The sequence below is a fragment of the Aegilops tauschii genome, chromosome 1 (assembly GCF_002575655.3).
Source record: "Aegilops tauschii subsp. strangulata cultivar AL8/78 chromosome 1, Aet v6.0, whole genome shotgun sequence".
In the NCBI taxonomy this organism is placed as follows: Eukaryota; Viridiplantae; Streptophyta; class Magnoliopsida; order Poales; family Poaceae; genus Aegilops; species Aegilops tauschii.
In genome coordinates, this window is record NC_053035.3 from 354330660 (window position 1) to 354400049 (window position 69390).

A 69390-nucleotide genomic window follows, 5' to 3' on the forward strand; every position below is an offset into this window, starting at 1 on the left:
ATACTAGAAGCTGGCATGTACAACGAGGATGGTTACGTGCCTCTTTAAGTCATCCAGTGTTACATTAATTCTTTTCTTGGCACTAATTTGTTAAAAAATGTAGAATTCCCTCTTTAAAAAATGATGTTAGTGAACATCCCAATTTAAAAAAAATTACATTCCAAAATAGTCAAGTTTTTTACGTGACATTTCACATAATTATTGAATGCCTTCCATGGGATGACAGGAATCTTGCTCATCTAGCAAAATAAAAGATAATGAAGAAATTTGGAAGGTGGGAAAACTTGGGATTTCTCGGAGGTATTGTCATGGCGGTGCCCACGTAGTTTGGGAAATTTTGCTTTCAGCTTGGATGAAGCTTTGTCATAAAGGATGGCACATACATTTCCTTCCCATTTAATAAATGCATCGCACAATATAAATGGTCAAATGTTAACTTCTGAGATAGGGCAAAGTCAATAACAGTGGAACATAGTATGTTAAATGTTGGTTGCTCTGGCTTATATGATGACAGATTGCTTCTTGAAAGCTCTTTTTATACAGAGTAATGCTTATATTGGATATTTTAGGGGAGGTTTAATTCAATAGATATTGTTACAGATTGTTTTCTTCTGATTTTTCGAGTCTACCTAATTTGTGAGTTTAGCACTGTTACGTTCTCTAAGACTATTTCATAGGTGAGCCTGGGTCCATGACTAAGATTTTGCCCCGCTAGCGCAGCCTGCGCCCACTAAACATTACTTTTGTTGTACTAAGAAAATATTTAGCCTGGGAGAAAATAAGTAAAGAATAATATTTTCCAGGCTATGAGCTTATCGTTTCTGAAGCTTGGCCAGCTTCGATTATCATGAACATCTATGACAATAATAAATTGAATATTTCTCCTTTTCGGCTATATTTGTAGTGGACTTATCGTTCGTATGGGTAAATGTAGTTTACTAATTCTGTGAGAAGTACCAAGAGGACACATTGTTACAATTGGAACTATTTGTAGCTCCTGACTTTCCTGGTTAAGTTGTTATCCCATGGAATAACTCTCTTTGTTCTACCTGTTTAGGATAGACTCTGACTTAACCAACTTCGGCATTCTGGAGTTCTGCTATAGTGCTCTCCTCTAGCTGCTGAGCTCCCTCATTTTGTGGGATTTTGTTAATCTATATGTGTCCCTCTTATTCCACAAAGTAGAAAGTTGGCAAACTATTTGACCATGTGTAGGATTAGAGGCAATTATGAGTACAACACTTGTTTATTTCGTTACAGCCCAAGCTAAGATATCTTAATTTTATAAATGATCAAAGATACATAATCAGTAAATCTACATGCTTTCTCATATCATATTGCTACATGTTAATGATTTGTGCTATACTAATGTAGGATGTGGTGGTATTTGATCGGATTTTTTGTCGAAAAGGACCCTCTGGCCAACACAATTGACAAACAGGACTACATACAGATCAAATTGACAAAAAAGACCCCCTCAGTGGTGGCGGCAGGCGCGGCGGCCGACACGTGGCTCCTGCCGCCACGCTAGGAGGCGGCGGGCCCTGCCGCCATGCGCTGAGGCGGCCGGCCTGCTATTACATAATTTCCAACGCGCCGAGAGCCGGGACAGAACGGGACCGGGCATGTGGGACCTGCCGCCACTCAACACTACTAGGAAAAAGCTTATAGGCAGACGCTTACTAGTACCGTGGGTTTATACCCCTCGCTACTGGTACTTACTAGTAGCGCGGGTTTTTTCCCCTCGTTACTACTAAGTTGATAGTAGTAGCGCGGGTTTTTACCCCTCGCTACTACTAAGCGGTCTCTACCGTGCCCCCCGGGACATGCCATAGTAGTAGCGAGGGGTATAAACCCGCGCTACTGCTAAGTTGATAATAGTAGCGAGGGCTATAAACCCACGCTGCTACTAACTACATGGTTTTTGAAGATCCCTGAAATCCCCATCTCCTCCCCCAAATCCTTCCTCTCCCCCTCTCTCTCCATAGGCTCTCACTTGGACCTCCTACGCATGCGCGCCTCCCCCATGGCGCCAAAAGAGGCAGGCCGCCTCGCGCCGCCGGCGTCCCGGAGCTCGCCGGTCTTCCCCGCATCTCCATGCCACCACGTCGGAGCACCTCACCACCGGCGACCAACCCCGCTGCTACCTCCATCTCCTTCCTCTCTTCCTCATTTTTCTTTTTCTCTCTCTCCCTCTGGTTTGACTCACCCTTCCATGTCCTTACCCGTGCAGGTCATCGCCATGGACAACCAGGAGCTCGCTGCCTTGGCTGCGAAGAGGAGCCCCATGCCGCTGCCTTGCTCGGCCATGGATCCGGGCCCTCTATAGCAGTCGGCGCTGGATCTGGTCTTCCGCTGCCCTTCCGCAGCTCTGGCGACCCCTGCCATCGCTGGATCGAACCATTGCTGCCATTGATAACACGCACGGGATCGAGAATTTTTTTTGTTTTTGAAATTGATAGTAGTAGCGCGGGTGGCACCCACGCTACTACTAACAGACGTAGTAGTAGCGCGGGTGGCACCCACGCTACTACTAACAGACGTAGTAGTAGCGTGGGCGCACCCGCGCTACTACTATAAGTTAGTTGTAGCACCGTAGGAGTAGCGCGGGCGCCCGCGCTACTACTAGCTATTTAACCCGCGCTACTACTAGGCTTTTCCCTAGTAGTGTGACGAGGCGGCCGGCACTGCTGCTGCCGCGCGCAGGCCGTCAGGACCTGCTGCACGCGCGGCGAGGAGGTGGGCCACGCTGCCACTCCCTAAGGCGGCCGCGCTGTTGCTGCTGCTCGCGGCGCGACAACTTCGCTATGGCAGGCGGCGATGATTCCCACGCGCGGACGACACTGATTTTCATGGGCGGGAACCCGATGCTGTGCGGTAGGTGAATTTTTGACGTCTTGTGCCGACACTCTGCGGTGCTCCTCTGCACTCTCTTTGCTTCCCTGCGTACACTCTCCACTCCACTCTGTCTTGTTCGCATGCCGTTCGACGGGAATCGTTTCTGGCAGTGATTCCGCTGCGGTGTTGCCCACTGTTTGATAATAGCCACTGCTGTCTATGCAGGCGGCCCTGATCAAAAGCAGTGCGTGATTCCCGCCTAAAGTTCTGCTCATCGGTTGCTATGGCCGATGCGACAGCACCGAGGCATGCTATGCCGACACTGGTTGCACTGTTTTGAATCACGCGTATTTCCCACCTAAAATTCCGTCTGTTCGCGCCTATTTTCTCGTCATCATTTCATGAGGCCAAGGCAGCAAAAGAAGCTGGCAAGGGAAAAGGAAAATATCCACGCTGGACTCAGTAGATATCTGTGGTAGTATTTTAAATTTCGCAACCATTTGTATCTTAATTTCAGCAGTTTAATGTAGCTTTATTTCAGTAGTTAAATGTAGCTTTATTCAATAGTACAATATATCTTATTTTCAGTTGTACCGTGTCCAATGTCGTATTTACCTTATTTCCTTCTTTCTTTCTCTCCACACCCGAAAACACTTTAATAATACAAACTAATTATCGAACGTCGTGCAACAACTACAACATCAAATTAAGATAGAACATAATGCCAGTACAATAAGACAGTACAAACTAATAATGCAAGTACATGTGAATTAAACGGTAGAACTGAACTTAAAAACTAAAAATACAGCTTAAAAACTACATGAAGGCATCATCGTCATCCTCCGTCGGTGCAGAACTCTTGCCCTTCGACGATGCAGAACTCTTGGCCTTGGTACTTGGCGTGAAGATATCATCTTCATCCTCGCTGTCTGCAGTCCATAAAAAGTATTTTCTGCTGCAAACTTTAGGTATGATTCACCCTTACTCTGTTGCTTCATCTATCTTCCATGCAACCTGAGAAGTTCTTTCCGTATCCCAAAGGTCCTGGAAGGCCACCGGCACCTACTTAATGCGTGAGCCAGCTCATTCAGTAGGGTGTCAGTATTGATGAGTTTGTCCCACGAAACTAATATGTTGTCTACCCTGAAATCGGCGGCTAAATCCAGAAGACATTGGGACATACGAGAGTGAAAACTACGATCAAAAGGATATCCGGACATCTTGGCAAGACTGCGAGACTACACTAGAATGCTTACCCAAGTTAGTGCCGAGGGTGTTTTATAGGTTGAGAACACAAACAGAGGCGGGAACTCGGAAGCGGGAAAATATGGTAGGAACTAGATAGCGGGAAAATATGGCGAGAACTAAGAAAGCGGGAAAATATGGCGGGAGATATAGGCGGGAAACTATGGCGGGAAATATAGGTGGGAAATGGCCGCGCGAGATAAATGCGGGAACTCAGAAGCGAGAAATTATGGTGGGAGATATACGCGGGAAACATTGTTGTCGCGTGGTTCAGTAGCGGCAAGTCATCATACATAGATGTTTCTTACATACATCGGAAAGTATGGAACTGACATAGGTAGATACAAATAGGTCGCACACGTAGATAAATGAATCACCCTAGTCGATGACGGCCACCTGGCCTTTCCCAAGGACCGGAAAGCGTCAAGCGGTTAGGTGGTCGAGTTACACGAAGACCGCGGCCGTACTCCCCTTTGGCTTCCTGTGTCTGCGACTCCTGCGTAGGTGGAGTCTGGAATCCTTGTTGCGATCCTGATGCATAATTGTAGGCGTATGGTTGTGACTCCTCAGGGATAAAAGATGGGCCAATAACGTCCCCTCCGAATAAGTCTGTAACTAATGCTACAACTGTGTCACCATGATCATGTGATGCTCCCCGGATGCGTGTGGTGAGGCCACGTTGGGTGTCCTCATCGTCCCATGTACGATCAGGTATGTCGTGCACAGAGAAACATTGTAAATAAACCATTAAGGATAATATGTGATATCATTGTAAATGCATTAAAAATGTAAACATGACTACCTGATCAGATCCCTCGCCCGTAGTGTGTGGCCATTGTTCGTCGTAGTGGTTTATCTCTGGAAGACGAGTCTCCTCGGGAATGGAGATTCCCTCGCGTGGAGAGATACGGCTGAGATCCCTCGCCTTGAGTGTATGCGCCATATCCTGTGTACGCATATGGGTTCGAGGAAAGAGTTTGCTCGGGCATCAAATCCAAGCCCGTGCCATGGTCCTGAGATGTCTGCCCATGACGAAGCTGCACCGAAGAAGAGCGATGCAGTGGCAGAGATGAGTCATGTCGTGGCAATGTCGTTGTAGTACTTGGACCCTCCCCCATCGCCCATGGCTCGTATGCGCCTTGCTCGGTCTGGACGACGGCGCCGCACTCGTTCTAGCTGACCTTGCTATCGGCATGTTGTACGCTCCAGTGACAACGTCGTCGCCTCTACCACATCTCAATTTTGTGGCCACATAGTCCTGGATACGTCTGACTGTTGACAGCGGAGGTCTGTTTATAGTTGTTGCACCCGCGCTACTACTACGTCTGTTTGTAGTTGTTGCACGACGTTCGATAATTAGTTTGTATTATTAAAGTGTTTTCGGGTGTGGAGAGAAAGAAAGAAGGAAAGAAGGTAAATACGACATTGGACACGGTACAACTGAAAATAAGATATATTGTACTATTGAATAAAGCTACATTTAACTACTGAAATAAAGCTACATTAAAATGCTGAAATTAAGATACAAATGGTTGCGAAATTTAAAATACTACCACAGATATCTACTGAGTCCAGCGTGAATATTTTCCTTTTCCCTTGCCAGCTTCTTTTGCTGCCTTGGCCTCATGAAATGATGACGAGAAAATAGGCGCAAACAGACGGAATTTTAGGTGGGAAATACGCGTGATTCAAAACAGTGCAACCAGTGTCGGCATAGCATGCCTCGGTGCTGTCACATCGGCCATAGCAACCGATGAGCAGAACTTTAGGCGGGAATCACGCACTGCTTTTGATCAGGGCCGCCTGCATAGACAGCAGTGGCTATTATCAAACAGTGGGCAACACCGCAGCGGAATCACTGCCAGAAACGATTCCCGTCGAACGGCATGCGAACCAGACAGAGTGGAGTGGAGAGTGTACGCAGGGAAGCAAAGAGAGTGCAGAGGAGCACCGCAGAGTGTCGGCACAAGACGTCAAAAATTCACCTACCGCACAGCATCGGATTCCCGCCCATGAAAATCAGTGTCGTCCGCGCGTGGGAATCATCGCCGTCTGCCATAGCGAAGTTGTCGCGCCGCGAGCAGCAGCAACAGCGCGGCCGCCTCGGGGAGTGGCAGCATGGCCCACCTCCTCGTCGCGCGTGCAGCAGGTGTTGTCGGCCTGCGCGTGGCAGCAGCAGTGTCGGCCGCCTCGTCGAGTGGCGGTAGGGCCCACATGTCCGGCCCCGTTTCGTCCCGGCTCCCGGCGCGCTGGAAATTACATAATAGCCGGCCGGCCGCCTCAGCGCGTGGCGGCAGGGCCCGCTGCCACCTAGCGTGGCAGCAGGAGCCACATGTCGGCCGCCGCGCGTGCCACCACCGCTGAGGGGGTCTTTTTTGTCAATTTGATCTGTAGGTAGTCATTTTTGTCAATTGTGTTGGCCAGAGGGTCCTTTTCGACAAAAAAATCCCGAAGTAACAGCGGATGTTGTCGGCTGGTAAGCATCACAAACAGTGCGGCTGCCTCACGGAGTGGCGGCATGGCCCACCGCCTCCTCGCGCATGCAAATGCCCTCTCGGCAACCGAGCGGCAGCAGCAGTACAAGCCGCCTCGTACCATGGCGGCAGGGCCCACCTGCCCGACCCCGTTCCGTCCCGGCACAGAAACACGTTATACAATGCTGGCCGCCTCAGTGCGTGACGGCAGGGCCCGCCGCCTCCAGGCGTGTCGCCTGCCGCGCCTGCCGCCACGGACGGGGGGTCTCTTTTGTCAATTTCATCTGCAGGTAGTCCTTTTTGACAATTGCGTTGGGCACCTGGTCCTTTTCGACAAAAAATCATTTGATCGAAAGATCCAGGTTGGGAAAGGCACATTTCTTTGACAAGCACAAGTAATGAAAGGACCAAAAGATCCAGATTAGGAGGACACCGTTCCAAGGTGCAAGCACATATCATGGAATATTGCTACCAGTGGTTGTAAAGTCCACATATCAGTATGTGATGTCGATGAATTATGTTATATCTTCTTGCTTTGTACGTCTAATTTTATGATGGTGAATTGATGGATGTTGACTATTGGACAAGTGATGCCATTTATTTTAGCTTGTTAATTCCTAATGAGTAATGCAAAATTTTGTCTCGGATAAAAATGACTTTACCTTCCAATTTGGCGATCAAGGACTCCTTATATACTTATGGAACTTATTATCACTATATTGTCAAAATAGATGGGTGCAGCAATGCCGCCATCATTGATCTATATTTACATTTCAAATAATTAGTAACCGGATATTTTATTATTAGCCAATTAAAACTTTAACTATAATAATAAGGGGAAAATATTTTTATATCCATATTTACGTTTGAAATAATCAGTGCTTTTGTAATATCATTCGGTTCGACTCTAAACATAATAATACGATCATAACACTTTAATGATATGATTAAAACTTTTAGTACTCCTTCCGTTCACTTTTGTAAGACCGTTTAGATATTTAAGACAACACACAAAGCAGTTCAATTTTAGTTGTCTAAAACGTCTTATAAAAGTGAACAGAGGGAGTATATTTTGATTTTAATAACACTAGCGCATATGCCCGTGCGTTGCAACGGGAGAGATTTTTTTGTGAGAAGCATCAGGAGAGATAATTGATGTGTCCATCAAAACGGTCTCCACAATAGTGGTGCGATAGACCGGAGCGTTGTGGAGTTGGTCGGAGTGGCGGCCACTACCCAACTCGTGCCTTTTTTTCCTTTAGGTCCGCCTCCTTGTCGAGGTTGTGGTGACCTCTTGATTTTTTTTAAAACATGCGAGATTTTTTTTTTGAAAAAATCGTTAATTCCTGGAAAAGGCAAACATAACATGAAATATGAAGATTTTTTTAAATTCACAAACATTTTTTAAAGCAGGACCATTTTTAAGGCGGAGAAACGAACATTTTTCGACTTTGTGAACAATTTTTAAAAATGGTAACTTGTTTTGATAATTCAAACCCATTTTCAAAAATGTCTTTTTAATCACGAACATTATTTTGAATTTGTGAACATTTCAATAAAAAGAATATTTTTCGAATTTCTATTATTTCTAAAATGAATTTTATTTTATAAATCCCAATCAATTTTGGACTTTTTTTAAAAAAAATGCGAACATTTTTCAATTGTGAACAAATTTGAAAGTAAAAATTAGTACAAATTGAAAGTTCCAAATATTTTCCAAATTGGAACAAATTTTGAAATTCTAAGATTCAATAAAAATTAGTAAAAAATTCGAAATTTTAGAAAATTAAAAAATATATTATTAAGAAAAGGAAAAAATAACTTGAAAGGGAAAAATGAAAAATAGAAAAAGAACACAGAAAAAATGAAAATGGGCTGGCCCAACAATGGGCGACCGATGGGCAGCTCCAACTATATGCCGCTCTGTGCGACAAATAAGGTTTCCCAGCTGAGTGCGCAGGACTTAAATGGGTGGCTTTTCTGGGCCTTACCGTGTGCGGCCCACGTACGAAATTCTGGACAAGACTCTTTTTTTCTTTTCTAGCAGATGGACCACTAATTAGTACCACCTCGAATATAAAAATATATTTTCGGTGATGAACGGATGAAAAAATTGGAGAAACGCACCTTGCTTTATTAGTAGGTATAGATATAGATATAGATATAGATTGATTTTCATGTCATCCAATAAAAATAGTTTATTTACAAATAATAAAATGAGAATACATTTTAATAACCGTATTTTCATTAGAAAATAATCTACCTTTTTAGTATCATTCGGTTGGACCTTAAATATAATAGTATGATGATAACATTTAAATATCATATGACTAAACAAATACCATATTTCTGCTAGAAATATTTGCAGCATCAGTAACATCATTCACAACAGTACATCAATATAAAAAATATTTACAAAATTACACAGCGTCATTTATACCTCAACTTCAATATGAATGTTGTTCCGAATAAAATTAAGCGCCATAATAGTTCAAAAAAATCCGTCAGCATGAACATATCACCAGTAATATATCAATGGAGTCAACCTATTATCACATGAACATAAATATTAGACACGGATTTTTTTTCTGCTATCAAAAGCATCAAAATGGCACTTTGCATGTATGTGGTCATCACCTCAAAAGGGACATCGAAGATCGAAACACAGTTTCTTCAATCACGTCATCTCCTCATTGTTTGCCACTCAGATGATATTTTTTCACCTAATTACATAAATCATTAAGGATATTAGCATCTAATCTTAATATACAAAACTTAGATTATTGCGACATAAAAAAGTAGACCTACGGTTTCCTAACTATAAAAATTATTAATAACATGATCTACAATACCGTCAAATATTTGTTGTCCAAATTTTGGCTCTAACCCAACCTAAACGTTCAACAGAAGTACTAATTACGACTTAATGACAAAAATAACAACATCTTGCTTGTCAAAAAAATTACTAGTAATGGACATAGCTAACATTGATCTACAACATCTTCAACTTACTCGTGTGCAGAAGTTACTATAAATGCAACATATGTCATCTGAAAACTTTTCTAACTTCTAAGCAGTAAACATCGCATAGATAATGACGAGCTAAAAAACTAACTAATTTGCACCGTGCATGCACAAGAAAATCCATGTATTGCAAAGCTCATACCTTCAACTTCGTAGTTCACTTTGCACGGCAAATCTTACTCTAGAAACTCCAAATGACTTCACAAAGTGATGAAATTATGACTAAAGCAACAGAGAATACATAGTTAGAAACTAATAAAACAAAACAAAAACATCATGCGTGCGAACGAAACCAACAAAGATGGATAGATCTTACCTTGATCTATCTTTTCTTCAACTAAAACTTCTTCTGAATCGGCTTTCAAATCGCTCAAAATCGTGATCAAAGTAGCTATTTGAGCTGTTTTTCTCAATGTGCTAGGGTACTTAGAGCAGAGAGAGCAGAGAGGAGAGAGGAGAGGAGTGAGCGGGCTGCTGCGCAAAATGAGGCACTTCCTGCCTCATATAAAGAAACAAACGCGTGTATTCAGAGAGGTGTCGACAGAACGGGACAAAAACCATCAACCGACAGACCGCGGCGCCGTCACGTCGCGCGCAACAGAAACAGTGCTGCCGCCTCGTTGTGTGGCGGCGGAGCACACAGGCAGAGCACCGTTCCGTCGTGGCTCGACAGCTGCCGCGACGAAATCTGTTACACGACGCCCTGCCGCTTGGCCGTGTGGCGGCAGGGGTTAAATATGTTGGGAAACCGGGTCAACCCGGAGGGGCGGCGGCCGCGTGCAAAACGCACGGGCCGGCCCCTCCCGTTTCCCCTCTTTTGTTAAGTGGGTACTTATCCACTTAACCATCTACCCCCTATATAAAGCAACGAGGAGCCATCATTGTAACACCTGATCATTGATTAATAAAGCTGGTCTCCTCTATCTTCCTGTGTCACTTTTACTTTCGCATATTTCGACTACTTCGTCTACGACGCTCGCTCTCGCTCCGCAACCTCGGACCGGACTCGCCGGCGGAGTTGCGGAACACGTTATCAGCACGCTTCGCTCCATCAACTCTCCGTCAAGCCTGCATCACGCAGGCTTTCGTCGATCCCGCGGAGGTATAAGATCCGATCCCCACTTTTTGCAAAAATGGATTCCTCTCGTTACTACGATTCCGTTTTTGCGATTAGATTATTATTCGGATTTGATCTACCTATGGTGTGGATTTTCCTCCCAAGAACCGAGCGGACGAAAACGTCGCCGACCAATGTCGATGTTCTTGGACTACGAGGGACTTGTTGACTGCACTATAGGGAGTCGGTACAGATCGCGACCCCGATGATCGCGGTACCGCCGCAAATGCACCAGATGTGCCATGCGCCGTCGGAGTTCCAGACGAACACGACGAAGATCCGCATCCCGAGGCCGGCGTCCAGATGACGCCGTACCAAGCACGCTGCACCGCGTCCTGCTGACGCCGCCGCCGCCGTCTCGATGGCCGGCTCGACGCCGCGTCGTGTGGCGTGGCCGCCGCCGTCGCGCCGGTCGTCGCCCCGGCCGAGCCCGTGCACGGCCGGCTGCCGTCGCCGGGGCTCGAGCTGGCCGCCGCGTGCCCAGTTGGCCGCGGCTCCGCGAGTCGCCGCCCGGCTGGCGGTCGCCGCCGCGCTGCCGCGTGTCCAGTTGGCCGCGGCTCCGCGAGTCGCCGCCCGGCTGGCGGTCGCCGCCGCGTGCGCGCCGTCCCGTGGCCGTGCCGCGCGCCCTGGCCGCGCCGCGCCAGTGGCCGTCGCCTCACCCGGCCCTGCTGGCTGCCGGTCATCGCTCCCGCGAGCGCGCGCGACACGCCAGTGGCCGTCGCCTCGCCCGGCCCTGCCCGCTGCAGGTAACCGCTCCCGCGAGTGTGCGCGCCTGGCCAGTGGCCGTCGCCTCGCCTGGCCGCGCCCGCGTGCGAGCCGCCGCCGCCGCTCGGCTGCCAGGGGAAACCCTAGCGCCGTTTGCGTGCAGGAGGCAGCGCCGCGCATGGGCCGGCCCGCTCGCTCCTGGGCCGGATGGGCCCCGGTTGAGGGGATGCCTCCTCTAAAAAAAAGCGAAGGCGCTGGCTGCTGGGCCTAGATGGGCCGCGCGCCATGGGGCTCTAAAAAAATGAAGAGGGGCGCCGGCTGTCGCGTAAAAATTGCGGTTTAGCCCCTGTATTTTTCAGTTTTCGCGCGATTTTTTTTATTCATGCAGCAATTTTTCGCGTAGACCCCCTGGGAATGTCTGTTTTCGCTGAAAATGCGTATTTAGGCTTAAAAATACTTCGGGAATTCAATTTTTGGGCTATTTTTCACATACTAGATGCGCTTAACATGTTATTTTTTGTAACATGATATTATTGTATGATTTTACTGCTGTAGATTAATTGTTTAGCACTCTTAATCATTTAGTAAGTCATATAATAGCATGTTTTAAATATTGGAACGTCATTTTATTGAATAAGTTTATCAACATCGCTTTGTGCAAAAGATTACCTGCTGTAATCTCATGATTTTTGCATAAATCGCAGATGGCCGGAATTGTCCACAAGGAGTTTCCTGAGTTGGCCCAGACAGGGCTGAACTACCTGTCATGGTCCTCGGACTGCGAGATCTTTCTCCAGGGCAAAACCCTCCTGAGGGCGATCGGTAAGGGGGCCCAGCTGGCCGTCACTGATCCCAAGTTCGAGACTGAGAATGCGCAAGCTCTGCACTTTCTCCGTCATCACCTGTCACCTACTCTGAAAGATGAGTATATGGCTGAGCGCAGTGCTTCTGGCCTTTGGACCGCTCTTAAGCAGCGGTTTGAGCGGCTGAAGTACACTGTGAAGCCACGTGCGGAGGCAGAGTGGATCCGTATGAGGTTTGCGGACTTCAAGACGGTTGGGGAGTACAATTCGGCTCTGCACCGGATTTGTACGACTCTTCGGTTGTGTGGTACTGAGATTACCGACTCCCAGAAGATTGAGAAAACCCTATCCACTTTCCACCCCGACGCGGTCCAGTCCTCACGGAACTACCGCCAGGGGAACTACACGAGGTATTCAGAGTTGATTGACGTCCTCTAGGTGGCGGAGGCGCAAGACGAGGTTCTCAAAAAGAACTTTGTCGCGCAACCACTTGGGGGAGTTCTCGCCAGGAGGTGAACGCTCTCAAAGTCCGCAAGCCTCAACAGAAGAAGAGGGGCCGGAAGGGCAAGAAGAAGGGCCCTCACCCCCCCCGCCCCGGCTAAGCAGAACAAGCCGGGCAAGGGAGGGCAAAGGCCTCAGGACTGCTTCCGTTGTGGCTCGGTGGAGCATTTCTCCCGCCAGTGCCGCGCACCACAGGAGGTCGTTGCTGCATATAAGGCTCGGAAGGCGCGTGAGACGCACCTCGCCTTGGTTCAGGAGGGAGCTCCACCGGCGCCCATGGCGGCACCCGTGATGATTGCTACTCCCCCTGCTGCGCCTATAGAGGCGACCCCCGTGGTGCCCATCGCGGCAGCTTTGGCGGTCTCTACCGAGGCCCACGTCGCCATGGAGGTTGACCACATGGCCGCCTCGGCGGCGCCGCCACTAGACATTGATGCTGCCTCCAAGATAATTTCTGAGGAGGATCAGCTCACTAGTATGGAGATTGCGGCGGAAGTGAATGGCTTCTTCACCGAGTCCACTTAGCATACCTCTTTGGTTATCACGATTCCGTGCTTTGATACAATAAAATTGAATAAATTCGATTTGGTTGTAAGCTCTATGAGAGCATAAACTTATTCTTTACTTTGGCGATTGGATGACATTTATTCATTTATTCCATTATTTATACATGATAGCATGTTATGTTCTGAGATGTGTGCATTTATTTTTAATGTATTTTCTTCCTCATTACATTAATTAGATGTCATATTTTAGAACGCGTGTGGCGCCCGAATGGAGGAAACGTGCCTTGCCGATAGCGCCACCACTCATACCATTTTACGAGAAACTAAGTACTTTGAGTCCATTAAAAAATCTCCGGGAAGTATTATGACAATCGCCGGCTGCGGTTCTCACATAGTTGGCTCCGGACGAGCCACTATTATACTCCCCATGGGAACAACTTTGCTCATTAATGATGCGTTGTTGTACCCGGAGTCGACTCGTACTCTATTGAGCTTTAGAGACATCCGCGCTAATGGTTTCCATGTTGAGACCGATGATGAAAACGGCAAGGAATGCCTACTCATCACAAAGCGGGATGAAGGTGGTAAACATGTTATCAAAAGGCTTCCTTCGTTTGACACAGGGCTATACTACACTAAGATAGTAGCACCGCCCGTGTACACTACCCTCAAGACCGTCTTTAGACGCTCTGAACTCTTCTGCCTCTGGCACGATAGGTTAGGCCACCCCGGACTTAGGATGATGAGAAATATAATTAACAACTCGCATGGCCATAATGTTAACGTAAAGAACTTCCCGAATCCTGATGATTTCGTGTGCTCCGCATGCGCTAAGGGGAAGTTAGTCATTAGGCCATCACCCCTCAAGGTGAGGGATGAAATCCCCGCGTTCTTGGAACGTATCCAAGGGGACATATGCGGTCCAATTCAGCCCCTCACGGGGCCGTTTCGGTACTTCATGGTGCTCATTGATGCTTCCTCTAAATGGTCCAATGTTTGCCTGCTGTCAACAAGGAACCATGCCTTTGCAAAATTGATCTCACAGATCATCCAAATGTGGAATAATTTCCCGGATTATCGTATAAAGTCTATTCGAATGGACAACGCCGGAGAATTTACTTCAAAGGCGTTTGATGATTATTGCATGGCAATGGGAATCAAAGTTGAGCACTCGGTACCACATGTTCATACACAAAATGGACTTGCCGAGGCATTGATTAAAAGAATTAAATTCATTGCCCGACCGCTCCTTCAGGGTTGTAATTTACCAACTACATGTTGGGCCCACGCGGTGTTACACGCGGCTAATCTCATCAACTTTCGACCGTCGGCCTACAACATCCACTCTCCTGTTCAACTTGCGCAAGGGTCGGCACCGAAAATTTCCCACCTTCGTAGGTTCGGTTGCCAGGTATATGTACCAATACCACCCCCTCAGCGATCGGCGATGGGCCCGCTCCATAAGTCGGGGATATACGTTGGTTATGAGACTGTGTCCATAATCAGGTATCTGGACCCCATGACAGGAGACTGTCACACGGCTCGTTTTGCTGATTGCATTTTTGACGAGGATCTTTTCCCGACTTTAGGGGGAGAGAATCAACCCCTTGATGCTAAAAGTCGAGAAATCACGTGGCAGGCCACGGGGATCCACGCTCATGACCCGCGCACTGCTGAGACTGAGAGAGAAGTCCAAAGATAATAGATTTGCAGTCTTTAGCAAATCAACTGCCCAACCACTTTAGTGACTTAAAGACTGTGACAAAATCGCATGTGCACGCGCGCAATGCACCGGAAAGGGTTGAAATACCGAAGAAAAATGATGGTATGCCCGCTCCCGTCCAAAGGCCTAAAAGGACGAGAAATCCGGCTTCTCAAATCCCAAGTACTCGGGGACGCCCGACGAAAAAGGATAAGAGAGATTTATCACAGCCTGTCACCAAAGTACCCCAAATTGAAACGGGGAGCCAGTCGAGACCTGGCACAAGTATGGAAAATTCAGTGCACGAAATTCCGGACTTAAACTTTCCCATAGGGGAAACACCCAGCGGAGATGTGAGCGCACACATCGGCGCGGGAAATCTAAAGGACCTTGCTCCCATAATGGGAAATTTGGTAGAGCAAGTGTTTGCGCCTGATGCGCTCCATGACGAAATGGCCATAAATTATATTTATACGGGGGAGTCCCTGAACCGAGCAACGGTGATTGTCGACATCAACTTTGCTACGAAAATTGCCTCAATCATAGATCTTGACCCTGAGCCTAACACGCTCGCTGATTGCAAGAAAAGGTCGGATTGGAAAGATTGGCAGCAGGCAATTACCGCCGAATTATTATCTCTCAACAAAAGGAAGGTGTTCGGACCAGTTTGTCGAACTCCTCCCCACATTCGCCCTGTTGGCCATAGGTGGGTTTTTGTTCGAAAGAGAGATGAAAATAATAAGGTAGTACGGTACAAAGCAAGGCTCGTTGCTCAAGGGTTCACCCAACGACCAGGTGTCGATTTTGAGGAGACTTATTCCCCAGTCATGGATGGAGTTACCTTTAGATACTTGATCTCGATGGCAGTAAATATGGGCTTGAAAATGAAACTAATGGATGTTGTCACTGCTTACCTATATGGTAACTTGGATTCGAACATATACATGAAGGTTCCAGAAGGTATCCCTGTTCCGAACCATGATAGAGCAAATAGGGGTCTATACAGTGTTCAACTTCAAAAGGCACTGTACGGACTCAGACAGCCCGGTAGAATGTGGTACAATCGCTTAAGTGATTTCCTTCATGAGAAGGGCTACACGAGCAATAAAGATTGCCCATGTGTTTTTATACGGCGATCCCAAGATGGATTCTGTATAATCTCGGTGTACGTGGACGATTTAAACATAATCGGTACACCTGAGGATATTGAGGAAGCTAGTTCCTACCTGATGTCGGAATTCGAGATGAAGGATTTGGGTAAAACCAAGTTCTGTCTGGGTCTGCAACTTGAACATTCCCCTGATGGGATTCTAGTGCACCAGTCGGCCTACACCCAGAAGGTGTTGGAAAGATTTGGATTTGATAAGGCATATCCTTCTAAGACCCCGATGGTCGGAAGATCTTTACAGCCAGACAAGGACCCGTTCAGGCCAAAGGAAGAGGGGGAGGAAACTCTAGGACCAGAGGTTCCTTACCTGAGTGCAGTTGGAGCACTCATGTACCTCGCAAATTGTACACGGCCAGACATTGCGTTCGCCGTCAGTTTGCTTGCTCGGTACAGTTCTGAACCTACCAAAAGACATTGGAAAGGTGTCAAGGACGTCTTCCGTTACCTGCAAGGGACCAAAGATCTTGGTCTATTTTATAAGAGGAATCAAGACCTATCTATTATAGGCTATGCCGATGCTGGGTACCTGTCGGACCCGCATGATTGCAAATCGCAGACTGGATATGTTTTCCTTTGTGGTGGAACTGCGTTTTCCTGGAAATCGTCCAAGCAAACACTTGTGTCGACTTCCACGAACCACTCGGAAATCATGGCATTATTCGAAGCGTCAAAAGAGTGTGTATCGCTTCGGCGGATGATCGGCCACATTCAGCAGACATGTGGGCTGAACACCGTACAAACCCCTACCATTATCTATGAAGATAATGCTGCTTGTGTTGCACAAGTCCAGATGGGTTATGTGAAGAGTAACCTCACAAAGCATATTAGTCCCAAGTTCTTCTATGCACATGAGCTGCAACAGTTGAACGAGGTGAGAGTTTTGCATACTAAGTCCTGTGACAATCTTGCTGATATGTTCACTAAATCATTACCGGCATCAACCTTAGAGAGGTGTGTGCGTGGGATCGGTATGATGAGACTTAGAGAGATGCAAGGTTCAGGGGGAGAAACTTCACAAACTCGTCGCTAAAATCTCAATCCTGATGATCGAGTACTCAACTTGATGGTTGAGTGGATTGTACTCTTTTTCCCTTGAGTGAGTTTTCCTGATGTTTCTCACACGAGGTTTTTGACGAGGCAATTCGTGCAATACAACAACGTATACTGTGTGCTCTTTCTCCACATTTTTTCCCATTGGGTTTTTCGGAGTTTTGAGGCATGGATATACGGATAATTACCCAAGGGGGAGTGTTGGGAAACCGGGTCAACCCGGAGGGGTGGCGGCGGCCGCGTGCAAAACGCACGGGCCGGCCCCTCCCGTTTCCCCTCTTTTGTTAAGTGGGTACTTATCCACTTAACCACCTACCCCCTATATAAAGCAACGAGGAGCCATCATTGTAACACCTGATTATTGATTAATAAAGCTGGTCTCCTCTATCTCCCTGTGTCACTTTTACTTTCGCATATTTCGACTACTTCAACTACTTCGTCTACGACGCTCGCTCTCGCTCCGCAACCTCGGACCGGACGCGCCGGCGGAGTTGCGGAACAAAATAAAAAGATAAAGCAGAATAGAGAGAGCAAGGAGAACGAGATCACGGGCAGTGTCGGCAGAAACGGCCAAACTTCACCAACCGACAACCAGAGCGAGCGGTCGCGTTGCGCGTAGCAGCAACAGTGGCTGCCGCCTCAAGGAGTGGCGGCCGGGCCCACATAGCCCTGCTCCGTTCCGTTGCCAACCGCGCGCGGACGAAAAATCTGTTATACACGGCCTGCCGCCTGGCCCTGTGGCGGCAGGTGGCATCGCGGCGATGACGTGGCGCCGGTGGATCTCTTGTGCCGGGAAGCGGAGGAGGGAGCCGCGGTGCGAGGCGCCGCCGCCGTGACAGCTTCCCCACCTCCTCGCACCGCCACCTCGCCCCGTAGTTCCCTGCCGCGTGGCGCCCGGTTCTTCGCCGCCGCGTACCGTAGTGCGCCGTCACCGGGATCCTTCTCCCCTTCAACGCCGCCGCCGGGGTCTTAGCTCCTCTTCCCGGCCGCCGGCTCCCCGCCATAGCACGATTAGACCTGGTAACTCACCACCTCGACCCTCTCTTTCATGATTTTGTTTTGTCCTTGTTGATTGTGATTATCAGCTTCAGCAATTAGTAATGCAGCAGGCTAATGTGTGTGATGAATACATTTTGTGGGGTAGCTGTCCACTTTGTGTGATATTTTTGGTGCAATGTATGCTGAAATCTGTGTGTGCAATATACAAGTTGTGTGCAACTATATGTGCAAATTCAGAGGAGATTACTACCGTATCTAGCTCTGGATTACAGGAGATTAGCAACACTTATATATTCAATGTAAATACTCCGAATTTGAGTTGATTATGGTCACTTTTTTTGTAAGCATCCTTATAGATTTGTAGTATGTCCAAGAAGTTTTCATGTTAAAATCAATGGGGGATGCTTACTTTTCTATTCGGAAGATTTCTCAACCCTCAGTTTTCTTTGTGACAGGTGGGATGTATAACATATTAACATCAGAGTAGGATATGAAAAGAATATGCAGTCTTGCCCGAATAAACTTCTTCGGCTGTGGGATGCTACCATAGGTATGAGGTATCTATGTAATGGGATGCCCGTGCGTTGCATAGAACAATAGACTTAGATATATAGACATTGATCAAATGTTTTTGCTATATATTCTTTAATGGTGTATAAGATATGAGTTGGCCTATTTTTTCATTGAGTTCATGAGTTGGGTATGACCATGAGACTTTAAAGACATGGTACATGGTCTTCCGCAGTTTATATTTTGCCTCATGTCGTATGTCCATTGAAAAGTTGTATTAGTTAGTATATTAATAACATAAATCTTTGTGTGATTAAAATCGCAGCTTATTCCTTTGAAAGATGTGAGAAATATATTTGGATTGGGGAAGCGCGAAGCAGAAGCAATTATTTAGTCATATAGAAAGGGGCTTGCAAAATCCTTTAATATTGATTTCGCTGCAGCTCCTAGGAAAGCACTGTTCCTCCAAAATCTCTGCGAAGAGTTACAGTTTGATCCTGAACTTACTAGCAAGATTCATGAAGGTGCCACCCTGACATTTTTTTATTGCATAATTAGTTTACAACATTGCTCTATATTAGCTACAAATTTGATCCTCCTGCTAGCAAGATGCGTACCATATAAACTACAATTTGAAGGTTACAATCCTTTTTCTAGATTGAAGGTTATATAATCCTGCAGTATGATGTCCAAGTCTCTTCTGTGCATATGTTCTACTATGTCTTTCAGATCCTAAAACTGTGAAATTAGTTATTGCTATAACATATCGAATGGCATTACTGCGTCCGATGCTCCTATGTACTCTTTTCCATTTACTGTTTGCAAACTTTATTTGTGTTCTAACTATATGTGTTTGGCTATCAAAACACTTTACCATTATCTGCTTTTGTTCCCGCAAAAGTTGTTTCGGTTGCATATAGTTGTGTCGTTTTCATGTTAATTGGAAATTTATAATAAAATGTGTTATTTGCTTGGAGAAAATTTGTGGTTTAATTCTCAAAAGGCGTCAAGTTTCCATCCATGTTGGTACTGATCAATCCGTCCCTCTAAAAACAGGGTAACCTCTTTTGTGTACTTTATATAAGCTATTTACATGGCATCTTGCCAAGCACTGTTAAGATGTTTTATTCAATGGGTGTGCAAAACATTGACGTTCGTTGTGCCTTGAATGAATGAGTATTTCTACTCGTGGTTTTCTATTCCCGTGGCAAAGCACGGGCATTTAGCTAGTAGATGTGAATAGTCACAAGGTGGTGTACGTGGTAAGTAACCCAAAAGGAAATAAATAGTTAACGAAAATGGCTTTCGCCCCGCTTTATATATAAAGGCATAAAGCAACGATCAACAGCACCTCGTACAAACGCACCCCCCCCCCCACAACACACATACACACACGCCCAAGGCAGGACATATAGGCGCTGAGCGCAGCAAAACCATCCCTAGCACTACAAGAGCAGCCGGGGGCTACAGCCGTGAATACGCCACCGCGAAGAAGTGAAGCCGCATATGACGAATCGTGGGCTCCAAGGCGGCGCCTTCAGGAAGGGGACCACACCGGAGCGTCGCCACTGCCCGATCCGAGGATCAAAGTTTCCCCTGGAGCAACACGACGGGAGAGCCGCGACGACGCCTTCAAGAAGGGAACGAACTTCGCCGCCGCCGGTCCGTCCGAAAATAGAGCAGGTTTTCACCCCGGCCACCACTCACTGCCACCGAACGCCACACCCCGGCTACCACGCCGCCCACACGGCCATGGCAACCGGGCAGCAACAAGCCACGGGCGCTGCCCATGAGCACCGCGGAACCACCACCAGGGCCGCCGCCCCGGCATCCAAGACCTTGACACCACCTCACCCGAGACCCGCCGCTATCCCAACCAAAGATACGGGCGGAAAGGACCCGCCTTCCGCACCCCTGGGCGGCCCCCAGTGCCGAGACCCAATAGGCCGGCCAAAACTAGCCTTCATCGACCCGTCCCGCGGTACCGGGCGCGAGACGAGCTCGGTCCTGCCGCCGGACGCGAGACGAGCATGGTCTTGCTGCCGGGTGCGAGACGAGCTCGGTCCTGTTGTCGGGCGTGAGACAAGGTCAGTCCTGCTACCGGGCACGAGACAAGTGATGGACTGCAGCTGGGGGAGGGCCAACCCTTCGACAAAGATAGCGGCCGGACGCCGAGGTGATGGATCGAAGGTCAAACCGGGCCGCCTAAAAACGAGCCGACGTCGGAAATCCAGCCGCTGCCGCAGCCGACCCGCTGAGCTGCCGTGATGCCGGTGCGGCGAATGGAAGCCGCCACTCCCAGAGGGCCGAGCCGCCTCGCCGCCGCCGCCCACAGCTGGAGCAGCAGCCACGCCGAGCCGGTGCCCCAACCCGCGCCGCCCGCCAGAAAACGCCAAATCCGGCCAGCACACACTGCCACCACCGCCACCAACCCGCGCCACCCAAGGTCGCCGGCCTACCTCCACCAGCCACCACTGCCACCGGACCTACAGCGGCAGCCGGCCCGCGCCACTACCTTGAGCCAGGAGCCAGATCCGAGGCTCCAGCACCGCGCCATGGCTCCAGGAGGCGCGCCTCTCCAGCAAGCAGCCCGCCACGCCGCAGCGTCGCACCCTACCCTAGCGCGGTGTCCCGGCCCACCGAGCTTGGCCCGCGCCAAGCCCCCTGCGCGGGGAGATGAGGAGGCCCGCCGGCGGCCGGGCTTTGCCCGGCACGCCATGGAGAGGGGGAGGCGGGGGGCGCGACCAGCGGCTAGGGTTCCCCCGTCTCCCGCGGGAGCGAGGGAGGGAGGAGTCTTTTTTTTTGGGGGGGGGGGGGCGAAATTCAATCATGTGCCAATCCAATGAGGATTGAGTTAAAAAAATGATACATGTAAATGAGATGGCAGCGGCATATAGCCATCGATTGGCTATGCTATTAAGACTCTCATAAAACTGTTTGACAAATAAAATATGTATTTGAAAATAAATTGAACCTATGCATGGAGATAAACTTGTTTGTCACTCATCATTGAGGTGATCGTACTAGAAAAGCAGCGTTTTGGGCGTGCTCAATTTTCTTAGATAATTTATAAATTCAGTCTTCGGTTGTGTCATATGAAGCGCTCATACTATACGAGTGTTTGTGCGGTTGGTGTTTCACACAATTTAGGAGGCATGCGTTTGTCTCTCTCACACACAGATAGCGCGGTAGGTGATTTCCCCTGAAATTGCGTCATAGTACCACCCGTCCATATGGTCTCTCTTTCTCTACACACTGGCAGTCCCAGTTACACACATAGCCATTTCCGTTTGGCTGCTTCCAAGCTGTCATATCTGCTGCTCCACTGACACTTCCCTTCCTCCGCGCTTTCTTTTCTCTCTGGTCTAGTAGTTCCAAGCAAACAAACTCGGCAACGCTCCCTCACACTCTTTCTCTCCCTCCGGATTCCAAGCCACCTTCTCCTCCAATTTTGAGAGCAGAACCGACAGACAAGATTATATCTTCCGCGAGCCGCACTGGAAGCAGAGTCATCGGTCATCAGGTAAAACAAGTGAAGTCGTACTTCGTTGATGAGGTTCTCGCCTGTCTCGCGGTTGATCGAGCATTCTGTCCAATTCTTGGCACAAGAATTCAGCAGTTACTGCCGTGTGTTGCGCCTAGCCATTTGCTGCTGCTGTTGTTGTTGTTGCTGCTGCTGCTGCTGCTGTTGCTGCTCTTTTTGTTCTCCTGCTGAGCAGCTTGTACTTGTAAATGAAAATGACGCTCCTGCTTAGGTTGTTGCTTGTGCAATCAAGCCTGCACTGATTATTCTTCAACAATATAGGCAAATCCTTCACAATCAATCAATGGTACAGCTTCACCCGCGATTTTCTTAGTGTACTTTGCTCTTTTTGTCCTGATTCCTCAAAAAAAAAAACTCTTTCCGGTTGTTGTAAGCAGAAAGTGTTCGAGAAAAAAAGCGTTGTCAGCAGAAACATGTTTTCTAATGCCGTAACAATTAGGGGCCATAAAAAATCCATTGCACTAGTAGTCCCTTTCATTTGCTAGAAATAAACATTTGAAACCGCAATATCTGTATATCTGGCTGAAGACCTAACTTACTAATCCTGTGAATGACCTGCAGTGCAGTGGCGTCAGCCGTGTTCTCAATGAGGACGAAGACTTCATGGCGCAAATGTGGAAACCAATTAACATCCAGTTGATGCAGCATAAATTCTATGGTGTTGCAAGCAAAAATGGTAACATAATGGGAATATATTTCATTTCTTTGTTCCACCTGTTCAATTTTTGCATCATGTGATCACTGAATTTCGTACGTATGTATTTTCAGATCGTGTACTCATCTAAAAGCTCAAAGGGAACGCTGTTTCCTGTACGATCAATGCTTGTCTTCTTCATTGCACTATTTGGTTTCTATGTCTGCTACTTCTCCTTCACTCAAATAACCTTAGAAAATGAAGAAGAAGAAATGAACGGAGCAGAAGAACGAACAAACGTTCTATGCAAAAGACCTTCAGAAATTCCATATGAGCAGATGCAGTATGTGCACTTTCCAAGACCTATGAGTTACGACAGGTAACTTTTGTCGTAAAACCTCCTCTGTACACAGACAGATCGCCTCTCTTCTGTACTTGACCCTGTTTTTTGTAGAGCAATGCAGTGCATATTTACATGTTCTGTTCTCTGTTTTTGACTCTTTCTGATCCATTCATGTTGTTAAAATCGTAGGGGAGAATGTGAATGTACCCCGGTCCGTTTCTTTGTCATTGTATCAATGCAAAGATCAGGCAGTGGGTGGTTTGAGACTCTGCTCAACAGCCACCCCAATGTCAGCTCAAATGGTGAAATCTTCTCGGTGAGGGAGCGCAGAGAGGATATCGCGTCGATCTTGTGGACTCTTGACAAGCTGTATGATTTGGATTGGCACACCAGCGCAGCAAAAAATGAATGCACGGCTGCATTTGGATTGAAGTGGATGCTAAATCAGGTACACCATCATTCAGTTATTTAACAGCTATCTATACTGCTGTTGCTATTAAACCGACAGAGTTGAGGTGCAAATATATACATATAGATTGCCGAACAGAAGTATTTTTAGGTAGAATGATAGTAATAGAGTATAAAAATGTGGAGTTTATGACTTGGTGCGTGCATGTGTTTGCAGGGCCTTATGGATTATCCAGATGAGATTGTGGATTATTTGATAAAAAAGGGTGTGATGGTGATATTTCTCTTCAGGAGGAATACATTAAGGAGGCTCGTCTCTGTGTTGGCCAATGACCATGACAAAAAAACGAAGCAGTTGAATGGCACCCACAAAGCGCATGTTCACTCACAAGAGGAGGTAACTCTTGCATGCAATCTTCTCAGGTCCATCCATCTTGTTGCCTAGAGTGAAAAGAGAGAGTAAAGCTCTCGTCGATTATGTGGTGTGCAGGCTGAGATCCTAGCGAGGTTCAAACCGGAGGTGGACGTGTCATCTCTGATCCCAAGCATGAGAAGCGCGGAGCAGTCCATGGACGCCTGCCTGCGCCGCTTCCGCGCCACGCGCCACATGATCCTCTACTACGAGGACGTAATCCGCGACGACAATGTAAGCTCCTCGGCCATATCATATCGTATCAGATCATATCATCCATCGGGGTAAGTGGGTGATGAAGCATTGTTGCTGGAATGGTTTGGTTTGCAGGCGCTGTCTCGGGTGCAGGAGTTCCTGGGACTCCCGGTGAGGAGGCTGTCCAGCCGGCACGTCAAGATCCACACCAGCCCACTCCCGGACCTGGTGGACAACTGGGAGGACGTGAGACGCACGCTCAAGCCCACGGAGTTTGCTCGTTTACTTGACGGCTGAAGACTAGACATCTGTTTTTGTTCCGGCAGGGCCTTCCGTTTTCATTTCTTTCTTGGGACTGCACAATGGGATTGGAAGTTGTTCAGCTGTTTTCTTCCTCGAAGGTAGGTGTAGCATTCTTCTGCAGGGCAGGAAGCAAATATCATGAGATTGAATAAGTTTGCTTTTCGGATAACGGAGTAGTGCCCAGATAATAAAGTATTCAAAAGTCTTTTTTTTTTGCGGGGTAAAGTATTCAAAAGTCAAAACTATTGATTGTTTCAGGAATGAATGATACTAGCAAAAAACGACTTGTACAGATTCTCGTCTACAGGTAAATATTATCTCCATCCCCTTTTATTAAAATTTGTCTAGATACGGATGTAATTCGGGTGGAGGGAGTAGGTAATAGTTGTCTTAGATTTACGAAAACACTAACGCCCACACGTGTGGGCGTTTGCATCTCGCTCACACGCGTGGGTCCGCGTCCGTTTGTGAGCGCACGAATCTTGGCATGTTTCTAATGCTACGTAGGACTGGGCTGGTGTGTGGGCATTCACCCGGTCGCCCACACGGTCGTTTCACCACACGGGAGGGGCTGGTGTTTGGGCGTTCAGCAGTTTGCACACACACCACTTTCCACTCACGTACAAGGGCTGGTGTGTGGGCATTTGCCATCTCGCCCACACGCCCGTCTCCTCCCACACCCAAGCTGCCAGTTGCCATGTGTTTTGCAGTGTACATGGCAACTACCCCTAGTGTGCTTTATAAGCAGGTGGCAACTCTTTTTTTTTACCCGAACATGTCAGTTGCCATATTTTGCAGTCGAAATGCCTCCTCCTCAAAACCTTAAGGAGCTGCGTTCGCTTCAAGGGGGGTACACGGCAACTGCCCTAGTGTGCTTCTAAGCAGATGGCAACTCTCTCTCTTTTACCTGAACATGTTGTTTTTGCTATGTCTTTTTGTAGCGCTACACGGCAACTGCTTAGTGTTAGTAGGTGGCAACTCCTAAGGTTTTCAAATCATGGCAACTGTAGTAAACCAGACCATACATAGCAACTGCCTAGTGCTAGTAAGTGGCAAATCCCTAAAGTTTTCAAATCATGGCAACTATAGTAAACCAGACCATACATGGCAACAGCTGCAGTTGCCCAAAAATGGCATCTAGAACTTTTGACATGAGATGGCAACTGCAGTTGAGCAACCATGGCAACTGTAGTTGTCCGACATGGCAACCGTAGTTCAGCGACATGGCAACTGCAGTTAAACGAACATGGACGAGGGTTTGGACCATGGCAACTGCGGACGCGCGGTGACTGTCATGCGGGGCATGCGGGACCACGAGATACGAGGCCTGACGTACGGGGCGTGTGGGCGTTATCTATTTCGCCCACACGCATGCGTGTGAGAGGGGTCGGGAGGGAAAAAAGAGGTGTGTGGGCATTACTTGTTTTGCCCACACGTAGGTGTGTGGTTTATTCCTCTTATACACCACACAAAATGTGTAGGCAGATCCTCTAACGCCCACACATGTGGTACTTATCGACGTCCTAGATTTATCTAGATACGGATGTAATTCAGGTGGAGGGAGTAGGTAACTGCTTTGGCTTCGAATCTGATCAGGTACGTTGTGTCCATCCCAACAACATAGTCAACGAATCCATAGTGCACCAACTCGCTCTGGTTGAGGATGCCTAAGCCATTCTACGTGGCAATCCATGTCCCAATTCACACAATGTTCAGTTATTTAGCTCGAAATCACTAATAGCTCATTTTTGATGAATTTTATGGTGCCATTCATTTTAGCCAATCAAAAGCTACTTCAAGTTACAAATACCCATCTCCCAGCAAAAAGAAAGATCACAAATATCCACTTTAAATGAATAAAAGGCCACCAAGGTTTATAAGTTTTAGACCTGACAAATGTGTTCTCATTTCTTGGATTTATTTGAGGCTCTTCGACGATGTTTATTCAGTGGAAGATGATATTTCCGTCGACTACAAGGCAAGTGTGGTGACTTCATCAATCAGCTCAATCTCTCGAATATGTTCATCAATGTTACCATGTGCCTGTTGCGTGCTACTCCTACATTAGGTGTGGCTTTTTTTTTCTGACAGTAACCAGGCTTTACTCCTCAAATGATACAAGAATCGGAAAAATGAAGTCAAGGAAGTATGAATCCCAAAAAGCTAAAGATCTGTTACTAAAAGCATGTTTAGCTAACTCGTTAGCCTCTCTAAAGCAATGGACAACAGTTGTACTTGCGAAATCAGCTCCCAACTGCCTACATTAGGTCTGGCATTGCACGGCTCAAGGTATTGTTGTTTTGAAAGTATGAGACTACTTCACTCCAATTAAATCGACTCTATTCCCTCAAAGTCACTTTAAAGCAGTAAAGTTGCAGCCTCGCAGTTAAGCAATTTATTATGTTTGTTTTTCAGCTGGCTTCAGCTTCAAGAATAAAATTTGTTTTGGTGGGAAAAGTCTATTAGGGTTGCGTGACATGGGAAAAAATCTAATGGATATCCATTTACTGGTGACACTGATGGTTAATTTTCCCCAACTTCACGAAGACTTTTCAAGCTGAGTTTTTAAGCACCTTTGAAGAGTTAAAGAAAACAGAAAGTGTATCAGTGACATTTATGTTCCGACGGGGAGAGTATCTTTTTAGAGCGAGGATACCCGGTTTGGTTTACGTTTTCGAGAGCGGAGCTTAGGATATTTCTAACTGATCCCCTATAACCGGTTAGTGGCGTGAAATTTACTCCACTAACCGGCACCTAGCCGATCCCTAGTCCGCCGTTAGTGGAGTATATTTTTACCCCGGTCCCAAAAGTTTTCTTATTTTTACTCCATCGGTTGGCGGCCGAGTAAAACGTTGCGCCCTCTCTCCCGCGTCCACCCCGCCGCTGCATCTTCACCGGGGCGCCTCCCACCGGACCCGCCGCTACCTCGTTCCATCCCTTGCCCTCCTCCGTCATTCTGCCCATCGGCCAGCCCGTTCGGCCCTCGTCGCCGTCGCCAGAATCAAGGTGAAATGTCGCCGCTGTCGCCATTGTTGATTCATCTGCTTTCTTTCGAGTTTCTTCTTTTTCTAGCGGCTGCCGCATCTCACCTTGCTTGCGCACCGCTGCAGGTCACCTGCCGCTCGCCGGTTCGGTCTAAACCACGCCGGCCGGCCTGTGCACCACCACCGCACCCCAAGTGTTCGAAGAATTGCCTAGGTGAGTTTTTTTGTTTGTTTCTCTTTGACCCGAGCCATTTGGATTGAACCAAACCGTTTGGATTGTAGATGAAAAGGTTGAGGGAGATGTCGTTGGAGGACTCGTCGTCATCCAAAGAGGAAGAAGACTATGATGACTTTGACACCGTTTGAGGCATGATTTTCAATGATGATGTTCGACGGCCGAGGAGAGGATCACAATTTGGCCGCATACACATCAATCGTGATAGAGCGGAGGCCCATGCCAAGATCATGAGAGATTACTTTGATCCAAACCCAACCTATCCAGAGAAGTACTTTCGCCAACGCTTTCGGATGCACACAAGTCTTTTTCTGACCATTGCAAAAACCTTTGAGAGATATGATGACTGGTTCAAGCTCCGGAGAAATGCATGTGGAGAGATCAGTGCAAGCCCTCTGATGAAATGCATTGTGGCTATTCGGGTGTTGGCATATGGCATTGGCAAAGACACAATCTCGGAGGATGTTCGAAGGTTCACCAAAGCAGTGATCGTTGTCTTTGGCCCGGAGTACTTGAGAGCACCAACCGAGGAAGACACCCAGAGGCTGACGACTGAGACTGAAGCAAGACGATGGCCAGGGATGCTTGGATCACTTGACTGTATGTACTAGACATGGAAGAATTGCCCTGCAGGATGGAAGGGTCAGTACAAAGGCCACTGCAACGATCATTCTTGAGGCAGTTGCATCGAAGGATCTTTGGATGTGGCATTCATTCTTTGGTCTGCCTGTCTCTCACAATGACTTGAATGTGCTATCAAGATCACCTCTGTTTTCTAGGCTTATAAAAGGTGAAGCACCCGCTTGCGACTACTCAGTCAACTAACACAACTAATGGGTTACTACCTTGCGGATGACATCTATCCATCATGGGTCACCTTGATCAAAACAAATCCGCGTCCAAAAGGTAACAAAAACACCCACTTTGCCCAATGTCAAGAAGCTGCAATGAGAGAGAGCCTTCGGTATGCTTCAGAAGCGTTTTGCAATTGTTCGTGGCCCTGCCGAGTACCGGAACTCCAAGGTTCTATGGCGAATCATGATTATTGCATCATATTGCATAACATGATCATTGAAGACGAGAGAGATATGCATGAGAACTTTCGGTACATCACTAACGGGACTCCGGTTGAGCATATGATACGGACATGATAGTGTCATTTCTTAAGCATCATCAGTCGAGAACCGTCAAGTTCATATTCAGCTCCAACAAGATCTTGTTGAGCATATTGGCAACATCTAAGCGAGTCCTAACTGTTATATGAAATGCTTTTTACTAACCATTCAACGTGTTTAAATTTAAACAATTCGGTTTGTAAACTCTGAATTAGGTTTGTAAACTATATTGGTTGAACATTCTAACTTATGTTTAGTTTGTATATGTGTACTAATATGTTATACTAGAATTACAAAGTTCAGAAAAACAAAAAATTACTCCGTTATATTTAGGGATCTCCGGCCAAAACTCAGTGAAGTATTTTTTTTTTTGAAAGTAAGTAGTATATATATTTCACTAAGCCTTTTACTCCACTAGAGATGCCCTTATTAGAAACGAATACCGTATTTCGGAAATAGTTACGCAAATCGGACGGTTTGCGCCGGCCAGCTGCAATCCTGCTCCTCAGCTCACATCTGCCAAGCAGAACCTCCCCCGCCTCGCCCTGTCCCCGCCCCCTCCGGCGGAGCGGGCCGCCGATGGCCGCCGTCCACCTCCGCCCATTCCACCCCCTCGCGCTCCCCGCGGCAAAAACCACCGCCAGTCCCAACCGCCTCCACCTCTCGGCGAAGGCAAGGGCGACGAGTAGAAGCGCCCGCCTCGCCTTGCTCGTGTGCTCCGCTTCCAGCCCCGCCACGCCCGCAGCCCCCTCCTCGTCCTCGTCCCCAGGGGACACGGGTGGCGCAGCGGCGGCCGCGGCCAGGTGGGCCGCGTGGATCCCGCGCGCCGCGGTGGGCGGGGTCGGCCCGGAGAAGGTCCTCAGGCTCATCTCCGGCGCTGCGGCCACGCCCATCTGCCAGTTCGTCGACTCCCCCCGCACCTTCCTCCACTCTGTCGACCCCCGCGTCAAACTGGTAACTAGACTGCATCGCATTTCGGATAAACTACTATAGTAGCTTACAGGTGCCGGTACAGACTAGAGAGGGTTCACGCCAGGTCCCTGTGAAAATGTCTCCACTGGGTTATGAACTAGTGCATGTAGAATATGATGCATCACTCTTATTTCCCTGCGTTGTGACATCGCAACAGGTTGTTGGATGAGCAATTGTGGACTTGTGGTTCTATGGTAAGCAAGGCTGATTTGGAAGGACCAACCATGATAGGTTAGAGGAGAGAGGGTTTACCGAACCGAGGGATCAGAGAACAGCTTGACGGACATGCATACCTTGCTTTACCATTCTCCTATTCTGGGTTTAACTAAGATTTTTCGTGAAGAGATGCTTAAATTTGTGGTATCCTTTTGTAGGCCTAATGTATCGTAACCAATTGATATACGTCATGGAATCACTGAAATCAGATGGACAAGCTATGTGGTGTCTTACCTGGTTGACCAGTTGTTTTATGTATCTTAGAGGGGAGGAGAATATGTCTTCTCAGACATCACACATGTTTTTTCGTGTGCTGTGGGTCTACTTCTGTTAGATGGTGCTATCATCTTGGTAATTTTAAATGTTGTTATCACTTGAGAATTTTAGATGGTGTTATCGTCTTGGGAACATGAGAAAAAATTTAAGTACTTCAATTTTGGTTTGAAGATCCACCAAATGGTCTCGTACCTGTTGCTCTCCTGCTGCTTTTAACGATATACGTGTTTGCAGGTGTGGCTTTTGGCCCTTGTTGTCCTACCAGCCAGGTCAAATATCTATATGCGGTTTGGTTTGGTAGCATGCCTTGCTCTTCTTTCAATGTGGGTTCTGCCGAATCATGTTTGGAAGGTATCGTGTTCGATGCCAAGTTGATATGCACGTGCATCATATCACTGAGAAGTGAGAACTGTGCATGCATACCGAATTGTGTTTTTTCAACCTTTAGTTGTCCCCAGTTGCTTGGAATTTTTCATATGATGTTTGTATGTGGGGCATCCATAATTCTCCATGCTAGTTGAGGCTTATGATTTGTGGAAGTAAAGAGGGATTCAGTTGTTGTTTAGGGGTCAAATATACAGAATACGCAAGGATTCCTAGTCTAGACTGAAACCTAGGGCTGTGAGTTTTCTACCGAACCAGGCCAGTCAACTCGGTTTGATAGGTACTTCCTCGAAAACGTCTTATATTAGTGTAGAGAGGTAGTATCTGGTATTCGGTATGTTGAGACAGATTCCCTGGTTTTGGTATTCAAATCTAATCAGTAACAACCACAGGATAAACCAATCGTGCTGAAAAAAAAACCAGAATCTCTGTTGCACTCACATGAGTATTTATATCCTCACGCAAAATTATTATTTCAGTACAAGGCCTTGTCTGGAACATTGTATTTATTATTACTACACACTTTAGTACAGTACAAGTACAATATAGAAGTATAGATGGTCAACTGTAATGATTTTATTTCTCTACTTTCCTGCTTGGCTAGAAGCTACACTGTCTAATGTTCCGAACATAAAAAAGTTGGACGTGCTAAAATGGATATAAGTAATGCGGTGAAAGGTAAAAAAATACAAAATATATAGCTTGTCATTCGTGAGACTTGTTAATTTGTTATTGCACTCAAAAGGCACCGTATATTCAGTGATTCACGTAAACTTTGGTAAATATGGTATTTACAGAAACATTATGGGAATATTTTTGGTATTTACCGGCACTGAACGCATTTTTGATAATATCTTAGTTGTCAATATATAAACTATAGCACAAAAACCGTACACACAGTGAAACTAATATTTTCCTACTTAATCTGAGTGCAAAGTGAAGCACAAGAGAGTGCCACATCTTTACATTTATGTCCTCTGCAATTCTTGTCCCAGGAATAAAAAAATACACAGAAAAGGACATTCGATAGACCATAGTCACCACACATCTGTAATAACCTTCTTAATGGCACTCTATATATATAGAATGATCAACACATTTAAATGGAATAATAAAACTTAAATATACAAATAGAGTAGAATAGAATTGCCACAACAACATGCAGGCACAAGTATTGTTCTAAAACTAATCTAATACTGTGATGTATGGTACTAGATCTTGGTAACCACCGTACTAAGGAGGGTCCACTGTCATGGCTGAAGGGGAGGGATATTAGATTCTTAGGAGAAATATGAGACCATAGACTTGGGACAGCTCATTAGATGCGAGATTTCATTGTTCATCGCAACAAATTTGTAACATGGCTCCTCGCTTATATACAGGTGCTAGAACGTAAAAGATAAGATCTGCTTAAAAGGAAAGATGAAATATCATTCGTCCTAATACCCTTATTAATGCTGCTGTCATATGCTCTGACTTTCTCCTGTTGCTGGCTGGCTGGGGCCCCCATATGCACATGACAAATTCATACCAATCTGTTCAACATAATAGTGTAGTGAAATTACATTGAGTTTTTGTTGCTGATATAGGGCTTTAGGTTAGCTGATTTCCGCGATCCATGTTTTCTTATGTAGTTATCCTCCTTATTCCTAATTTACCCATGTTACTCATAGCATTTATTGTCTTGTATATTAAATATATTCTTCTTGAAATGCACTTGCTACCCATAAATCAAACTATATTTACTCTGTAGGATCAACTTGGAAGGGTTACCCTTCTTTCAGGCATCATATTCATAATGTTGGGATTTGGTTCTGATGGCGCGCCTTCGCTAGTCCAGACAAGAACTCCTCCCCCATCTGTTCTAGGTGTGCCAAATATTCCTAGTTCCTTGAGTGGATATTCTTACACAATCATGAAACTAGGACCACTGCAGTTTACCAGGAAAGGCCTATCAGTAGCGAGTACATCGGCATGCCTCTCCTTTGCGGTATGTCCTTCATTTCATCGAAAAGTATTTGCCAAAGGTTTTCTCTTACCCAAAATCTTCATTATCTTGTGTTTTCTAATTCCTTTTGCATCCTCTAGCTGGTGGCATACATCAGACAAACACGTCCTGAGTGGAAAATGCACTTTTTCAGTTCTTTGAGATGCCAGTATTGAAATATTTAGTTGTTCATTTAGTTACTCTTTGTTTGGGTGCAGATATTCCAAAGTGCAAGTCTCTGCTTAACCACAACCACTCCTGAGCAGCTTGCTTCTGCTTTGTGGTGGTTTATGATTCCACTGAAGCTTATTGGTGCGCCAGTACCCGAGATAATACTTACACTGCTATTATCTTTGAGGTTCATTAATCTAGTATTTGATGAGGCAAGTATATGGCACTTTCTTTTAATTATACATATGCATTGCTATTTGAGACCGAACTTTGAAGTATAACATTGCTCAAATATTGTACTAGGTTCGCAATTCTGCACTGGCAATCGTAACACGTCGGATTGATTGGAAAAAGCTGGCCACTATGGAAACTATAGATAGTAAGTATATCTCTAATCTGGCTGCCAGGGTTGAATCAAAAACTTTACATATTGTGTGGGAAAAACTTGTATTAAACTTTCCTTTTTTACATCATTTGCAGTTTTTTTCAACTATGTCCAGCGAATTTTCAAAAATATATTTGATCACGCGGAGCAAATATCCAAGGTCAGTTCATTTTGTAATTTTCACCTTGGCTGACAAGTCACAATGAATGTAATGTGATCTTTCACTATTCTCAAAAAAAGCTAAATTGTTGAACATGCTGCGTGCTATTCACTGTGGTCATACATTGTTTTGTGAACTAATCAGAATTTTCTGTGAAACCATCTACCAGTTTTTGGCCACACATACATATTTACTAAGTATAAGTAGGAATAGGATATATCTTGAATAGTTCTGCAACATGCACTAGCATTAGTGTATAATCAAATTCACCTGGTCTTTTAAATTGAATGCCAGGGTTTGAAAGGAATTAGAATTTGAACTGAAATTCCATGTGCATGCTGTTACCATATGGTGTTATGTGCAACCTGTTAAGGCCTAAGAGGAGCAACATTAGCCATAAGCCCGGAATGTTGCTACTTTCATAGAGCCGGCTGAATATTACTTATCTATCAACTATTCTTTCATTGGTGCTATGGTCTTATGTAGTTTGGAAGGTTATCTTTATTAGCTGGAAAGTTACACGGGATAGTTAGGTTGGCTGTGATCTTCCTTGATTGGCTATTCCAGGTCACGTCCTCCCACAAGTGGTGCCTTCCTTCACCAGTACTGCCGCAAATCGTTGCTGTGCAATCTCCCCCTGAGGGATAATCTCACCCTGATGAACTTTTACCCCAGTTATGTAGTAATCCTATGCACACTTAATAACTGTTGCTGAGACAGTAATACCAACCACTACTCTGTTTTTATTGCCTGTGCATGCATATATCCATCACTATTAGCTAGTCTATAGTTAACAGCGGCTTTTTTATGCGAAAATAGTCCTGGTTGTGTTGTCTTAGGATGGATGTCCGAGAGGTAAACTGAAACAGGCATGGACTTCACTGGTTGTGTATTAGGAATGCATCTGGCCCAAACTGGAGTAGGAATCACACAAGCAAAACATGATCATCACAAGCTGTCTGGTATTTAGATGGCTTTTTGGCAGAATTTGATTGAGCAATAACCGCTTAAAGAAACAAGCTGAAAGGAACATTGAACACAGATGCATCCTTAATCAATAATGTAGTCTCATTGATATGGGTAGCTCATAAGAATGGTGAAATTAGATTACATCATGGGCGATATACTGTATTTCAGGCGCATAACTTCGTCTAAATCATCATACTTGTATGGAATCTACTTATATGGACCCCATATGTAACATGACATTACTTTGTAACATCACTTATACTTGATTTCCTCTGATTCTTTCTGATTTGTGCAGGCAATGGTTGCTCGAGGATACCGCGGTGATCCTAGCAAGCACAAGATCTACTTCCTCGCGGAGTCTTCATTTGGCATCGTGGATGCATTGTCGTTGCTCTGTTTACTTGCTGTAATGGGCCTGGCTTCCTTTTCAGAAAGATTGGTTTGATGGTATCAGGTACTCAAGAGCTATTCTCATATTTCATAATCGTGGTGTTCATGTGAACTTACTAACATCTTCTTGATGGTTTCAGGAGCTGTTCTAGATTGTCATGTGGCCATCATACCCCACATGTTGCTCAAAATTGTGATTTACACAATCAATTTTGGGACTTAATGGGAGCAGCACATTCGGCAAGTGGAAACAAAGCAGTAGCATGGACAGTGGCCAAGAGCCAGTTTGTAATTTCTTTGTACAGCGTGACTCGCGTGGACAAAAGAATAACATCCAGAAACCGTTTACACTCACATTGGGTTCTAAGCAGGTGAGCTATATGCGCTCCATATGCAAAGGAGGGCATCAGTGTTACATTTGAAGTAGGTTACATATTGCATCAGCTGATTTCAGTTGTTTTCTGCGCAGGTGCTAGGTCAAATGACCATTAACCATTTTAGGGGCACAACCTGCGTGTGGTCATGGAAGGGTACAGCTGACGCTAGTGAAAGCGAATGGTGTTTATTAGCCCGTTTATTAGTGCAGTGTTGTCAAAGATGGAACAACCTCAAGTATCAGTGTATCAAATTTATATGAGAAGATACTTTCATCGCACTTGAGAGCATTGACTTGTACTTCCATTCATTTTAGTTATATGACTTAGAACAACCACCACCAATTACCATCTTCAAATGCGAGACAAAGTGATTAGGTGCGATGCATGGTTGCACAATCTGGTCTGGAAGTTCAGACAACTGCTTGAATCCAAACATGTCAACCACCACAGTTAAAAAAGATCCTAGTTATGATATTACAGGTGCCAGTTACTTTTTCTTAAAAGTATTAGGACCCTGGCTTCCATTAGATAAGCATGACATCACATTTTACATCAGGACACAAATTACAGGCCAGTCGCAACCTTCCTTGGGGACTCTTCCCAGATATATATCATGATGCGGAAGTTGGAGACCATGCTGAGTCTTGTTTGGATCATTTACAGCGCTCCACCAGGATCACTGATAACGCCCAGAAAGTCGTCTTTTATCGTGCCGATGCAAAACTGATACAAAAAAAGAATCAACTATAAGATAATGGTGCATCCAAGATTAAAAGATGAGAGGATGGATACATATATGCAATTGTAGTTTCATGATGAAATTGTCTTTCTTATTTTTGGTATCTGATTATGGTCCAGGAAGACAAAAATCCAGGAAAATATTCAACATTTTTGCCAAACATCTTCTCATAGATTAGCACACTATCAGTTTATGTGCCTCGTGTAGTTACAACATATGCCAGAGGAAAGAACATCAAATTTTACACCACAAAAAAGCGATCTTATTTGCATCTTAAATTCATGGTCATATGCTGGTTTTCTTGGACTGATTAAGCAAGCTATATCAAGATTGCTATTTGCGAACAAAACTACACATGCCTGTTCATGGTAGGTAATTAGAGACTAGAACGAATTGTATGCAATGATCTTAATGGTACTTCATATGGAATTAGATCATCAAGTCGAATATCAGTAACATATGGTAGCTACTCAGAGGTCCTGCCACAGAATTCTAAAGGACTTGAGCACTTCCAATTCAGAAACTTCCATAAAATAAAGGGTAACCAACTTACAATTTCTGTTGCGTCAACACGAGTGCCTATAATCTTCAGACGAACCTCACTTTCTTTTTGAATTTTCACCTGAACCAGACAAACAAGCAACTCCCACTTAACACAAAGAAAATAATAAAGAAAATCATTTTCAACAGAACAATCTCTTTTATATTTCATAATGATACCCATTCATATTCTTCTTTGAGAGAGTATTTATATAGACATATTCATGTTTGCAACAAGCATTCATAAATTCATATAGCACATGGATCCCACCATTATAGCCGGAATAATAATACAAGCACACACAATTTCATTTCCAAGGTGCCACAATAAGAGTAAACCAACAAGTGGATACTTCATGACCTACCAGTACCCAATAGTCCTTATCTTTATATATTTAAATTTATTTTACCATAACATAAGTTGGTGATGGTGGTTGGAGGCAGCACTGGTACGTTGCTCACCTCACTCACACAAAATAAAATATGCCTGCTTGTAATCTTCTTATCCCATATTTTTCTTGTGCAGTTTGTTTCTTTTCTTTATTATCTCACCAAACCGATCAACCTTTTGTGCAACTCTTAACAAACTAAACAAAAAATCCTTCATTTTTAGTAAATTAAGATACCATAATTATTAATTGTGACATGTGGTATCTCCTTGATTTAATTTCTCACAAGCCAAAGGACCTCTTATACAACTCTAAACAATTTTTCGTTCCTTTTAGAAAGGAAAAGCAGTGTAAATTTGACATATTTACAAAAATATGAAGGTCAAAAGAGATTAGTCTAAGTAAATATTTAACGTGTTTTATGTCTGAGTTGTATTCGTGAAGTCATATTAGTACATGATTTTAAAGCCTAACCTGTATTGGTGAAGTCCATAGTAACAAGCAGGACACTTAGCTAGTAGTTACCGAAGATGAGAAAAATAGCAAGAACCACTTATGCAGAAAGAAGCATACCGATCCATCAGAAGTTGTGTAGTTTGGCACATCACCAGACTGGAACTCCATATCGTCAGGAATCAACTGCATACAGAAACAGAACAACACACAAGCACACTTAATTTTTACGTGAACCGACACAATTCGAGTCCACGGCACAACTAAATCAAGATGCAAGAGCTTGCACTGAACTATTAACCACCAAGAAATTCTAAATTTTATCGATTTATTCCACCAATTTGGCAAAGCAGCTCCAATTGATGGCAAGTCACTCACATGGTTTGACACAAAGATCTGCACAGGCCCAGCCTCTGCGAAGAACCCCATCTGCAGAACCAACAAACAACCCAAGTCAGTAAACCAGGCACTGAGCACATGACACAACTGTGAAGAAGGCGAGTGAAAATCCACCTTGTTGACCATGGTGACGACGGCCTCAAGGATCTCGCCCTTGAAGGGGCGGAAGACGACGCACTGGTACTTGACGGGGAACGTGACGAAGCCCGTGCCCTCCCGGATGAGCCCCTTGCCGATGTCCTCCACCCCCGTGATCGCCACGACGAACCCGTGCCGCCCGCTGCGAGGAAGCCAGCCCTAGGGTTGAGCGAACCGCGGGGTGGCGGAAGCGAGCGCGCGCGACGGAACCCTACCTGCAGGTGCCCTCGACGTCCTTCATGAGCTTGGCGACGAGCTTGTCGCGGAGGTGCGGGCCGAAGTGCCGCGGGTGCAGTTGCATGTTCCGCTCCAGCACGATGTGGAAGAACATCTCGGCCTCTCCTCCTCCTCGTCCGGCGGCGGCGGCGGCGAGACAATCCTTTCGCCGAGTCGGGAACGGCGATTGCTGCTAATCGATGGATGCCTCGCACCGTGAGCTGCGGGGGAGTAATAGCCCTGAGACGCGGCGTTCTGGACCGTCGGATCTGACCCGGCCGCATCTGGCCGTCAAATGTGACAGCGTCAGCGTAAGACACTCGGTGCTCCTTCTGGGTTTGGTCTCTCTGACCCTTTTCCTCTGCTCTCGCCGTTGGAACTCGACGGAAAAACCCTACCCCGCCGTCGCCCCATCGTCGAACTTCCCGATGGCGTCGAGATGCGCGGCGAGGCTTCCACACCCGCCGTGCGCGGCGCCGCACCACGGTTGGGCGAGCTCGCGGGTCTCGGCACGCCCGGCGCAATCCGGCGCGTCAAGTATGTTCTTCCCCCCTTTGAATATCTCTGTTGCTTGCTTCAGATGCAATGTTGCGGTGTCTGGTCGGGAATATGAGATTGGCCGTGCGTTTTGGCAGGAGGGCGTGCCGTCGTGTGCGCCGTCAGCTTCAGGCCATGTATCGACATTCACAAGGTCAGTAGGAATGGAACCCTTGCTCCGTTGTTGTATCAGGGGGTCACTAGGTGTCTGTACTTTGCTATATGATTGCAAACTGATGCCCAGAGTCTTTAGTGGATGGTAATTGTTTCACCGTGGACTAACACTAATAGTGTAAAATAAGGAAACCATGTTTTGCTATACATTCACAAATAGTGTAAAATAAGGTGCTCTGCACTTTGCTATATGATTGCAAATTGATGCTCACATTTCTGAGTGAACGCTAACCGTTTCACTGTGATGTCATTCACAAACTGACTAACAGTATAAAATAAGGGAACCACGTTCAGTGATACATTTATCTGTACAGCTAGACCATCTCTTTGCAGTCATCAAAGTTTAGGCACCTCTGGCATTAACGGCATCGTTTATCTGATATAGGTGTGTTTTGCCAAATTCCTAGGGGAAAGTTAAACAGATTGTTGGCTCTACTCTCCGGGATGCATCGGACGATGGCACGGCACTAGTGACAAACTTTGAATCAGACAAGTCTCCAGCAGAATTTGCAAATATTTATAAAGAGGATGGACTTGTTGGTGGACATGTAATAATGCTTGGCGGAGACCCTGCAAGCCGTTCTGCTGCCCTGGAAGCACTACATGCATATCCTGGTGAGCAAGAATATGTTATGTAGTTATTACTAGAATTAGTATTATTCATTTGGTTTGCTTTCTGTATTTGTTTGTTGCTCACTGTCTTTTGTGATGTTTCTGAAATAACCCATATTTTTGTTTGTATTTTGTTACCTTTTGTGAGATCTGGATGTTTTTCACTTTTTATTGTTGCGTATGTTGTATACATGGATAGTAAAATGTTTTATTTCAAATCAAAATCTGTATGATGTAGCATTTGAGTCTGAGTGTTTTTGTTGAAAGTAAGCATGTTGTGCAACTTAATATGGCACACACATCTCAAGCAGTGAAGAGATTTTTTCATGTTGGGTTTCTGATAGTCGGCAGTGGCATAGATTTATTGTTGACAGGTTGTTAACTTCAGTTCAACTTCTTATCTGGTCAAAACCTTTGAGATTTCATACCAAAATTTGGCCTTATTGCAAGAGCCCCATAGAGTGCCTGTTTACCATTATTTTTAAGGCTACTATTGCTAGCTATCAACTTTTACCTTGGGAGAGCCTGTACATCTGCTAGTGGTGCTCATGGAGCATTTTTTAAATTTTTTTGGTTTCTGTTGCAAGCCACGATATGCCATCAATTTGACATATTATCATAAACATGGGCTATCATAATACTAGGTGGTTTGCAAGTTGGAGGTGGAATAAATTTGGAGAATGCTATGTCATACCTTAATGAAGGAGCAAGTCACGTGATTGTAACTTCTGTACGTGTTCATGATCTAATTTTGTGTAAATTATACCATTATCTTTTTATTTTCTTTTTTCTCAACTCATGAAACCTTTAGACCTTTGTTTGTTAAATGTATTTATGTGTATCAGCCTATGGAGTAAGATTAGGACCTGGCCAACATCATGTTTCTACTTCCTATTCATATCTTGTCTGTACATATGTTAAAATTAAAATTTTCTTCTATGTCAATATTGTTGTTTCCTCAAAACCTGAAATGATGCCAGAGCAAGGTCACCTATAAATCCCATCAATAATCACATATTCACAAGGCCACAACTGTTCCCAATAGTTTTCTCCATCATGTGAGTGTTGCTATTGTCACATTTCTCCACCTTCATGCTGTCTGTTTTCCTCGATATCAAAGACTCCCTAAGAGCCTCAAGGGCTAGTATTAGTTATAGCACATTCTTTGAAGTTAGACATTATTATTGGATCCAAAAAAAATTGGAATCATCCGGTTACCACCTGCTGCCCAGGCCCTTGTAAAATTTCCCATTTTTTTGAGTTGCTAATCAGTTTTTCTAGACGACTAATCAGTTGAATATCTGCAACTTATGTATTTGAGCCTTTTATGCAGTATGTGTTTAGTGATGGCAAAATGAACATTGAAAGGCTGACGCAACTTGTCGAGCTTGTTGGGAAAGAAAGGCTTATTTTGGACCTGAGTTGTCGAAAAAAGGTACGGAACTCATCTTGTATCCGAACTTGGAAGTAGGTTAATTCACTGAACATTAGTGCCAATTTGCAATACTTTTTTTTACTGTGGCCCACCTTTTGAATTTCATGGGCAACTTGAAATGTTCATACTGGTTTGTCGTCCCTTGTCATCCAAACATAGTGCATTGCCTTGCCTGAATGGAACAATTACAGTGAACTCTTGATGATCTATCCCACTGCATAAATAGTAAGCTTCAAAATGCAGTCATTTCCCTGTTGGCCACTGTTATCTTACTGACAGCTCTTTCTGTCTTCTATTTTTCTTACCAAAATCTTTCTGGTTAGGATGGCAGATATGCCATTGTGACTGACAGATGGCAGAAGTTCAGTGATGTCTTTGTGGATGGGCCAACATTAGAACGTCTTGCTGCATATGCAGATGAGTTTTTGGTTCATGGAGTTGATGTGGAGGGCAAAAGGTGAATCATATTTGTTTTTCTGTTTACTTAATTGGCCTGATTCGAGTAATCATTTATTTGGTACCGCTCAAGGAGCGGGAACTGCCATTCTAACTCTTCTTGGGGGATTCCATCCACAAACGCAAAGTTTGTGGCTGACCGATATGGCTCACCATCATTTAGCTATTGCATTTATTTTTCTCATTGCCGGTCACATTTTGTTGATATGTAGTGTAGTCACCCTAATTGTCTTGTCGTTTTAACTTCCCATAAGTGTAAGGTTTTTATGACGGTGTGTTTGCACAGTTCAGAGTTAATTTAATCTGCAGAGATCTTTGTGTGTGTGTGTGTGTGTGTGTGTGTGTGTGTGAATGAGAGAGAGAGAGAGAGAGCTTCATGTTTAAATTTGAATACACATTGAACGAATGAAGTTAAGGTTTGTGTAGTTGATTCTACCATGTGATTCATCTATGGGATTGGTCCTAAGAAAATTATTCAGCAAAACCTGTCAAACTAAATTTCTGTACATGGACCATCTCATCCCATCAAGCCATCATCCCACAGCCAAACACACTGAAATGCTACTACTCCTATTTTGCAGGCAGGGAGTTGTTGTATTTGTGTTTAGTTACAGTTCCCTCTTTCTGTGAGTTACTTGTGACTCGTCGACGGTGCACTTTTTGTTCATCCAAACTATTTAATCGCACAAAAACCTGTATCCGCTGAAATATCTTCTCGTTAACTGTCCTGTTATGGCAGTGTAAATTTTCTCTGAGCACATTTCTGTACTCTAATTTAAGCTGTTACATGAATTGCAGGTTAGGAATTGATGAGGAACTCGTGGAGCTACTGGGAAGTCATTCACCTGTATGTGCAGTTCTATGTTTGATGCATTAGTTAAAATTCGAGTTTTTTATGTTAATTCCTTTGCTTTTTCATTCTTTGTCTTAAAATCTTTTTATCCGTTGTTTTCACATTGTGACTGCCTCTTGTAGTAATTATCCAATTGACAGTTAACAAGTCGGTGACTTGAAAGGGCAAAAAATCAAACACTTTATACTAGCTAGTTGGTCAACCATTTTCTACGTTTGATTTTATTGAACTTGAATGCATTTAGAAATGGGATTCAGTTAGTCATACTCTACACCAGATGTTCAATTTTATGTTGTAGAGCCGCTATATGTTTACTTGTACTCAACATGCGCCTCTACTTTATCTTCGCTTCTGTAGATCCCGACAACATACGCCGGGGGCGTGTCAACGATGGACGACCTGGAGAGGATCAAGAAAGCAGGCAAGAGCCGAGTCGATGTCACTGTCGGGAGCGCCCTAGACATATTTGGGGGAGATTTGCCGTACGATGATGTTGTCCGTTGGCACAAGGAGCAAAACCTGGTTAGCAAACGGTGAAGAAATCAGATGTACACTTTGACCAATACGGTCAGGTTATAGGGCTTGTTTGCTGGACAGTGTGGCGCTGACAGTTTGTGTCTTGTGTGACTTCCAAAGCTGAAGCAGAGGTGTCAACCTCGGTGTGGTAGAGGACCACTCGGTATTCAGATACTGTACTTTACATTCTGTTTGTATTGTAATGATAATAAAGAGAGGCTGGACTGCAGAAGTGGGGTACTAACCGCTAGCGGCATCTGGTCAATGCCTCAAGTGCCTGTTGTTATTTAGCTCACCTAGCGACGCTATTGTCGAAGAGATGCCTGATACTGTGGCTGCGGTGGAGTCCAGGATTCCCGGCGCAACGACCGGCAGCCGGCAGGTGATGGTGATCTAGTAGAGCCGAGAGTGGCGGGACAAAGACAAAAGGGTAGGAAACCGGAGGTTTCAGCAAAAGAAAATAGGAAACCGGAGGAGAGACGTCGATCGACTGAAAGCGCAGCCGGGGGTTTGTGCTCGTGTGCAACCCGCCATTGATTTAGTACTACTTGCATTTTCTTTTTTAGAAATTTTGCTGAAACCTCTGCTATGGTTAGGGCATTCCTCCGCTATGGTTGTGTCATATCAGTCCGCTGAGCAGTCCGAACACATTTTTTCCCGCAAAACGGAGACAAAGTTGGATAGCTTTGCTGGAGTCTGGACAGCAGGCACGTAGGACTATGACACCCCCGGCCCACTCAACCCACCCTCTCGGCCCTATTTTCTTCCAAACCGCCCCTTCTCCTCGCTTGTTTTACATCTGCATCTGCCTCCTTTGCCGCCGCCAATGTACCTCTCCGGCTGCCACACAGGCATTGCTGGACCTCCCCAACTAGCACCGATGCGCCCGCTTGCCTTTTACGACGGCGTCGTCCACCCAAGACCTTTCCGTAGGCAGGCACACTCCCCCCCCCCCCCCTCCCTGTTGACGTTGTGCATGACGGTCGCCACGTCCGGTAGGTGTTCGGTCAAATGCCATTGAGCTTATATTCGAACGCAGTGTCGTTTTTTAGAGTATGAAGGATGGCAAGGTACTCGACCGTGAAGGATGCGTTGTTGTGCGATGCGTGGTTGGCCGTATCCACGGATTTCGGAGACAGGAGCAGAAGGGGGTCGTTTTGGCAGCACATACATAATTCGTTTCACGCGCGAAAGCACATTACACCGTACGACATGCACATCATTCATGAAATGTATACGGACAACGTTGGATGACCGGCTCCCATATCCATGTCCGCGGACTGTCCCCTATTCACGGGCAGATGCGAGAGCAAATTTGCAGGTCAGCGGTAGAGACGCCCTTGCTCGGCTTAGATAGCATGTGTTCTCGCCGTTGAAGAAGCGTGAAATTTTGCATGAATCTGGTATCAAACTAAGAAATTGTCACAGACAGAGAGAACTAAGGCCTCCTTTAGTTTAGAAGAATTTTGTAGGAATTTCATAAGATATGATTTCTATAGAAAAAAATTCCTTTAGAGTCCTTTGGTTTGTAGGAATGGAATCCTATTTCTATGAAGAAATTCTTCCTATCCTTCATATTTTATAGAAAAATAAATATTAACCTAGACTCAATGGAAAAAATCCTACGATGTAAATTAATGAGCATCTCCTTTTATATTTCTACTCATAGAATTTGAGGTACATGTCATTTCATTTTCTATGACTTTCTTATTTTTATGATTTTTTTATCCTATGAACCAAAGAGGCCTAATTACGTTACCACGTCTCCGGTTCATGCGGTGGTGGTAAAAGCTCCTGATCGATCGCAGCAACGCATTCATTCGACAATCAAGCGCGCGTGGCACTGTGGCAGCAAGTAATGAAGAATGTCTGATGCTACCATGTGCGGGAGTCGCGCTAGACGACATCAGCATAAAAGCACGACAATCAGTAACACAAAAGCAAATCGCCCGCGCAGCACGCCACCACACCACCACTGCCACTTTATACCGTTGCCTTCTCTGCCGCCTATGTCCCCTCTCCCTCGTGCCACCACACCACACCAGCTTTTCTAGCAGCAAATTCAAGGCCCGTTCGTTTGCTCCCGGCGATGAGGTTTTTATTTATCTTGTTCAGAAACATTTTTTCCATGAAAAAGTAGGGATAAATCCCGGCATCTGTATCAAGCAATGCACACAACCATCTTTATTAACTACTAACTAGTCAACAAGTCCGACAAAGTAGATACATGAATCACTCCAAAGTCACCTTTCTGGCGATGTCAATCGTGACACCTAAAAAAATCTTATGAAGTGCTTTGGCGCATCCACACATCCCATCTAATCTGATGGCCACCCCAGGCTGCCTGACAACGATCTGAGGGCACCAACCGGTGCAACAGACCCTCAGCGCACGCCGTATGCGCACATTAAAAAATCGGCTGCTGCCATCTTCCGTTATCCCATCTTTAGGAGAGATCAATGAAAGTGCTTTGCCAGACCCAACTGCCGTCGACGTCAGACAGCGCCACCATCCTGCGCGCGTCCATTACACATGACCATCGCCGAGACCCGTCGTCGTTGACGCGTCAGATGCCACACCACTCCACCTTCGCGAACACCACCTGCTACCGCTGGTCCCATCCCCTCCGCCTACAAGTCCTCCAATCGAGCACCCGAACGTCCCAGGCAGCGTCTCCAAGAAGGACACAACACATGTTGTGCCGCCGCCACCCAATCCAAGGGGATTTTGTGTCTTCACCCGGGCATGGGGCGTGGTGGAGGGGAGGACGTCGACGACGCCCGCAAGAAAGAAAGGGGCGGCCGCGGTCCAGAGTTTCCTCCGGTCCGACGCCACCTCTACAAACTCCCGCCAACGCATCGGGGCTGACAACCGAGGCCGCAAGCCACCAAGTGCATCTGGAGAAGGATACAGTGAGGAGGAGATCCACCGGCACCTCACCGCCCACGCGGTCAAGAAGCCGTCCATCCACCACCCGCGAGCGCTGCCCCCCGAGGCCGACGCCGCCAGCCAACCGAGACCGCTGCCCCAGGTCCAAATTTCTACGCGAGTACCGGCACGACGCAATCCGCTGCCTCGCGGCCCACGCCGTCGCTGGAGACTCGCACCCCATGGATCTGGGCGCCCGCGCACGCCGCTGCAAGATCGCCGCCTCCGGGAGTTGCTGCACCGTCGGGGGGGGGGGGGGGGACCCCCGCCGATCTGGGAGGCCCTACGTCGCCGCCATCGCACGCACGGGCTTGCCCGGTGCCGACCACCGACAGCGGCAGAGGGGGAGGGGGGTCGTTGGGGAAGATCTCGGCGGTGGCAGTTGAAGCCCCCCGTGTCGCCCGCGAGGGGGGCAGCATGAGATGGAGAGATGATGGTGGTGAGAAACTTCCCCAGCGATCCTGTTCAGAAACATAACGGAGAAACACAAAATATAATCTACAATATCTTTTAGCTCACTCATTATTATTATTTTCACTTGGAAATTCTCAGAAAACATATCCTTCAAGGAAGGATGTTGAAAGAAAAGAAAAATCCTCGCATACCCCATCAGATCTTGATAATTATCACCTGCAGCACTGAAATGGAAAATGACTTCGTTAGCCCAGAATAATCCAGCACTACAAGGGCTAAACTGCAAAAAGCAACCTACACTACACAAAAGGCAGAAGTGGAGTTGGAGCACACATTTTGCCACTTGATCATTAATGGTCTCCCCCTTCGTCACCCATAAACAGAAATCAAATCTGCCTCCCTAAACCGCAAAGCTTCAAGCACCAGCGACCTCCCTCCATCTCCGTCCCTTCTACTCTTCTCACCCATCTCCCCTCCCTCCCATGGCTGGAGTAAACACGAACCACAAGGATAGTACAAAGTAGTGCAGCGGAGTGGCGTGGGGAGCTGGTCAAGCGCAGCAGCCTAGCTCAGCTCCATCCTCACAGCATCCAACCTCCAACCACCGCCGCGACCATGCGTGCCGCCGTGGCGCTCCTCCTCGCCGCCGTCCTCTGCCTCGGCGGCGGCGGTGCGGCGTCCGCGTCGCCGGACTTCGACTACCCGGCGGCGTTCAACTTCGGCGACTCCAACTCCGACACGGGCGGCCGCATCGCCGCGGGCTTCGAGCCCATGCCCCCGCCCTACGGCTCCACCTTCTTCGGCGCCCCCTCCGGCCGCTTCTCCGACGGCCGCCTCATCCTCGACTTCCTCAGTGAGCATCCCCTCCCCCTCCCGACCCCCATCGATTCCCGGCCCGGCTCGTCTCCACATCCACGCTTCGTCACCATCTGCATCTCACCACCACCACGAGCGTCGGTGTTGACGAAAGGAATCATCGTGTCGTAGACTGTCCAAATGGCTTGTCAGTGCGTGATTTTGCGTGTGCTCCTCTGGATGTTGCAGCAGCAGCACGAAACGAATCGGTGTACGGGTGATACTACCACCGTCTACGGCCGATCATTTCCTTGATGGCAGCGTGCACATCTCCGCCGGGTCCAGCCGGTGGTTGGAGCAAAAGGGCGAATTGGTTAGGATTGTCCTTTGCCGGACAGGTCAAACGCACCCCCGGGGCGGTGGTTAGGAGTGGAGATCGACGCGCCACTCTGCGGCCGGTCCTTGGTAGTTGCATTCACTGTTCTAACACTATGCTAGTGGAATTGTGCTGGATGTGAGGTGAGGGGTCCAGTTCCGTTCGTGCGGTTTGGCACCCCTGATTGTTCTAACATTTTGGTGAGATCGTGTGGATCTGTGGGGGAAAGGAGGTGCCGATTCTTGACAGAATTCTGTTCATCCAGTGTATAGAATTAGCTTTGTCACGGTCCGGGTGCGGGGTGCCTACCTTCCTGGCTGTAGTGAGCGAGACCTATCATGTGCTCTCATTTAACTAGTTTTTCAAGGCCAATACTTTGCACCTAACTAGTTTAAATCATTACAAGGCCAAGTGATGATGGGCGTTTGGAGGAGTGGCTAAGAAGCAAACAAATGGCTTGCACAGTTCTCTTTGTAGGAACAGCATTTTCCACATAGTTAGGCTCTTGACCATTGATCACTAACTCTTAGCATGAATTCCATTATTTGACGGCAATAAGTGGAATGGAAAACAATTTTGCAGTATCAATTTCATCGCCACAAATAAAATTTATGCAAAGTTGAATATCAGATAAGCCTATTCAGTTGAGTTGCTCATATCAGGAGGTGTGCTTTAGGGGGCTATTGCGTTATATTTTGTTTGAAATGCTGATCCCACTGATCATTGATTTTCTTGATATGGCTAACAAGCTATGTCTCTTAGTTTTGTCAAAGAATAAAATGCAATGGTCTGTTATCTGATATTTGTTTCTTGAATTTCCCCTTGTAGTGGATGCGATGGATATGCCATTCCTCAATGCATACTTGGATTCTCTTGGTGCGCCTAACTTCCGGGCAGGTGTTAATTTTGCTCAAGCTGGCTGTTCGATTACTCCAGCAAGTGCAACATCTGTCAGCCCGTTTTCATTTGGTCTTCAGATTAAGCAATTCTTTGCCTTCAAGGAAAAAGTCACTAGCCTGCTCTCCAAAGGTATGACCGATTAACAGGTTGTCTTGTATGCCACATCTTTGGATATTTGTGGAATGCAAAGCAATACAGATATGTATTCTGTAGTATCCTAGTAGCATTTATTCTTCAGTAGAACTCTTGACTAAATTTGGATGTGACTCGCCAGCTGTTGTAAAGACTTCTTGCAAAAAATCTGAACTCATGAAAGATCTCAGCAGAACAATTGGAACCATCAAACTGGATAAGTAGGCATTGTTGATTGAATACCATGTTTGTGCACCTAATTTCTGCATTTCACCAGAATATATTAGACAATACAACATAGGATAACATTCATAACACATTTGAAATTATTGTACTGAGTACAATCAGAAAATCTAAAGATTGATGTCGTAATAGGTCTAGGATTGTCCTCTTTGAATAGTCTGACGAGCATCAGTTGTGGTACAAAGTTCCAAGAGTATATATCAACTGATGAGTAAATAATGATAAGCTCCTCGATACAACAGATAACCATCCAATGCTTTTGATTCACCAATTCAGACTATGGAACTCTTCTTATTATATTTTTACAGGAGATAGGTACCGTCGGTATATTCCTCAGTTGGATTACTTTTCGAAGGGACTCTACATGTTTGATATAGGTCAAAATGACCTTGCTGGTCAATTCTACTCCAGAACAGAGGACCAAGTCATTGCATCCATTCCGACTATTTTGTTGGAATTTGAAACTGGGCTCAAGGTTTGTAAATACATAGTGCTTGATGGTTCCATTTTTTTTCAGTCCATGGACTAATTGTCATTTTGCCTCATTGCACTTTGGTAATCACATTGTTAATAGAGGTAAAAATCTCTGTTGTAGTTAATATAGGTTTCAGATTCTGTATCATGTATATCTTGGTATTACTCTTGAGTTATATACTTTTTCAAATAAGTGCCTCACATTTAGTATATTTTTCTTCATTTCTAATACAACCAAACACCCCCTATGTGTTCCTTGTTATTTCAGACTCTATACGATCAGGGTGCCAGGAAGTTCTGGATTCACAACACAGGTCCTCTTGGCTGCTTACCTCAAAACATAGATCTTTTTGGCAAAGACCCAACACAACTGGATGAACTTCATTGTGTAGCAAAGCACAATCGTGCTGCAAAGATTTTCAACTTACAGCTGCATGCACTTTGCACAAAGTTGAGAGGCCAGTTTGCTGGAGCTAATATCACTTACATCGACATCTACTCCATCAAATATGCCCTGATTGGCAATTACTCTCGATATGGTATGCAAACTAGAGTTAACCACATTCTCTTGTTATCAAGAAAACCAAGCATAAAAAATCATTTGGACTTGTCAGTATATCATATCAATAGGGTCTAGGAAGATGTTTCAAGATTACTAATCATGCTTCAAATATGATTATCATTTGGAGTAAAAGAGAGGAAACAGTGACGCTTTAGATTTTGGCTCTTTGCTCATGCTGTCTTCTAGTTTCTCAACTTTCTTGTGCTAGGGATTTTTACATATGCTGAATTATCAGTTTTCATGATACCTCATCGTCGGAATATCAACGCAGTAATATTCTTAACGATTATAGAAGTAATGTTTTTTAAATTCCCACTTTCAAACTTTTACAGGATTTGAAAGTCCCACCGAAGCATGCTGTGGATACGGAGGACCACCCCTGAATTATGATGGCCGAGTGCCGTGTGGACAGACGAAATCTGTTAACGGTAATCTCGTAACCGCGAAAGGATGCAGTGACAGCACTGAGTATGTCAACTGGGATGGAATACATTACACGGAAGCTGCAAATTTCCACGTTACATCGCAGATTCTGACCGGGAAGTACTCAGATCCTCCGTTCGTCGACAAGATGCCATTCCTTATAAAACCGAGGTTCTAATGAGCGGGTATTTATTCCCACAACTGAATTAGTAAACCAATGTAATGTTGTATTGACCACAACAGATGTATTATTTATCACATGTCAATAATCACATATAGCTTCTTTTTTCATTAGTTTAAATCATGTTCTTCCCTGTTCTCTCTGTATGCAAAATTACTCGAAATTTCGTTGTAGCATGCAAGTTTTTGCTTCACATTTTGCAAGCAATTGAAGCTACTAAAGAATCTTGGCAAGAAAGAGTAGATTTGCATCCAGATTAATCACCAGTAATCACATTATCCAGTTGAGCTATCGTAAGAAGAATTAATACGTCCTGTTTGGGTGAGATTTTCTTTTTCCCAATCCTGCGGGAACTGAAGTGTGTGCTCTGTAAAATTTCCTAGTTCCAAACAGGCAAACATTGCACACGAGCGCGGGTGCGCTTGCATTGATCTCTCTCTGTTCACTTCTAAAATTCGAGCAGAAAACTGGGGGAATATCAAAAATTACTGTACTGTACACTGCACGCTGCTGGATCACTTCTTGGAGATGTAGGCGTAGTACTGCGCCATGGGCACGACGAAGGCGATGACGAGCAGGCCGCCCACGACGAGCGTGAACTGGCCGCGCTTCTCTTCCGTCTCCTCCTTGCTCTTGAAGTTGGACTCCCGCTTGCTCTCCTGGAACGCCGGCCCGCCCGGGTCCGGCAGCCCGTCGATCGCCGCCACCAGCCGCTTCGCCGTCGAGAAGATGGCCTCGTTGTACTTCTCGTCCGTCGCCAGCACTGCAATGCATGCGAGCATATCAAACGCTCATGCTCCGTCGCGGCCGTAGTGATGAACATCGTAGCATTTGACGGCCATTAGGGGCAAGGGGAAGGTAATTACGTACCTGGGAGGTTCTCGGAGACGGTGGCGTCGAGGATGGCGTCGCCGACGGCCTGCACGAAGGCCGGGCCGCCGGTGATGGCGCCCTCCTTCTGGCTGGTGACCAGCACCACGATCCCCTTGTTGCTGCCGTCCTCCACCGTCGGGTACCACTTCTCCAGCACTTGGTCCGCGTACTCGAACGCGTCGGCTTTGCTCTGCACAGATACACGTACCCAATGCGAGAGCATGAGTGAGCTAGCTTAGCCGGCCGCCGGCGACGAGCTGCTTACTGATCGAGACCAGACAGTACACGTACCGTGAGCTTGCGGACGGTGACGAAGTTGATCCGGATGTTCTTGCGGGCCTCGAGGTCGCGGGCGAGGCGCTTCACGTCGGACTTGGTCACGCGGCTGAGCACGCCGGCGTCGTCCACCACGTACGTGTCTGCCGGCGGCCCGTCGTTGAGCACGTCGAACTCCGACGCCGCGGCCGGCGCGGGCGCGGGCGACAGGGTGAGGGCCAGGGACAGCGCCGCGGCGGCGAGGCCGTGGTGCAAGAACGACGCCCAGCTCCCGACGCCGCCGTCGCCGTCTCCGCGCCAGGCGACGCCCGCCTGCGCCTGCGCCTGCTTCTTGAGCGAGCAGGAGACGGCGGGCCTGCTGCAGGGGACGGCGGCGGGGGCCGCTGGCTTCCTGGAGACCCGGAGCGGGCCGAGCAATGCGGAGGGGGAGAGGAGGGTCTCCATGGCCGCGGACGCGGAGCGGGAGGTTTTGGGGGTTGTGCGGGGCTGAGATCACGCCGGAGTTGCTCTGCCGCGTCCATTTTGTTTGTGCGAGCGGCGTCACTCGAGTCGGATCGTGATTGGGTGGCTGGGATTCCGGAGCCGGATAAGGCGGGCGCCAGCGTGGACGCCCGGACATGTCTGTCCCTATCACGATGCGATGGAGTTCGCAGTTTGCGTAGCTATGGGTTTTCTCTGCTGTTTGTGTCTACAGACTAGAGAGATGGTGAACGGAAATGAAAAGATCCAAAGATAACCAATAACCAATAAGCAAAGAAGCGACGCAAATGCGAGCAGCAAACAGAGACTAAAGATTTGAGTTAGGGCCGCTCAGCACAGAGAAGCTAGCAGAACAGACCTGCTTCGATTGATCATCGATCGACACCTCCAGGAGGCATCACCACATCAGTCAAGCCTCACCATCGATATCCTCGTTATTTTCTCCAGTCGCAGGGGAGCAAACGCATCTCCCTGCGCTCCATCGGCGTAAGAGCATCTCCAACACACGTGATATATAAACGCCGCCCTGAAAAATTAATGGTTTTACGCACGCTACCACTCCGGGCGCTTCAGTGGAGGCGCAAAAACCGCGCGTGCGGCATAACTAGTTCAGCGCGCGGGTCAAAATGCCATCGCCGCTGTTTATTTGCTGCGCGCGCTCCCGCGCGCTGGACACTCGAGCGCCCGCTCACAACTTCCACCTACCCCATTCAGCCGCTCCCGCCGCCGCCGCCCGCGCCATCCCATTCTTTCGGCAACCGTTCCGGCGCTTTCTCGGCCTATCCCCGCGCCGCCGCTGCTTCCTCCGTTTCCCTCTAGTCACCGCCGCCCCTCGCGCGCGGCAGTCCTTCGACAACAGTGCCCGGCCGTCCACTGCCGCTCGGCGCCCGCAAGGTGTTCGACAGAACGCTTGCAAGGTATGTATTGCTTCAACTTCACATTTTTTACATGAATTTGGTGCATGTTGTTTGTAGTTTTTATAGCCTATTTTAAATTGAACATTGTAGATGAGTTCGTCATATGATTCTTCCTAAGAAGAATTTGATATGGAAGAAGAGGAGGATCTTGCAATGATCCTAGCTATGCACATCAATAAAAAACCGAAGCACAGTGGTTCGGTTATGGGTCGGCAGAAAATTTGGAGGCATAGGATCGATGCCCACAACAGATTGATCAGGCACTATTTTGCGGATAATCCCGTGTACCCCCAGTCGTACTTCCGGCGCCGGCTTAGGATGAGCACCGAGTTGTTCAGACGCATTGCAGAGAAACTAGCGAGCCATGACCGGTTTTTTCAGCAAAGTTGGAATGCCGCCGGAGAGCTCGGGCATAGCACCTTTCAGAAGGTGACAACCGCTTTGCGTATGTTGTCATACGGTATCCCAGCTGATCTAGTTGATGATCACTTGGCCATGGGTGAGAGTCAAGCCATCATGTGTGTCAAGCGCTTCGCAGTCGGAATTATGCAAGTGTTTGGCTAGGAATATTTGAGATCTCCCAATGCTGAAGACGCCGCAAGGCTATTGGAAATGAACAAAGCTCGCGGCTTCCCAGCTATGCTTGGCTCAATAGATTGCATGCATTGTAGTTGGAAGAATTGTCCTAAGGCATGGCATGGCCAATTCCATGGCCAAAAAAAAGGTTCCACTATAATCCTTGAAGCGATCAAGAGACTTGGATTTGGCATGCTTTTTATGGAATGCCTGGATCTTTGAATGACATCAACGTTGTTAATCGGTCACCACTGATGAATAAGATTGCAAATGGTGAACTGCCACCGGTGCAGTTTGTAGCAAATGACCGTACATACAACTATGGCTACTATCTTGCAGATGACATCTACCCGAAGTGGCAAACATTTGTGAAGCCATTGAAAAAACCGGAAGGTAAGATAAATCTTGATTTCCACAATGTTCAAGCGGCGGTGAAAAATAGACGATCAACGCGCTGCAAACGCTTTTTTAGCACGCCGCGCGTTGGGCAGCGAAGATGCTCAAGGAGCACAGGACACTGTCACGGCCACGCCTACACCCGGACGATTTTTTTTTTACTATATGTCGCTTGTAGCGACCCCGAAGGGAGCTCTTGCCTCCAGAGCCGGCCCAGCACATGTTTTTCTTTTTTTATTACTTTTATTTAGTTATATTTATAAAATTGACACTATTTTGCTTAGATTTAAACACATTCACAGCGCGTTTAGAAAATGTTTATACAATGGGTGTGGCTAGGTCTTAGTTGAGGAGACTTAACCATGTCTCAGTCAAGTGACATAGTATAAGAAGAAGAAAAATTAAACTGAAAAGAAAGAAAATGTGTACGAATCTTCATGCAAGATCAAAGAAATATACCATCGACTGAGACATACCGAAGTCGAAGTCGACTAAGACTTAGCAAAACTGTTATACAATATAAAAGAACGTTCACATAATTAAAAAAAGTGTGACATTTAAAAAATGCTCACATGTTTCAAAAAATGTTTGTGTCATTTTAAAGAAAACTCTCTATACAGTGCGAAAAAAGTTCATGTGCTTCAAGAAAAACGTTTCTTATCATTCAAAAAATGTATGTGACATTTCAAAAAAGTTAACATGTTTAAAAAATAAATGTATCATGACATTTAAAAAATGTGTTTATACAATGTAAAGAAATATGTTTGTGTAGTACAAAAAACATTTAAGTACCATTCAGGAAACTGTGCTTGACATTTTAAAGAAATATTCACGTATTGCAAAACAATGTTCTTGACATTTTAGAAAAAAATTACTATGAAATGTTCTAATAGTTTAAAGACATGTTTCATGCTATTAAAAAAAGTTCGCCATGTATTTGATTAATATGCATTTGAATTTTTTTCCAAAACAAGTACATTTGAAAAGAAATATACATCATGTATTAAAAATGTTCTATGTATACCAGAAAAATGTTTCACATATATACTAAAAATATACAATGTGTAGTAAAACAAGAACTGTGTTGAAAAAAAAACAAGAAAAGAAGAAAACTAGTCAAGAAACATAGAAAAATGAAGAAAATCATTGAAGGAAAAAGAAAATTCGATAAGAAAAAAACATAGAGGAAAAATAAAAAAACTCGAGCCACATGCGCTACAGTAGTGGTCGACCCACTCCCTCAGTGATGGGGAACGTTGCATGAAAATCAAAAAAATTCCTACAAAACACCCAAGATCCAATCTAGAAGATGTATAGCTACGAGAGGGGAGTGTGTCTACATACCCTTGTAGACCGAAAGCGTTAGCGTCATAACGCAGTTGATGTAGTCGTACTCTTCACGATCCAATCCGATCTAGTGCTGAACGGACGACACTTCCGAGTTTAGCACACGTACGGCTCGGCGACGTCCTCACCTTCTTGATCCAGCAAGGGAGGGAGAGGAGGTAGATGAGATCTGAACCAACATGACGTCGTGGTGGTGGTGGTGGTAACGGAATTTCGGCAGGGCTTCACCAAGCGCGTACCGATGAAACGTGTGAGGAGTTAGCAGAGGTAACAGGCAAAGGTCGAAGGGGGGCTGCCCCAACGTCTCCCCACCTTTATATAGGCGTGGAGGGGGCTGGTGGCTTGCCCTCCAAGGCCCTAGGGTCGTTGGTCAAAGGGGGAGGAAGGAAATCCCTCCTTTCCTTCCCCACGGATCGCTATCCCCCTTTTAGGGATTCTGATCTTATCCCTTCGGGATATGATACTATTCCTTTTAAGGGAGGATCTTGGTGCGTCTAGACCAGGGTTGTGAGGACATTCCCCACTACCCACGTTCATGTGGGTCCTCCCATGCAGGTGGTCCTTGATACGTCCATTTTGCATATTGCTTTTATATTGATATTTATTGCATTATGGGCTGTTATTACATGTTATGGCACAATACTTATACCTTTTCTCTCTTATTCTACAAGGTTTACATGAAGAGGAAGAATGCCGACAGCTGGAATTCTGGACTGGAAAAGGAGCAAATGTTTGAAGGAAATATGCCCTAGAGGCAATAATAAAGTTATTATTTATTTCCTCATATCATGATAAATGTTTATTATTCATGCTAGAATTGTATTAGCCGGAAACATGATACATGTGTAAATACATAGACAAACAGAGTGTCACTAGTATGCCTCTACTTGACTAGCTCGTTGATCAAAGATGGTTATGTTTCCTAGCCATAGACATGAGTTGTCATTTGATTAACGGGATCACATCATTAGGAGAATGATGTGATTGACTTGACCCATTCCGTTAGCTTAGCACTTGATCCTTTAGTATGTTGCTATTGCTTTCTTCATGACTTATACATGTTCCTATGACTATGAGATTATGCAACTCCCGTTTACCGGAGGAACACTTTGTGTGCTACCAAACGTCACAACGTAACTGGGTGATTATAAAGGTGCTCTACAGGTGTCTCCAAAGGTACTTGTTGAGTTGGCGTATTTCGAGATTGGGATTTGTCACTCCGATTGTCAGAGAGGTATCTCTGGGCCCACTTGGTAATGCACATTACTATAAGCCTTGCAAGCATTGTAACATATGAGTTAGTTGCGGGCTGATGTATTACAGAACGAGTAAAGAGACTTGCCGGTAACGAGATTGAACTAGGTATTGAGATACCGACGATCGAATCTCGGGCAAATAACATACCGATGACAAAGGGAACAACGTATGTTGTTATGCGGTTTGACCGATAAAGATCTTCGTAGAATATGTGGGAGCCACTATGAGCATCTAGGTTCCTCTATTGGTTATTGACCGGAGACGTGTCTCGTTCATGTCTACATAGTTCTCGAACCCGTAGGGTCCGCACGCTTAAAGTTCGGTGACGATCGGTATTATGAGTTTATGTGATTTGATGTATCGAAGGTAGTTCGGAGTCCCGTATGAGATCGGGGACATGACGAGGAGTCTCGAAATGGTCGAGACGTAAAGATCGATATATTGGACGACTATATTCGGACATCGGAAAGGTTCCGAGTGATTCGGGTATTTTTCGGGGGTACCGGGGAGTTACGGGAATACGAGGAAGAAGTAATGGGCCTCATGGGCCAAGTGGTGGAAGGGAGGAGGCAGGGCGCGCGGCCCCCCTAGCCCAAACCGAATTGGACTAGGGGGCCGGCCCCCCTTTCCTCCTTTTCCTCCCTCTCCTTCCTTCTCCTTCTCCTCCTTCCTTTCCTCCTCCTAGTAGGAGTAGGAAAGGGGAGTCCTACTCCTACTAGGAGGAGGACTCCTCCTGGCGCGCCCTACAGGGGTCGGCCGGCCTCCCCCTTGCTCCTTTATATACGGGGGCACCTCTAGACACAACAATTGATCATTGATCTCTTAGCCGTGTGCGGTGCCCCCCTCCACCATAATCCACCTCGATCATATCGTAGCGGTGCTTAGGCGAAGCCCTGCGTCGGTAGCATCATCATCATCGTCATCACGCCGTCGTGCTGACGAAACTCTCCCTCGAAGCTCTGCTGGATCGGAGTTCGTGGGGCGTCATCGAGCTGAACGTGTGCTGAACTCGGAGGTGCCGTGCGTTCGGTACTTGGATCGGTCGGATCGTGAAGACGTACGACTACATCAACCGCGTTGTGCTAACGCTTCCGCTTTCGGTCTACGAGGGTATGTGGACACACTCTCCCCTCTCATTGCTATGCATCACCATGATCTTGCGTGTGCGTAGGAAATTTTGAAATTACTACGTTCCCCAACAGTGGCATCCGAGCCAGGTTTTATGTGTAGATGTTATATGCATGAGTAGAACACAAGTGAGTTGTGGGCGATACAAGTCATACTGCTTACCAGCATGTCATACTTTGGTTCGGCGGTATTGTTGGATGAAGTGGCCCGGACCGACATTACGCGTACGCTTACGCGAGACTGGTTCTACCGACGTGCTTTGCACACAGGTGGCTAGCGGGTGTCAGTTTCTCCAACTTTAGTTGAACCGAGTGTGGCTACGCCCGGTCCTTGAGAAGGTTAAAACAGCACTAACTTGACGAACTATCGTTGTGGTTTTGATGCATAGGTAAGAACGGTTCTTGCTCAGCCCGTAGCAGCCACGTAAAACTTGCAACAACAAAGTAGAGGACGTATAACTTGTTTTTGCAGGGCATGTTGTGATGTGATATGGTCAATACGTGATGAGATATAAGTTGTTGTATGAGATGATCATGTTTTGTTAAAGTTATCGGCAACTGGCAGAAGCCTTATGGTTGTCTCTTTATTGCATAAGATGCAAGCGCCAAATAATTGCTTTACTTTATCGCTATGCGATAGCAATAGTTGCAATAGCAATAGTTGGCGAGACGACCATGTGACGACACATTGATATAGATCAAGATGATGGAGATCATGGTGTCATGCCGGTGACAATGGAGATCATGACAGTACTTTGGAGATGGAGATTAAAAGCACAAGATGATGATGGTCATATCATGTCACATATTATGATTGCATGTGATGTTTATCTTTTATACATCTTATTTTGCTTAGTTCGGCGGTAGCTTTATAAGATGACCCCTTACTAAATTTCAAGGTAAAAGTGTTCTCCCTGAGTATGCACCGTTGCCAAAGTTTGTCGTGCTGAGACACCACGTGATGATCGGGTGTGATAAGCTCTACGTTCATCTACAACGGGTGCAAGCCAGTTTTGCACACGCAGAATACTCGGGTTAAACTTGACGAGCCTAGCATATGCAGATATGGCCTCGAAACACTGAGACCGAAAGGTCGAGTGTGAATCATATAGTAGATATGATCAACATAGTGATGTTCACCATTGAAAACTACTCCATCTCACGTGATGATCGGACATGGTTTAGTTGATATGGATCACGTGATCACTTAGATGATTCGAGGGATGTCTATCTAAGTGGGAGTTCTTAAGTAATATGATTAATTGAAATTTAATTTATCATGAACTTAGTCCTGGTAGTATTAGCATATCTATGTTGTAGATCAATAGCTCGCGATGTTGCTCCCCGTTTAATTTTTATATGTTCCTAGAGAAAACTAAGTTGAATGATGTTAGTAGCAATGATGCGGATTGGATCCGTGATCTGAGGTTTATCCTCATTGCTGCACAGAAGAATTATGTACTTGATGCACCGCTAGGTGACAGACCTATTGCAAGAGCAGATGCAGACGTTATGAACGTTTTGACAAATGCTCGGTATGATGACTACTTGATAGTTAAGTGCACCATGCTTTACGGCTTAGAACCAAGACTTCAAAAATGTTTTGAACGCCACAGAGCATATAAGATGTTCCAAGAGTTGAAATTGGTATTTCATACTCATGCCCGTGTCGAGAGGTATGAGACCTCTGACAATACTTTGCCTACAAGATGGAGGAGAATAGCTCAACCAGTGAGCATGTGCTCAGATTGTCTGGGTACTACAATTGCTTGAATCAAGTGGGAGTTAATCTTCCAGATAAGATAGTAATTGACAGAATTCTCTAGTCACTATCACCAAGTTGTTAGAACTTCGTGATGAACTATAATATGCAAGGGATGACGAAAGTAATTCCTGAGCTCTTCGCGATGCTGAAATCGACGAAGGTAGAAATCAAGAAAGAGCATCAAGTGTTGATGGTTAACAAGACCACTAGTTTCAAGTAAAGGGACAAAGGGAAGAAAAGGGAACTTCAAGAAGAACGGAAAGCAAGTTGCTGCTCAAGTGAAAAAGCCCAAGTCTGGACCTAAGCCTGAAACTGAGTGCTAATACTGCAAAGGGACTGGTCACTGGAAGCGGAACTGCCCCAAGTATTTGGTGGACAAGAAGGATGGCAAAGTGAACAAAGCTATATTTGATATACATGTTATTGATGTGTACTTTACTAGTGTTTATAGCAACCCCTCGGTATTTGATACTGGTTCAGTTGCTAAGAGTAGTAACTCGAAACGGGAGTTGCAGAATGAACATAGACTAGTTAAGGGTGAAGTGACGATGTGTATTGGAAGTGGTTCCAAGATTGATATGATCATCATCGCACACTCCCTATACTTTCGGGATTAGTGTTAAACCTAAATAAATGTTATTTGGCGTTTGCGTTGAGCATGAATATGATTTGATCATGTTTATTGCAATACGGTTATTCATTTAAAGTCAGAGAATAATTATTGTTCTGTTTACATGAATAAAACCTTCGATGGTCATACACCCAATGAAAATAGTTTGTTGGATCTCGATCGTAGTGATACACATATTCATAATATTGAAGCCAAAAGATGCAAAGTTAATAATGATAGTGCAACTTATTTGTGGCACTGCCGTTTAGGTCATATTGGTGTAAAGCGCATGAAAAACTCCATGCTGATGGGATTTTGGAATCACTTGATGCTTGCGAACCATGCCTTATGGGCAAGATGACTGAAACTCCGTTCTCCGGAACAATGGAGCGAGCAACTGACTTATTGGAAATAATACATACTGCTGTATGCAGTCCGATGAGTGTTGAGGCTCGCGGCGTGTATCGTTATTTTCTAAACTTCACAGATGATTTGAGCAGACATGGGTATATCTACTTGATGAAACATAAGTCTGAAATATTTGAAAAGTTCAAAGAATTTTAGAGTGAAGTAGAAAATCATCGTAACAAGAAAATAAAGTTTCTATGATCTGATCGTGGAGGAGAATATTTGAGTTATGAGTTTGGTCTTCATGTGAAACAATGTGGAATAGTTTCGCAACACACGCCACTTGGAACACCATAGTGTAATGGTGTGTCCGAACATCGTAACCGTACTTTATTAGATATGGTGCGATCTATGATGTCTCTTACCGATCTACCACTATCATTTTGGGGTTATGCATTAGAGACAGCTACATTCACGTTAAATAGGGCACCATCTAAATCCGTTGAGACGACACCGTATGAACTATGATTTGGCAAGAAACCTAAGCTGTCATTTCTTAAAGTTTGAGGTTGCAATGCTTATGTGAAAAAGTTTCAAAATGATAAGATCAAACCCAAATCGGAGAAGTGCGTCTTCATAGGATACCCGAAAGAAAATGTTGGGTACACCTTCTATCATAGATCCGAAGGCAAGATATTCGTTGCTGAGAATGGATCCTTTCTAGAGAAGGAGTTTCTCTCGAAAGAAGTGAGTGAGAGAAAAGTAGAACTTGATGAGGTAATAGTACCTTCTCCCGAATTGGAAAATAGTTCATCACTGAAATCAGTTCCAGTGATGCCTACACCAATTAGTGAGGAAGATTAATGATGATGATCATGAAACTTTAGATCAAGTTACTACCGAACCTCGTAGGTCAACCAGAGTACGGTCCGCACCAGAGTGGTATGGTAATCCGGTTCTGGAGGTCATATTACTTGACCATGATGAACCTACGAGCTATGAGGAAGCGATGATGAGCCCAGATTCCGCGAAATGGCTTGAGGCCATGAAATCAGAGATAGGATCCATGTATGAGAACAAAGTGTGGACTTTGGTTGACTTGCCCGATGATCGGCAAGCCATTGAGAATAAATGGATCTTCAAGAGGAAGACGAACACTGATAGTAGTGTTACTATCTACAAAGCTCGAATTGTCACGAAAATGTTTTCGACAAGTTCAAGGTGTTGACTACAATGAGATTTTCTCACTTGTATCGATGCTTAAAAGTCTGTCCGAATCATGTTAGCAATTGCCGCATTTTATGAAATTTGGCAAATGGATGTCAAACCTGCATTCCTTAATGGATTTATTAAAGAAGAGTTGTATATGATGCAACCAGAAGGTTTTGTCAATCCAAAAGATGCTAACAAAGTGTGTGAGCACCAGTGATCCATTTATGGACTGGTGCAAGCATCTCGGAGTTGAAATGTACGCTTTGATAGTGTGATCAAATCATCTAGTTTTATACAGACTTGCGGTGAAGCCTATGTTTACAAGAAAGTGAGTGGGAGCACTACAACATTTCTGATAAATATATGTGAATGACATATTGTTGATCGGAAATAATGTAGAATTTTCTGGAAAGCATAAAAGAGTATTTGAAAGGAGTTTTTCAAATAAAGACCTCGGTGAAGCTGCTTACATATTGAGCATCAAGATATATAGAGATAGATCAAGACTCTTGATAAGTTTTTTCAATGAGTACATACCTTGACAAGATTTTGAAGTAGTTCAAAATGGAACAGTCAAAGAAAGAGTTCTTGCCTGTGTTACAAGGTGTGAAATTGAGTAAGACTCAAAGCCCGACCAAGGCAGAAGATAGAAAGAGAATGAAATTCATTCCCTATGCCTCAGCCATAGGTTCTATAAAGTATGCCATGCTGTGTACCAGATCTATTGTATACCCTACACTAATATGGCAAGGGAGTACAATAGTGATCTAGGAGTAGATCGCTGAACAGCGGTCAAAATTATCCTTAGTGGAATAAGGATATGTTTCTCAATTATGGAGGTGGCAAAAGGTTCGTCGTAAACGGTTACGTCGATGCAAGCTTTGACACCGATCTGGATGACTCTAAGTCTAGATCTAGATACATATTGAAAGTGGGAGCTATTAGCTAGAGTAGCTCCGTGCAGAGCATTGTAAACATAGAAATTTGCAAAATACTTACGGATCTGAATGTGACAGACCCGTTGACTAAAATTATCTCACAAGAAAACATGATCACACCTTAGTCTCTTTGGGTGTTAATCACATAGAGATGTGAACTAGATTACTGACTCTAGTAAATCCTTTGGGTGTTGGTCACATGTCGATGTGAACTATGGGTGTTAACCACATAAAGATGTGAACCATTGATGTTAAATCACATGGCGATGTGAACTAGATTATTGACTCTAGTGCAAGTGGGAGACTGAAGGAAATATGCCCTAGAGGCAATAATAAAGTTATTATTTATTTCCTTATATCATGATAAATGTTTATTATTCATGCTAGAATTGTATTAACCGGAAACATGATACATGTGTGAATACATAGACAAATAGAGTGTCACTAGTATGCCTCTACTTGACTAGCTCGTTGATCAAAGATGGTTATGTTTCCTAGCCATAGACATGAGTTGTCATTTGATTAACGAGATCACATCATTAGGAGAATGATGTGATTGACTTGACCCATTCCGTCAGCTTAGCACTTGATCATTTAGTATGTTGCTATTGCTTTCTTCATGACTTATACATGTTCCTATGACTATGAGATTATGCAACTCCTGTTTACCGGAGGAACACTTTGTGTGCTACCAAACGTCACAACGTAACTGGGTGATTATAAAGGTGCTCTATAGGTGTCTCCAAAGGTACTTGTTGAGTTGGCGTATTTCGAGATTGGGATTTGTCACTCCGATTGTCGGAGAGGTATCTCTGGGCCCACTCGGTAATGCACATCACTATAAGCCCTGCAAGCATTGTAACTAATGAGTTAGTTGCGGGATGCTGTATTACAGAACGAGTAAAGAGACTTGCCAGTAACGAGATTGAACTAGGTATTGAGATACCGACGATCGAATCTCGGTCAAGTAACATACCGATGACAAAGGGAACAACGTATGTTGTTATGCGGTTTGACCAATAAAGATCTTCGTAGAATATGTGGGAGCCAATATGAGCATCCAGGTTCCGCTATTTGTTATTGACCGGAGACGTGTCTCGTTCATGTCTACATAGTTCTCGAACCCGTAGGGTCCGCAAGCTTAAAGTTCGGTGACGATCGGTATTATGAGTTTATGTGATTTGATGTACCGAAGGTAGTTTGGAGTCCCGGATGAGATCGGGGACATGACGAGGAGTCTCGAAATGGTCGAGACGTAAAGATCGATATATTGGACGACTATATTCGGACATCGGAAAGGTTCCGAGTGATTCGGGTATTTTTCGGGGGTACATGGGAGTTACGGGAATACGAGGAAGAAGTAATGGGCCTCATGGGCCAAGTGGTGGAAGAGAGGAGGCAGGGCGCGCGGCCCCCTAGCCCAAACCGAATTGGACTAGGGGGCCGGCCCCCCTTTCCTCCTTTTCCTCCCTCTCCTTCCTTCTCCTTCTCCTCCTTCCTTTCCTCCTCCTAATAGGAGTAGGAAAGGGGAGTCCTACTCCTACTAGGAGGATGACTCCTCCTCCTGGCGCGCCCTACAGGGGCCGGCCGACCTCCCCCTTGCTCCTTTATATACGGGGGCAGGGGGGCACCTCTAGACACAACAATTGATCATTGATCTCTTAGCCGTGTGCGGTGCCCCCTCCACCATAATCCACCTCGATCATATCGTAGCGGTGCTTAGGCGAAGCCCTGCGTCGGTAGCATCATCATCACCGTCATCACGCCGTCGTGGTAACGGAACTCTCCCTCGAAGCTTTGCTGGATCGGAGTTCGTGGGACGTCATCGAGCTGAACGTGTGCTGAACTCGGAGGTGCCGTGCGTTCGGTACTTGGATCGGTCGGATCATGAAGACGTACGACTACATCAACCGCGTTGTGCTAACGCTTCCGCTTTCGGTCTACGAGGGTACGTGGACACACTCTCCCCTCTCGTTGCTATGCATCACCATGATCTTGCGTGTGCGTAGGAAATTTTGAAATTACGACGTTCCCCAACAATATTAGACCTATTCTGCACAACTCCAAAAGTCCTGAAACTTCACGAAGAAATAATTTTGGAATTATAAAAAATATTAGGCAAAGAAAGCACTAGAGGGGGGCCATGAAGGAAATATGCCCTAGAGGCAATAATAAAGTTATTATTTATTTCCTCATATCATGATAAATGTTTATTATTCATGCTAGAATTGTATTAACCGGAAACATAATACATGTGTGAATACTTAGACAAACATAGTGTCACTAGTATGGCTCTACTTGACTAGCTCGTTAATCGAAGATGGTTGAGTTTCCTAGCCATGGACATGAGTTGTCATTTGATTAATGAGATCACATCACTAGGAGAATCATGTGATTGACTTGACCCATTCCGTTAGCCTAGCACTTGATCGTTTAGTATGTTGCTATTGATTTCTTCATGACTTATACATGTTCCTATGACTATGAGATTATGCAACTCCCGTTTACTGGAGGAACACTTTGTGTGCTACCAAACGTCACAACGTAATTGGGTGATTATAAAGGTGCTCTACAGGTGTCTCCGAAGGTACTTGTTGGGTTGGCATATTTCAAGATTAGGATTTGTCACTCCGAATTGTCGGAGAGGTATCTCCGGGCCCACTCGGTAATGCACATCACTATAAGCCTTGCAAGCATTGTAACTAATGAGTTAGTTGCAGGATGATGTATTACGGAATGAGTAAAGAGACTTGCCGGTAACGAGATTGAACTAGGTATTGAGATACCGACGATCGAATCTCGGGCAAGTAACATACCGATGACAAAGGGAACAACGTATGTTGTTATGCGGTTTGACCGATAAAGATCTTCGTAGAATATGTAGGAGCCAATATGAGCATCCAGGTTCCATTATTGGTTATTGACCGGAGACGTGTCTCGGTCATGTCTACATAGTTCTCGAACCCGTAGGGTCCGCACGCTTAAAGTTAGATGACGATCGGTATTATGAGTTTTGTGTTTTGATGTACCGAAGGTAGTTCGGAGTCCCGGATATGATCACGGACATGACGAGGAGTCTCAAAATGGTCGAGACATAAAGATCGATATATTGGACGACTATGTTCGGACACTGGAATGGTTTCGGGGAGTTTCGGACACATACCGGAGTACCGGGGGGTTACCGGAAGCCCCCGGGGAGACTAATGGGCCTATTGGGCCCTAGTGGAGAAGAGGAGGGGCATCCAAGGGCAGCTGCGCGCCCCCTTCCCCCCAGTCCGAATTGGACAAGGAGGGGGGGGGCGCCCCCCCTTTCCTTTCCCCTCTCTCTCCTTTCCTCTCCTCTCCTACTCCCACTTGGAAGGGGGGAGTCCTACTCCCGGTGGGAGTAGGACTCCTCATGGGGCGCGCCTAGGGTGGCCGGCCCCCTCCCCCTCCTCCACTCCTTTATATACGGGGACGGGGCACCCTTTGGAGACACAACAATTGATCTCTTGATCTCTTAGCCGTGTGCGGTGCCCCCCTCCACCATATTCCACCTCGATCATATCGTAGAGGTGCTTAGGCGAAGCCCTGTGTCGGTAGCATCATCATCACCATCACCACGCCATTGTGCTGACGGAACTCTCCCGTGAAGCTCTGCTAGATCGGAGTTCGCGGGACGTCATCAAGCTGAACGTGTGCTGAACTCGGAGGTGCCGTACGTTCGGTACTTGGATCGGTCGGATCGTGAAGACGTACGACTACATCAACCGCGTTGTGCTAACGCTTCCGCTTTTGGTCTACGAGGGTACGTGGACACACTCTCCCCTCTCGTTGCTATGCATCACCATGATCTTGCGTGTGCGTAGATTTTTTTGAAATTACTACGTCCCCCAACAGGCCACCAACCATCCACAAGGGTGGAGGGCGCACCCTACCCCCTGGGTTCGCCCCCTACCTTGTGGGCCCCCTAGCAGGCCTTCGGTGCCCATCTTCTGCTATATGGTGTGTTTTGACATGGAAAATAAATAAGAAGGAAGCTTTCGAGATGAAGCGCCGCCGTCTCGAGGCGAAACTTGGGCAGAACCAATCTAGGGCTCCAGCGGAGCTGTTCTGCCAAGGAAACTTCCCTCCCGGAGGGGGAAATCGAAGCCAACGTCATCACCAATGATCCTCTCATCGAGAGGGGGTCAATCTCCATCAACATCTTCATCAGCACCATCTCCTCTCAAAACTTAGTTCATCTCTTGTATCCAATCTTTGTCTCAAAACCTTAGATTGGTACCTGTGGGTTGCTAGTAGTGTTGATTACTCCTTGTAGTTGATGCTAGTTGGTTTATTCGGTGGAAGATCATATGTTCAGATCCTTAATGCTATTTAATACCCCTCTGATTATGAACATGAATATGCTTTGTGATTAGTTACGTTTGTTCCTGAGGACATGGGAGAAGTCTTGTTATAAGTAATCATGTGAATTTGGTATTCATTCGATATTTTGATGAGATGTATGTTGTCTTTCCTCTAGTGGTGTTATGTGAACGTCGACTACATGACACTTCACCATTGTTTGGGCCTAGGGGAAGGCATTGGGAAGTAATAAGTAGATGATGGGTTGCTTGACAGAAGCTTAAATCCTAGTTTATGTGTTGCTTCGTAAGGGGCTGATTTGGATCCATATATTTCATGATATGGTTAGATTTATCTTAATTCTTCTTTCGTAGTTGCGGATGCTTGCGAGAGGGGTTAATCATAAGTGGGAGGCTTGTCCAAGGAAGGGCTGTACCCAAGCACCGGTACACCCACATATCAAATTATCAAACTGTTGGGGAACGCAAAATTTCAAAAATTTTATCTACGATCACGCAAGATCTATCTAGGAGATGCACAACAACGAGACGGGAGAGTGTGTCCACGTACCCTCGTAGACCGAAAGCGGAAGCGTTTAGTAACGCGGTTGATGTAGTCGAGCGTCTTCACGATCCAACCGATCCAAGTACCGAACGTACGGCACCTCCGTGTTCAGCACACGTTCAACACGATGACGTCCCTCGAGCTCTTGATCCCGTTGAGGACGAAGGAGAGTTCCGTCAGCACGACGGCGTGGCGACGGTGATGATGAAGTTACCGGCGCAGGGCTTCGCCTAAGCACTACGACGATATGAGCGAGGTGTGTAACTGTGGAGGGGGGCACCGCACACGGCTAAGAGAAGACTTGGTGTGCCTTTGGGGTGCCCCCTGCCCACGTATATAAATGAGGGAGGGAGAGAGGCCGGCCCTCCTAGGGGCGCGCCAAGTGTAGGGAGTCCTACTAGGACTCCCAAGTCCTAGTAGGATTCCCTTTCCTTTTCGGAGTGGGAAAGAAGGAAAGGAGGGAGAGGGAGAAGGAAAGGGGGGGGGGCGCACCCCCACCCCTTGTCCAATTCGGTTTGGGCAGGGGGAGGCGCGCGCCACCTCGTGGCCCTTCTTCCATCTCTCCACTAAAGCTCAATAAGGCCCATTAACTTCCTCGGCGAATTCCCATAACTCTCCGGTACTGCGAAAAATACCCAAATCACTCGGAACCATTCCGATGTCCGAATATAGCCTTCCAATATATGAATCTTTACCTCTCGACCATTTCGAGACTCCTCGTTATGTCCGTGATCTCATCTGAGACTCCGAACAAACTTCGGTCATCAAATCACATAACTCATAATACAAATCGTCATCGAACGTTAAGCGTGCGGACCCTACGAGTTCGAGAACTATGTAGACATGACCGAGACACATCTCTGATCAATAACCAATAGCGGAACCTGGATGCTCATATTGTCTCCTACATATTCTATGAAGATCTTTATCAGTCAAACCGCATAACAACATACGTTATTCCCTTTGTCATCGGTATGTTACTTGCCCGAGATTCGATCGTCGATATCATCATACCTAGTTCAATCTCATTACCGGCAAGTCTCTTTACTCGTTCCATAATGCATCATCCCATGACTAACTCATTAGTCACATTACTTGCAAGGCTCATAGTGATGTGCATTACCGAGAGGGCCCAGAGATACCTCTCCGATACTCGGAGTGACAAATCCTAATCTCGATCTATGCCAACCCAACAAACACCTTCGGAGACACCTGTAAAGCATCTTTATAATCACCTAGTTACGTTGTGACGTTTGATAGCACACAAAGTGTTCCTCCGGTATTCAGGAGTTGCATAATCTAATAGTCAGAGGAATATGTATAAGTCATGAAGAAAGCAATAGCGATAAAACTGAATGATCAACATGCTGAGCTAACGGATGAGTCTTGTCCATCACATCATTCTCCTAATGATGTAATCCCGCTCATCAAATGACAACACATGTCTATGGTCAGGAAACTTAACCATTTTTGATTAACGAGCTAGTCAAGTAGAGGCATACTAGGGACATTCTGTTTTGTCTATGTATTCACACATGTACTAAGTTTCCGGTTAATACAATTCTATCATGAATAATAAAGATTTATCATGATATAAGGAAATATAAATAACAACTTTATTATTGCCTCTAGGGCATATTTCCTTCAGTCTCCCACTTGCACTAGAGTCAATAATATAGTTCACATCGTTATGTGATTTAACACCAATAGTTCACATCTTTATGTGATTAGTTCACATATCCATGTGACTAATACCCAATGGATTTACTAGAGTCAATAATCTAGTTCACATCGCTATGTGATTAACACCCAAAGAGTGATCATGTTTTGCTTGCGAGAGAAGTTTAGTCAACGGGTCTGCCACATTCAAAGTCGTATGTATTTTGCAAATTTTCTATGTCTATAATGCTCTGCATGGAGTTACTCTAGCTAATTGCTCCCACTTTCAATATGTATCCAGATTGAGACTTTGAGTCATCCGGATCAGTGTCAAAGCTTGCATTGACATAACCCTTTACGACGAACTTTTTGTCACCACCATAACTGAGAAACATGTCCTTATTCCACCAAGGACAATTTTTGACCGATGTCCAGTGATCCACTCCTGGATCATTATTGTACCCTCTTGCCAAACTCATGGTGAGGTACACAATAGGTCCGGTACACAACATAGCATACTTTATAGAACCTATGACTGAGGCATATGGAATGAATTTTCATTCTCTTTCTATTTTCTGCCGTGGTTTTGAGGCTTTACTCAACTTCACACCTTGTAACACAGGCAAGAACTCCTTTGACTGTTCCATTTTTTAACTACTTCAAAAACTTGTCAAGGCATGTACTCATTGAAAAATTTTATCAAGTGTCTTGATCTATCTCTATACATCTTGA

General features: G+C 45.7%; 7 protein-coding genes and 1 long non-coding RNA gene across 13 annotated transcripts; 5 read left to right on the forward strand and 3 right to left on the reverse strand.

Annotated features, from left to right (window-relative positions):
- Positions 1-8884: 8884 nt before the first annotated feature.
- LOC120968109 (uncharacterized) lies at positions 8885-10279 on the reverse strand. Its single transcript, XR_005762249.3, has 4 exons — positions 9898-10279; positions 9724-9803; positions 9195-9280; positions 8885-9103 (listed from the first exon to the last, which is right to left on the reverse strand). It is a non-coding gene; the product is annotated as an uncharacterized lncRNA (long non-coding RNA).
- Positions 10280-12107: 1828 nt separating this feature from the next.
- On the forward strand, positions 12108-12644 carry LOC141032179 (uncharacterized). Its single transcript, XM_073506232.1, has one exon. The coding sequence runs from the start codon at positions 12108-12110 to the stop codon at positions 12642-12644; it is 537 nt and encodes a 178-aa protein (XP_073362333.1).
- A 5030-nt stretch (positions 12645-17674) lies between these two features.
- Positions 17675-24820, forward strand: LOC109756240 (uncharacterized). Of its 5 annotated transcripts, none has more exons than XM_020315098.4 (9): positions 17833-18153; positions 18588-18682; positions 18968-19166; positions 22748-22862; positions 22955-23199; positions 23353-23611; positions 23789-23968; positions 24062-24217; positions 24314-24820. In XM_020315098.4, exons 4-9 carry the CDS (start codon positions 22842-22844, stop codon positions 24473-24475), a joined length of 1023 nt encoding a protein of 340 aa, XP_020170687.1. In that variant the 5' UTR covers positions 17833-18153; positions 18588-18682; positions 18968-19166; positions 22748-22841; the 3' UTR covers positions 24476-24820. The 5 variants fall into 5 exon arrangements, with proteins under 5 accessions (XP_040242570.1, XP_020170685.1, XP_020170687.1 ...); XM_040386630.3 differs by having other exon boundaries at positions 19086-19166; XM_040386636.3 differs by lacking the exon at positions 18588-18682 and having other exon boundaries at positions 17675-18153; positions 19086-19166.
- Positions 24821-29231: 4411 nt separating this feature from the next.
- Positions 29232-35444, forward strand: LOC109756244 (protein ABCI12, chloroplastic). Of its 2 annotated transcripts, none has more exons than XM_020315104.4 (9): positions 29232-29769; positions 30514-30630; positions 32417-32653; positions 32869-33033; positions 33125-33200; positions 33302-33366; positions 34631-34789; positions 34866-35096; positions 35195-35444. In XM_020315104.4, the coding sequence occupies exons 1-7, from the start codon at positions 29395-29397 to the stop codon at positions 34778-34780; spliced, it is 1185 nt and encodes a 394-aa protein (XP_020170693.1). In that variant the 5' UTR covers positions 29232-29394; the 3' UTR covers positions 34781-34789; positions 34866-35096; positions 35195-35444. The 2 variants fall into 2 exon arrangements, with proteins under 2 accessions (XP_020170693.1, XP_073354195.1); XM_073498094.1 differs by having other exon boundaries at positions 29273-29769; positions 33934-34789.
- A 29-nt stretch (positions 35445-35473) lies between these two features.
- LOC109756245 (DNA-directed RNA polymerase II subunit RPB7) lies at positions 35474-38228 on the reverse strand. The gene is made up of 6 exons (XM_020315105.3): positions 37976-38228; positions 37737-37902; positions 37602-37652; positions 37344-37409; positions 36395-36463; positions 35474-35825 (listed from the first exon to the last, which is right to left on the reverse strand). The coding sequence occupies exons 1-6, from the start codon at positions 38089-38091 to the stop codon at positions 35760-35762; spliced, it is 534 nt and encodes a 177-aa protein (XP_020170694.1). The 5' UTR covers positions 38092-38228; the 3' UTR covers positions 35474-35759.
- LOC109756242 (1-(5-phosphoribosyl)-5-[(5-phosphoribosylamino)methylideneamino] imidazole-4-carboxamide isomerase, chloroplastic) lies at positions 38177-42791 on the forward strand. Its single transcript, XM_020315102.4, has 8 exons — positions 38177-38513; positions 38612-38667; positions 39095-39302; positions 39944-40029; positions 40633-40734; positions 41058-41191; positions 41989-42037; positions 42401-42791. Exons 1-8 carry the CDS (start codon positions 38177-38179, stop codon positions 42578-42580), a joined length of 1152 nt encoding a protein of 383 aa, XP_020170691.2. The 3' UTR covers positions 42581-42791.
- A 3441-nt stretch (positions 42792-46232) lies between these two features.
- On the forward strand, positions 46233-50107 carry LOC109756241 (GDSL esterase/lipase At1g54790). The gene is made up of 5 exons (XM_020315101.4): positions 46233-46754; positions 47901-48101; positions 48656-48822; positions 49090-49360; positions 49716-50107. Exons 1-5 carry the CDS (start codon positions 46517-46519, stop codon positions 49982-49984), a joined length of 1146 nt encoding a protein of 381 aa, XP_020170690.1. The 5' UTR covers positions 46233-46516; the 3' UTR covers positions 49985-50107.
- Positions 50108-50213: 106 nt separating this feature from the next.
- Positions 50214-52104, reverse strand: LOC109756243 (UPF0603 protein OsI_019212, chloroplastic). The gene is made up of 3 exons (XM_020315103.4): positions 51152-52104; positions 50858-51050; positions 50214-50750 (listed from the first exon to the last, which is right to left on the reverse strand). The coding sequence occupies exons 1-3, from the start codon at positions 51578-51580 to the stop codon at positions 50503-50505; spliced, it is 870 nt and encodes a 289-aa protein (XP_020170692.1). The 5' UTR covers positions 51581-52104; the 3' UTR covers positions 50214-50502.
- Positions 52105-69390: the final 17286 nt, after the last annotated feature.

Excerpts from the sequence above, each read along its gene's own strand:
- LOC109756242 (XM_020315102.4), top strand. The coding sequence starts at position 38,177 with ATGGATGCCTCGCACCGTGAGCTGCGGGGGAGTAATAGCCCTGAGACG. Across the intron at positions 38,514-38,611 it reads GGCGCAATCCGGCGCGTCAA|GAGGGCGTGCCGTCGTGTGC; the intron begins GTATGTTCTTCC and ends GCGTTTTGGCAG. Across the intron at positions 42,038-42,400 it reads TACTGGGAAGTCATTCACCT|ATCCCGACAACATACGCCGG; the intron begins GTATGTGCAGTT and ends TCGCTTCTGTAG.
- LOC109756245 (XM_020315105.3), bottom strand. The coding sequence starts at position 38,091 with ATGTTCTTCCACATCGTGCTGGAGCGGAACATGCAACTGCACCCGCGG. Across the intron at positions 37,410-37,601 it reads AGATCTTTGTGTCAAACCAT|TTGATTCCTGACGATATGGA; the intron begins GTGAGTGACTTG and ends TTCTGTATGCAG. Across the intron at positions 36,464-37,343 it reads ACACAACTTCTGATGGATCG|GTGAAAATTCAAAAAGAAAG; the intron begins GTATGCTTCTTT and ends TGTCTGGTTCAG.
- LOC109756241 (XM_020315101.4), top strand. The coding sequence starts at position 46,517 with ATGCGTGCCGCCGTGGCGCTCCTCCTCGCCGCCGTCCTCTGCCTCGGC. Across the intron at positions 46,755-47,900 it reads CCTCATCCTCGACTTCCTCA|TGGATGCGATGGATATGCCA; the intron begins GTGAGCATCCCC and ends TTCCCCTTGTAG. Across the intron at positions 48,102-48,655 it reads CACTAGCCTGCTCTCCAAAG|GAGATAGGTACCGTCGGTAT; the intron begins GTATGACCGATT and ends ATATTTTTACAG.
- LOC109756244 (XM_020315104.4), top strand. The coding sequence starts at position 29,395 with ATGGCCGCCGTCCACCTCCGCCCATTCCACCCCCTCGCGCTCCCCGCG. Across the intron at positions 29,770-30,513 it reads TCGACCCCCGCGTCAAACTG|GTGTGGCTTTTGGCCCTTGT; the intron begins GTAACTAGACTG and ends ACGTGTTTGCAG. Across the intron at positions 30,631-32,416 it reads TGCCGAATCATGTTTGGAAG|GATCAACTTGGAAGGGTTAC; the intron begins GTATCGTGTTCG and ends TTTACTCTGTAG.
- LOC109756240 (XM_040386636.3), top strand. The coding sequence starts at position 22,842 with ATGGTGTTGCAAGCAAAAATG. Across the intron at positions 22,863-22,954 it reads TGGTGTTGCAAGCAAAAATG|ATCGTGTACTCATCTAAAAG; the intron begins GTAACATAATGG and ends ATGTATTTTCAG. Across the intron at positions 23,200-23,352 it reads AGACCTATGAGTTACGACAG|GGGAGAATGTGAATGTACCC; the intron begins GTAACTTTTGTC and ends TTAAAATCGTAG.
- LOC141032179 (XM_073506232.1), top strand. The coding sequence starts at position 12,108 with ATGGCCGGAATTGTCCACAAGGAGTTTCCTGAGTTGGCCCAGACAGGG.
- LOC109756243 (XM_020315103.4), bottom strand. The coding sequence starts at position 51,580 with ATGGAGACCCTCCTCTCCCCCTCCGCATTGCTCGGCCCGCTCCGGGTC. Across the intron at positions 51,051-51,151 it reads TCACCGTCCGCAAGCTCACG|AGCAAAGCCGACGCGTTCGA; the intron begins GTACGTGTACTG and ends GTATCTGTGCAG. Across the intron at positions 50,751-50,857 it reads CGTCTCCGAGAACCTCCCAG|TGCTGGCGACGGACGAGAAG; the intron begins GTACGTAATTAC and ends CATGCATTGCAG.